A 69,455-nucleotide genomic window follows, 5' to 3' on the forward strand; every position below is an offset into this window, starting at 1 on the left:
ACACACACACACATAGAGAGAGAGAGAGAGAGAGGGAGGAGAGGCTAAAAGTTGATTTTGTGTATTTGTGTGACAGGGTATCCCATTTGTATTGTCTTTAAAAATCACATATAATCTAAAATTACCTTGATCTTCTGATCCTCTTGCCTCTACATCTGGGGTACTGGTATTCCAGGTATGCAGAATCACACCCCAGTTCAAGCAGTGGTAAGGGTGGAACTCAGACCTTCTCATGGTTGCTAAGCATTTGATCAACTGAAACATTTCATTTCTCCATGCACTGTGCCTGTTGGGAGAATTTTAGGAGGCAGTGCTGATCTAATTGGATATCAGTGGGGGTATTTTGGGTCTCAGTGGGACTGTATTGATGGCCCATTTCCTCACCTCCTGCCCACCATCTTCCTGCGACTTAAAGTTGCTTCCGTGAACTCCAGACCACTCTTGGGAGGTAAACTCCAGAAAAATGGCAGGCAGAATTGCCCTCTTGGGAGAGCCTTGTTTAGCTACAGGGAAATAAAGTAATAAAGAACAGAAAGTAGCTTTCAGTAACCTCCAACATCAGCTGGAGAACAGACTGCCCTTATTCATTAGTTCTCTGTGTGTGTGTGTGTGTGTGTGTGTGTGTGTGTGTAAATTATATTTTATTGCATATAGTTTTTCATAATGGAAAAATCCACCAACTACTATCATTTCTTTTTTAATATAATTTTTTATTTACTACAATTTATTCACTTTGTATCCCAGCTGTAGACTCACCCTTGTCCCCCACCCCAATCACTCCCTCACTACTTCATCTCCTCCCATTCCCCTTCCCCAGGCCACTGATAGTAAAAGATCTCCTCCCCTTCCATCTGACCCTGGTCTCATCAGGACTGTCTTTCATAGTCTTCCTCTATGGCCTGGTCAGGCTGCTCCCCCGCCTCAGAAGGAGGTGATCAAAGAGCCAGCCACTGAGTTCATGTCAGAGACAAAATCTGCAAACAACCTAGATGTCCCTCAACGGAGGACTGGATACAGAAATTGTGGTACTTTTACACAATGGAATACTACTCAGCAATTAAAAACAAGGAAATCATGAAATCTGCAGGCAATAGGTGGGAACTAGAAAAGATCATCCTGAGTGAGTTATCTTAGAAGCAGACAGACACACAGGGTATATACTCACTTATAAGTGAATATTAGACATATAATATAGGATAATCATACTAAAATCTGTAAGAAGCTAAACAAGAAGGAGGGCCCTGGATAAGATGTTCAATCTTTATTCAGAAAGGCAAAGAAGATGGACATTGAAAGAAGGTGAAAATAAGGAAAAAGACAGGAGTCTATCATAGAGGGCCTCTGAAAGACTCTACCCTGCAGGGTATCAAAGCAGATGCTGAGACTCATAGCCAAACTTTGGGCAGAGTACAGGGAATCTTATGAAAGAAGGGGGAGATAGAAAGACTTGTACAGGTCCGGAGCTCCACAAAGGGACCAACTGAACTAATAAATTTGGGCCTAAGGATCTTTTATGAAACTGATACTCCTAATCAGCCCTTCACAGAGGTGGGTGCTGTTCTGGTTTTACTTTGTTGCTGCGAGGATAAAACTTCCTACCCAGAAGCAACTGGCAGAGAAAAGGATTTGATTTAACACTTTCAGATCACAATCCATTGATGACGGAGGTCATGACGGGACCCACAGAAAAACAACCCTGCTTGATGGCTTGCTCTCTGATTTGCTTGTTCACAGTCTCACACTTAGCTAATCTTCTTATACTACCCAGGTTTACCAGAGTTGAAATAGTGACACCAGAAATGGGCTTGGTACTCCTGAATCAGTCATTAACTGAGACAATTTCCCACAGCTATGTCCTAAGGCCAATAAAATCTAGACAATTCCCCAGTCCCAGTGGAAGCTTTCCTCTCAGATGAGCCTCCTATGTGTCAAGGTGACAATTAAAATTGGTTTTAGAAGAAGGTGATGCCACGTGGTCAAGGCACTGGCCACCATTAGTTTCATCCAAAAGAGATCTGTACAGCAAGACTATGTGTTCTTTAGTGAACAATCTGAAGAACCACAAAGCGTCTTTGAGAATAACTTTCTGAATGAAACTTTGAGAAGGACACAGAGCCTGGCAATGGGGGCACACACCTTGAAAACAAATGCAGGTGGATGTCCGAGTTTGAGGCCAGCCTGGTCTACAGAGGGGTTCCAGGACAGCCAGGGCTACACAGAGAAACCATGTCTTAAAAAAAAAAAAAATGAGAGAAAGTGTAATTAATAAAGAAAAATTAAATAAAAAAAATTTAAAAAGTGAGAGAGACAGATGTAGAGAGAGACAGAGACATTATCGTGCATATACTAAAGATCAAAGTGCACACATGTAGTGGAAGGAACACTTACAGTCTAGTCACAAAGGAGGTGGTGGACGACCCTCCTTCTTGTGACACTGGCCAGGGCTGTGAGCTGCAGCTCCCAGCCAGCCACAGCATCACAAAGGAAAGCCAGTCAGACACCATGGAATTCAGCCATGCTGATCTGTCAAAGCTTGTCCTTTAGGTGTGAAGGTGGTCGATTAGTAAGTATCAGGTTACCAAAATTCAGGAATGGTGATTGTTAGTCGATGGAGGAAGTCCCAGGCCCTTGTGGGTGGCCGTATTCCTGAGGCAGGGTATTCTGAGCAGTGTAAGAGATAAGCTCTCAGAGGCTGCAGAGATGGCGCAGTGGTTAGGAACATTGGCTACTCTTCCAGAGGTCTTGAGTTTGATTCCCAGCACCTGCATGGTGGCTCACAACCATCTACACTGGCATCTGATGCTCTCTTTGCTTCTGGGATGCCATAGAGCCCTCAAAGAGATGATTTTTTGTTTGTTTGTTTTTGTTTTTTGAGACAAGTTTTCTCTGTGTGGCCCTGGCTGTCCTGGACTCGCTCTGTAGAGCAGGCTGGACTCAAACTCACAGAGATCCACCTCAAGCTCTGGGATCACAGGCAAAAGAGGGAACAGTGCTCATGGCGACCAGAAGAGGGTGAGAGATCCCCGAGGGCTGGAACTACAGGCGTTCCTCAGCTGCCTGGCATGGGTGCTGGGAGCTAACCTTAGGTACATGTCTTCAGCACTGGGCCAACTCCCCAGCCCTCGCCTTCTGCAATTCTAGGGATCAGTGCTGTAGGTAGGGTGCTGAATGTCCCCCAATATTCATATGTATATATACATATATGTGTATATGTATGCATATATTTATGTATATATGCATGTTTGTATATAAGTATATGTGCGTATATGCGTGTATGTATGTAAATGTATGTATATATGTATATGTGTATAATATATGTATATATGTATCTATAATTGTATATATGTATACTTGTATACATTTGTGTATATATTGATATGTGTATGTATAATTGTATATATATACAAGTATATATGTATGTATATATTTATAATTGTATATATGTGTATGTCTGTATATATGTATATATTTATATGTATATGTGTATTATGTATATATGTATTTATGTATATATTTATGTATAAATGTATATGTATGTTTGTATATATGTGTAAGTATAATTGTATATATGTATGCATCTATATGTGTATATATGTAAGTAAAAATATATATGTATGTATGCATATAGGTATGTATATATTTATTTGTATGCATGTATGTATATATGTGTAATTGTATGTGTGTATATATGTGAGTATAATTGTATATATGTATGTGTATATGTATAAATATATGTATGTAAATATGTATGTAGATATGTATGTATATATATGTATATGTATGTATATTTGTATATATGTGCATGTACATATTTTTCATCCTTAAGGAATTGAGTAGAACGCCGACCCAGTTCCGCAAGCACCCCCCAGCGCAGACTTGCTGCCGCCGCTCTGGAGCATTTTATTCAGCCCCCAGCGCACACTGCGTACTGCGCCTGCGCACGCCAGCCCGCGCAGGCGCCCTGGGTACTTCCGGGATCCTTTCGGCCATCCCTCTCGGCTTCCGTCCTCCGTCCGCGATCGCCGGAGCCTTTTCGCGTCGACTGACCAGAGTCCGCGAATCGCCCGCTCCGGCCTCCCAACCTCCCAGACCTGGGTAAGGAGCCGCAGGGCCTGCCGTCCGCTCCGGTCGCCTCGGTCCGTCGTGTTTTCTGTGGGGGAGCGGGGTCGGCGGGGCCGGGGCACTGCTGCGCTGGTCGCGGACGGAGGGCCCCAGATGTCTGTACTTCGCAGTGAACCTGCTGCATCCCGGACCCCACCCCACCCACACCCCGTCACTCCGACCCCCATCACACCCGAACCCGACCCCGAGCGTCTGCTCGCGTGGCTCGGCTGCCTAGAGCATCCTGCGATCCCTTCCTCCATCAAGAGAAAAGCCATCTTTCTCCAGTCAGCCTAAAGATTCCTTTGCTCTGTTCTAGTCCCTCCCCCGCCTTCTCTACGCCCCTGTTCATCAGCGTAGAGTCCTTGATGTAGGAGCCCCTTAGTGCCCATCTGACTCCCTCTCACTTTGCCAGGTGACCAGGGGAAGGTTGGTTTTTTCGATGTCTCAGTTTCCCCGGGTTGGTCCGCTTAGTTCCGTTAGGTCCGTGTGAGTTCGAGTTGCTGACATTAATTCCAGACCCAGAGTAGCTGTTCAAATAATATCAGAATAAATTAAGAGCCGTTCCTGGGGCTGCAGCGGGGATACAGAGTGAATAAATTGTAATAAATATGTAAATACAGATTAAAGATATAATAATAATAATAGCCATTTCTAATGCTAACTCCTAAGTTAAAAGAGTTTCTCCCCAGAAGTGGAAAATAGTCCAGTGGAGCTGGAATTTCGAATGAACCCTGTAGGGTGACCTTGTTGGAGCAGCTAGTACTGCTGGGTTGGGTAATAAGAGCAATGAGAAACCAAATGAATCACAGAGAACTAATTTACTAAGTTGGTAGTAGAGGCTAGGCTTACAACCCAGACAACCAGAGAACTGAGTAACTGGGATCGGTTTGAGGCTGGTGTTGATCTGCCATGCTTTTTTGTGCTATCTCATTTAATCCTCCTGCCTCTTGGAGACCTACTTTACAGGTGGAATGAGGAAAGACTGCCCCAGCATCTCTTTATGTGTGTGTCAGGGCCAAGATTCAAACTTCAGGCATCTTGTCTCCAGAGCCCGTTTTACCAAGACACTGAAATGACCGCCCATGAAGGCTGGGAATGTGGTTGAGTTGGTGGAGCGCTTGCCTGGTGTGTGCGATAGGTTGGTTCACCAGCACCACAGAAAGAGGAAAAGTGAAAGCTCAAGAGAGTGGGAGCTCAGCAAGTCACCCTGTTCCTTTAGTCCTTCTTATCCCTCAGTGCTGGGCAGGCACAATGGAAGCCTGGTTTTTGCTTGTTTTGTTTTGTCTGAGACAGGGTCTTACTGGTTGGCCTGGAACTCAGAGAGATCCTTCTGTCTCCCAAGGGCCCAGAACAACCTTTGGTGTTCCTCTTTCTCCTCTTGAGCTCGTTAAGATTTCCAAACATCACTTAAATATCACCTGCAGTTCAGGGATTAAAGTTGTCAGCATGTGAAGGTTTATTTTGCTTGGTAGAAAAGTGAGGCTTGAAATAGCCCAATGACTATAGAAAGCCATGCCTGAATGTGTGTTCAGTTATAGAAATTGACTAGTACAACAGCTGTGGAAGTAATCCTGCTGTTCACCTCTTTTATTAATTGGAAACCAGCCTGGGCTACATAGTAAGACCCTGTCTCACATGAAAAGACAGTAATCACAGCATTTAGCAGACAGGGCCAGAAGGATCTCTGAAGCCAGCCTGGTCTATGAAGGATCTTTGAAGCCAGCCTGGTCTATAGTGAGTTCCAGGCAGCCAAGGCTACAAAGTGAGAAGAAAGGACATTTCATCTGAAACACCTCGTCCATCACTCTGTCACCGCCAAGACTTGTTCCTGCCGAGGGCAACTCCATTATCATAACTAGGAAGTGAAGATAATTTCATGCTGTTATATAATAATCGAGTTCAAATTCAAATTTGTTTACCAGCACGTCTTTTATGGCTATATTTAAACATACCAATTATAATCAGCACACGCGTGTGAACTGTGAGTATGTGCTTATGATGTGCATGCATGGGAATATGCCACAGTGTGCCCAGAAGTTGGAGGACAGCCTTAGGTGTCAGTACTCGCCTTCCACCATGTTTGCCACAGACCCTTCTGTTGCATGCCACCATGTCACCTTTGGCTGGCCAGTTTACCCGCTACAAGCTCTCCTGTCTCCATCTGCTGTCTCCCTGAAGGGTCAGTGGAACCACAGAGGTGTCTCCTTCTGTCCCCAGTATTCCTGGGGATTGGGGGTTAGCTCAGGCCATCTGGCTTTTACAGCAGGCACTTTAACTGCTGAATACATCTGAAGGCCTGCATTGGTTTGACTGTTTTGCAGGGTCTTTCCCCTTTATCTCCAGTAAACTAAAAGTGAGGTCCAGACCTTGAATGGCTTTACAGTAAATGTGTTCTGCAGGTGTGCTTCATAGCTTGGTTGATCATCTTCTAAGGTTTATCCAGGATGGTTCTGTAGCTTCCTGTTAGACTGACTGACTGACTGACCTACTGATTGACTTTCTTTTAAGGCAGAGTCTCATTCCATAGCCCAGGCGAGCCTGGAATTCACTATGTAGATCAGGCTGGCTTTAAACTCCCAGAGTTCCTCTTGCCTCTTTCTCTTGAGTGCTGGGACTAAGGGTGTCACACACACACTTGCTCAGATTTGTTTTTATTTTAAAATTCTTTGTATTGTGTGTCTCTGGGCTGTGTCCTATGAGTGCAGGTGAAGAGGACATCAGATCCTCTAGACCTGGAGTTAGAGGTGGTTGTGAGTCACTCATTGTGGCCTTAACTCGGGTCCTTTTAAGAACAGTGGGCACTGCTAACTGCTGAACCATCTCTTCAGACCCCATTCTTCTTCCTTCTTTCTGCAGTGGGCACTGAACCCAGGCCCTGCCACATTCTGCTACAGCCCCAGTACCTTCCGCCTTGATGATCTATTTTGTTCTTAAAAGTGTGGATGACAAATTCAGTCCTTGCTTTCAGGTTGCCATGTGCTGTCCCCTAACCTGTGATTGTAGAGTTCGTGGCTGACCCTTGAGAATAAATTCCACACTGGTGGTGACTGCGCCAGTCCTGGTTACATGATTAATTTTTGCACTGAGTTGGAATCTTGGTCTAATGGGAGATGAGGGCTGCGCTCATCCCCACATAGGTTGGTGACACCGATTGCATGACATCTGAGGCATTTCCTTTCCTATTGCTCATCACAGCTGGTTGACCTTCGAGGGCCATCAGAACCATGTCTCTGCATCAGTTTCTGCTGGAGCCGATCACCTGCCACGCCTGGAACAGGGATCGTACCCGTAAGTGTGCCCTGCTGCTGCTTCTGTGTGGGAGTGGGGCTGGGGCGAGCCTCCCTTACAGTCTCATCTCTCTGGCCTCCCGCCCCAGTGCTGCAGAGACTAACAAGGGATGACCAAGGGCTAACAGTCGTGCCTCCTTCTTCCTCCAGAGATCGCCCTTAGCCCCAATAATCATGAAGTGCACATCTACAAGAAGAATGGGAGTCAGTGGACGAAAGCTCATGAGCTGAAGGAGCATAATGGACACATCACAGGTAATGCGGCTCAGCGTGATGCTTCCAAATGCCTAAGTACAGAGCCTGGTCAAGTTAAGTGCACCTTCCCAGTTCAAGCCATAGCATTTACTGAGTTTTCTCTCTTCCTTTCTCTTCTTCCTTTCTCCATCTCTCCCCCTTCCTTCTTTTCTTCCTTTCTTTCTCTTTCTTTTCATGTTTTGAAACAAGGTCTCTCTATGTAACCATGGCTGTCTTAGCACTCACTCTGTAGATCAGGCCTGGAACTCACAGAGATCCCCCTCCTCAGCCTCCTAAGTGCTAGGATTAAAGATGTGGACCACTGCCTGGTTCTCAGCTACTTAAAAGTATTTTTCTAAAGCCTGGCATGGTGACATGCCTTTAATCCCAGCTCTCAGGAGGCAGAGGCAGTAGGAACTCTCTGAGTTAGAGACCAGCCTCATCTACATAGTAAGTTCCAGGACATCCAGAGCTATTAAAAGACTAATAATAGTCATCATCATAATCATATTTTTTAAAAGTGGCCTGAGAGACCACTCAGTGTGTATAAGCCCTTCTCTGTGTAAGTGTGAGGGCTGGAATTGAGACCCCTGGGACCCACATAAATGCTGGGCAGGCTGCTTCCCAGATCTTGGCTCTCTGAAGGAGCAGTCAGGGATCCCCAGCTCAGCTAGGTAGCTAGACCAGCAGGGCCTGACGAGCTTTGAATCCAGTGAGATCCTCCCTCAACAATTAAAGCTGGAGAATAATCAAGAAAGACACTTGATGACAGTTTTGGACAAAAACAAAGCATACCAAAACCATTTTATTATAGAAATCTTACATGATTATTTTAAAAAAAGAAAAAAGGTGTATGGCGCACACCATTAGGCCCAGCACTCAGGAGGCAAAGACAGGTGGATCTCTGAGTTCAAGGCCAGCCTGGTCTTCAAAGTGAGTTCTATAACAGACAGTACTATTATAAGAGAAAGTCTGTCTTGAAAAGCCAAAGTGTCTGGATTAGGCATGATGGGGTCTATAATCTGAGTACTAGGAGGTAGAAGCAGAAGGATCTAGAGTAAATTAGCTCCCCAGTTCTGTTCTGCCTGGCTTTGTGAGGGTCCTGAGTCCTCCCAGATGCTGGGGAGGGAAGGGGCCTTGGTTTTGTGTGGGGTGATAACCACGTAAAGGAGATGGGTGGGAGGAAACCACTATCAGCTTGGACACCCTGTGCCGAGCCCTCACCTGCCAACAGCCTGGTCCCTTGTCATTGGCCAGGCACAGGCAGCAGGTGACTCGTGTCCCCTCTGCAGGTATTGACTGGGCTCCTAAGAGCGACCGCATCGTCACTTGTGGGGCAGACCGCAATGCCTACGTGTGGAGTCTGAAAGACGGCATCTGGAAGCCCACCCTGGTCATCCTGAGGATCAACCGCGCGGCCACTTTTGTGAAGTGGTCCCCACTGGAGAACAAGTTCGCTGTGGGGAGCGGAGCCCGCCTCATCTCCGTCTGTTACTTTGAGTCTGAAAATGACTGGTGAGCAATGCTAATCTCCCTTTCCTTCTTTCCTCCCTCCACTTCCTCCTTCATCCATTCATCTCTATCCTTCCCTTTCCAGCCCCCGACTTTTTGTAATTCATGTAGGAAGCATTTCCTCCTGACTGCTGTGGAGCAGTTTACTGTGTGTTTGCTGAGAGGTTGTAGGTGGACTGGACCTTACTGTGGTCACGGATGTAGATCCTGAACGTGGGCTCTACATCAGCTCCTCAGGCCGGTGTGGTACACACTCCTGTAATTCTAGCTTGACTTTGAGATCAGTGTGTAGTTCATAGCAAGTCGGAGGCCAGCCTCAACTGTGTTTAGGAAACTCTTCCCTGACAGAGGGCAAGCCAGCCTTCAGCAGGAGCAGCTGTGCACTGTAGGGAGCCCATAAAATTACTCAGGCGTAAGTCAGCCTTAGATCATTATGTGATTGTGCATAGAAAACTTACCACAGTAAATGTAGCTGACATTTCCTGTGGATTTCAGAATTTAAATGGTGTTTATAAACATACAGTTCAGTTTTATTTGAAGGGGGTTTATGGGATGGCTTGGAAAATGCTGTTGTTTTTGCCTGTGAGGATAGTGTAAACTAGGTTTTCTCCTTCCTCAGGTGGGTGAGCAAGCACATTAAGAAGCCGATTCGCTCCACGGTCCTCAGCTTGGACTGGCACCCCAACAACATTTTGCTGGCTGCAGGGTCCTGTGACTTCAAATGCAGGTGAGGATAAGTGGGCACTGCCTGTTAGCATGGACAGGTGCCCATTGGGCTCCTTTATTTGCAAAGTGCAGTACCCTGTGAGTGGCTCGGTGATAAAGGAACTTCCTGGTCTAGAAAAGGAGCTGGTGCTAGCATGTGGCTCAGCAGGTAGAGAACTTGCCGAGCTGATTTCCATTCCCCAGCGCTGCAGAAGCCCAGCAGGTGCTGCACACCTGTAAACCCAGCAGTGCATGTGGAGCAAAGATGAGAGGCTCATGGTCCCCCTCAGTTACAGACCGAGATTGAGGGCAGGCTATGTGAGACCCTGTCTCAAGAAAGAGAAAAACAAACAAACAAACAAAAAGAACAGTGAATTGGTGCACAGTGATGAGCAGAGCAAGTGGCAGAAGATACGATGGACCCGGCTGGAGGGTTAGCAGGAGCTGCAGCAGGTCGCTGGGCACAGCAGCCTGGCTGGCACAGTGAGGGGTTTCAGGCAGAATCGGTAGTCTCAAGTGCTGTGTGAGCTCATGCTGTTTCCACCTGTCCATCTCTCTCTCAGTCTGTCCTTCTCAGTTTTTAAGTCGATTTATTTTGTTTATCTGTGTACATGTGGGTATGCATGCCTGGCAAAGGCCAGAAAGAGTTAAGAGATGCCCAAGAGCTAGAGGTGGTTGTGAGCCACCTGATACAGGTGCTGGGAGCCCAACCCAGTTCTCTGCAAGAACAGCTAGTGTCTTAACCACTGAGCCATCTCTTCAGTCTACTTCTCTGGGTTTTGATGGGACAAGAAGCTGGAAGCACGAAGCCCAGGTTGGTCTGGAGCTCACATCCTCCATCAGCTCCTTGTCCTGGAATTACAAGTCTGCAACTTCATGCCCACCATCTTCTTTCTTGAATGATTTCAGGTTCAAATTTTATTTCCTAGACCACAGACTGCAGATGACATAGAACCTGACTTTAGCCACATGACTTCCCTCTGTCTTTAGCCCTCAGCTAGAGGAGACTCGCCACCCTGCTAGAGCTTTAAGAATCATGCCATGGGTTGCTCTTTAAAACCTGTCCTTCAACAGGGCCCTTTCCCCTTAGCGAAAGGAAAAGCAAAGAATTCATCACTGTTTTGTGTCGACTCTGTGTCAGGGTTTCCCAACCTGAGGAGTATGACTCCTCCGTGGGTGAAATGACCCTTTCACGAGGGCCACCCAAGACCATCAGAACGCACTTACGTTACACTTTATATCAGTAGCAAACTTGCAGTTACAGAGCAACAAGGAGAATAGTTTTCCGGGGTGGCGCACCACAGCTGGAGGAAGGTTGGGACCCACTGGCCCGTGTGAAAGTTTTCCAGAAAACCAGCCCTGTCGTTTATATTCAGGCTTAATAACTAAATGAAAGAAAGAAAATGGGCAGTGTGGCTCAGTGGTGGAGCATTGGCCGAGCCTGCAGCAAAGTGCCAGGGTTCAGTCCTCAGCACCGCGAACAAAAAACTAAGAAGAAAAAGCTGGGTAGTGAAGGTGGAGCTAAGGTGGTCTCCAGGTTCTGTGCTCAGGAGTTTGTGGTCCGTTAGTTCCCCAGGGTCATCTGGCCCTTCCAGCAAATAAGACAGGTCGGGACTGTCTGGACAGGTTGATAGACACCCCTCATCCTCTAGCCCTTCAGCTGCCACTGTCATTTGGAAGTTGGACTTAGGGAACTAGAGGTTTGGTTTGGTTTTGAAGACAGGGTTTTATCTGAGTTGCTTTGTAGTCCTGGCTGGCCTCGAACTCACAGAGATCCCCCTACCTCCCAGAGCTGGGATTAAAGGCATGCAGCCCAGAGTTGTTTTAGGGAGTCTTGAGGTTCAGGCTCCCCCTTCTTCCCTCCTCCTTTTCCTCCTCCTTCTTCACCTTCTCCTCTTCCTTCTCCTCCTCCTCCTCATTGGGCTACCTTGGACTCCTGGTCTTCCTGCCATGGCCTCCAGGGGGTGCACACACCTTCAGATGCTTCCCAGAGAATCAGAAGAGGCCAGAGGAGGCAGATTCTGGCCCTTCCCCGTCCCTCTTATTCCTAAGGCCTCGGAGGTGACAGTGGAGCCTAGGTGGGGAGCCAGCCCTCTTCTGGCAGGGGCAGGCCTGCCTCTCTCAGCCCTTTGTTGGGTGTGTTCCCTCTAGCTTTATCTGTGTGTATGTTTGTGTGTGTGCATGCGTGTGCGCCCATGACCTGTGTCCACCCAGCTCCATGCTGGGTTCCGGAGCAGGCTGCCATCTCCCGGCTCCCTGTGGGTGATGCACATCCGAACTCGGGTCCTGGTCTAGCAAGGGCATCCCAGGCTGTCCTTTCCTGTATCCGCCCATCCTGATCCGCCTCCTGCCTCCTCCCCTGCACTTTCCACAACAGAGTGTTCTCGGCCTACATCAAGGAGGTGGATGAGAAGCCGGCCAGCACCCCATGGGGCTCCAAGATGCCCTTCGGGCAGCTGATGGTGGAGTTCGGTGGCAGTGGCGCTGGTGGCTGGGTGCACGGCGTCAGCTTCTCGGCCAGTGGGAGCCGCTTGGCCTGGGTCAGCCACGACAGTACGGTGTCAGTAGCCGATGCCTCCAAGAGCATGCAGTGAGTCCTCGCCTGGCTGGGGGGGTTGGGGGGAATGTGGCTGCCCAGCTGATGATGGTCCCGGGCCCAGGCAGAGCAGACAGCTGGGGAAAGTGAAGACAGCTGGGCAGTGTAGATAGCTGGGGGAGTGTAGACAGCTTGGGGCAGTGTAAACAGCTGGCCACCTGGACACACTGGCTCTCCTAGACCACGGCAATTAGGGGAAGAAGTGTATACAGCTGGCCACCTGCACTGTGGACATGCTAGCTTTCCCTAGACCACAGCAGCTAGGGGGAATGTATACAGGTGGCCATCTAGACACGCTGGCTCTCCTACACCAGAGCAGGTAGGGGAAGTGCATACAGCTGGACACAGTAGCCCAGAGCACTGCAGCTAGGGGGAGTGTATATAGCTGGCCGAGAGGCCCAGGATAGAGCAGCTGGGTCCCAGTGGGGGTCAGTAACCCGCCCCCCACTCTTCAGGCAGTGCCAGTAGCCAGCAGGTCCAGTCCCCGCTGCCCTGATGAAGATGATGGCTGGGACGATAACACCATAGACGCCTGACTGTCTCCCCCCATCCATGGTACCCACCAGCCCTTAGGGAGATGGGACAGAGCGTGGTGGCCCGGGGGATGGAGGCAGGAGGCTCAGGAGTTCAAGGCCAGCCTGGATTCAGAAACCAGGGCCAAAGCTCCTGCCCCCGCCTGGCACACACACGTCCTCAGCTCTTTCCCCTGACACCACCCCAAATAGGAGAGGAACCATCTTCCTCCTGCCCTCATGACACCTGGGGTCTACAGGAAGAACCCAAATTGTGGTTTATCACCAAACTGCGGTGAAAGGTGGCTCAGTGGCAAGGGAAGAAGCCCGAAGCCCACTCTTCCCATGGGCAGCCCAGGAGCGTTCCCTGGGGGATGGCCACCCCATGAGGACGCAGTGGCAGGGACAGCTCAGACGTGGTTCCTCCCCACGCTGGCTTGACTAGTTCTCTTATGAAAGGGTCACCATGGCAGAACTGTGTTCTGGGACTGCTTTGGTGGTGTCAAGCTTTTTTGTGTTTTTTGTTTTTGTTTTTAAATTAAATTTTTATTTTTTATATTAATTATAGTTTATTTACTTTGTAGCCCAGCTGTAGCTCCCTCCTACCCTCCCCATTGTCCCTCCCTCCCTTCCCATCATTCCTCCCTCCCCAGTATCCTTCCCTCCCTCGTCTCCTCCCTGCTCCTCTCTAAGTCCACTGCTAAGGGAGGTCCTTCTCCTCTTCCATCTAGCCTATCAGGTCTCATCAAGACTAGCTGCATTTTCCTCCTCTGTGACCTGGCAAGGCTGCTCCTCCCTCAGGGAGGGGGGGGTCAAAGAGTAGGCCACCAAGTTCATGTGAGAGACAGTACCTTGGTGTCACGCTTTTGTTCCTCCACGTAAATGCACTCTTACAAGAGTTAGGGACGGTGGTGAAGGCCCGTGATCCCAGCATCCAGGGAGCTAAGGCAGGTGGATTGTGAGTTCGAGGCCAGCCTGGGCTGCAGGGTAGGACCTTCTCGTGACACTGGCACAGCCCGAGTTCGGTCCCTGGCGTGCACTTCATGGAGAACCAGAACTGTGTGTGACTCGCGTTCCCCATGTGCAGGGTGTCGACTCTGAAGACAGAGTTCCTGCCACTGCTCAGCGTGTCCTTCGTCTCAGAGAACAGCATTGTGGCTGCGGTGAGTGTGTGCCCTCCCAGGCTGTTGCCTGTGATGGGCCCAGGGCACGCCCCACACACACACCCACTCCCCTCAGTGTGACCCTTCGAGGGGTGCCAGCTGCCTGTGCCAGTCCCAGGATATGCCCCATACACCCTCCCCCAGACACCCGTCCCCAGGTTGGGCAAGGAGATGGCCCCCCACCCCCCAGGGCTGACCGACACACACCCCCTGTCACAGGGCCACGACTGCTGCCCAATGCTCTTCAGCTACGACGACCTCGGCGGCCTGAGCTTCGTGTCCAAGCTGGATGTCCCCAAGCAGAGCGTCCAGCGCAACATGTCAGCCATGGAGCGCTTCCGCAACATGGACAAGAGGGCCACCACCGAGGACCGAAACTCCACGGCCCTGGAGACGCTGCACCAGAACAGCATCACGTGGGTCGGGGTGACAGACAGGGGTGACCTGGGCCTGCCCATCAGCTTGTGATAGGCAGGGGTGGCCGGGGGTGGCACAGCCTTTAATCCCCAGCATTCGGTAGGCAGAGGCAGCTGTGAATCTGAGTTCCAGGCCAGCCTAGTATACACAGTGAGTTCCAGACCAGCCTGGTCTACATGGTAAGCTCCAGGCCAACCTGGTCTACACAGTGAAACCCTGTCTCCACAACAAAAGGGGGCAGCCAACGCCTCCTTGTTGTGCCCTGCAGAGTGCCCTGGCACCCAGCACTCGGGGTGGGGGGGCATGGCTCCCAGCAGCACAGGCCTGGCTGGCTGAGGGGGAAGCAGGTCCATGCTGGGCATGGCGGCCCAGGCCCATGGGTCCAGGCTCTTGCCAAGCTGAACAAGGTGCGTGTGCTGCCCGGAGCCCATCCGGAGCCTGTCCGGAGAAGGGAGAGATTCTCACAGTCGTCCTCTGACCTGGATACCAAACACACAGCATAATGAACTAATAACACCCTGAAAGTGTGTAAAGGCCATTGTCATGGGTTGCACTGTGGCCTCCACCCTTCGAGGGCCAGCTGCATCTGAAGAGAAGGAGGTGACCCTGGAAGCTCTCCAGACGGTTGGCTTACCCAGGGTTTCCCCCGTCTGCCCAGCTGTGCTGGCATCTGGGGGTTGTAGACTTGGGATGGAACTGGGGACTCACCAAGGCCGATTTCAGATGCCAGGAAGGCTCTGGGCTTTGGGCTCTGGCTGCCCCCAGCAGGCTGCTCTAGGAGGCCTTGTTGGGGACCAGTTGGCTTCAGCCATGCTCCGGTCACGCCTGAGCTTGGAAGGAGAAAGCAGTTCCTTGTGTCCTGCATCTGCTGAGCCCTGCCTTGTCCCTACCCACCCCTGTGATGAGGGCATGGCCTCTCCTCCCTCCTCTTCCCCTCCCTCCTTTCCTTTCCTTCTGCTGCCTTCCCCTCCCTTTCCTTTCCCCTCCCTCGATCTCCTCTCTCCTGCCTCCTTCTCCTTCCCCATACTTCTCCATTTCCCACTCCTCCCTCCCCCTTCCCTCTCCCGTCCCCTCCTTCCCCCTTTCTCTTCCCCCTCCTTCTTTTTCCTCCTCTCTCTCTCCCTCTGTCTCCTACTCTCCCTTCCTCTCTCTCTGCCTCTCTGCCTCTTTCTCCCTTTCCCTCTATCCCTTTCTCTCCCTCTCTCTCCCTTCCTCTCTCTCTCCCTTCCTCTCTTTCTCTTGCTCCCTCTCTCCCACTCTACCTTCTTCTCTCTCCCTCTCTCCCTTTTTTCCCCTCTCCCTTCTCCCTCCCTCTCTTTCTTTTTCTCTCCCTTTCTCTTTCTCACTCTCTCCTTTTCTCTCCTCTCTCCTCTCCCTTCCTCTTTATCTCCCTCCCTCCCTCCCTCTCTCTCCCTTTCTCTCCTTCTCTATCTCTTCCTCCCTCCCTTCTTTTCCCTCTCCTTTGATATTAGACATGGTGGTCATGAGCCAACATGTGGGTGCTGGGACTCAAACTCAGGACCTCTGAAAGAGTAGCTGGCACTCTTACCCTCTGAGCCCTTCCCTACAGGCCCCTGACCTTGAACTTGTAACCTTCTGCCTCTACCTTCAGATGGCTAGGGCTCCATGTAAGCACCAGCACCCAGTGTATGTGGCATTGGGGACCCGGCCAGGGCCTGGTGTAGTCTCAGGCCTACCTGCTGGGCCACATCTTAGGCGAGTGAGACCTCTTGCTCTGGGACAGGGTCTCATTGTGTGGCCCTGAGGGCTCTGGAGCCCAGTGCACCCCCAGACGTCTCTTGGTGTGGGGCTTGGGGGAATGGCCTCACTCCCTCCACAGACCTCACAGTCCCGCTCTTCTTTCAGCCAGGTGTCCATTTATGAGGTAGACAAGCAGGACTGTCGCAAATTCTGCACCACCGGCATTGACGGGGCCATGATGATCTGGGATTTCAAGGTATGTCTCCCCGGTGGCGGTTGGCAGCACCAGGGTGCAGCCCAGGCCATGCGCACACTCTCCACTGAGCTGCCCTGCCACAGCACCTGTCAGAAGAGTCCCGGAGTCCCTAGGTCGAGGGGAGCACGGCTCCTAGCTGGTGGATCGGTGGTGGCTCCAAGCTGACCTCGTCCTCGGGAAAGCTTGGTGCCGTGTTGAAGCCAATAGCCCACGTAGCTGTGCACAGACACAGCTTCACAGTGTACACAGTTGCCCTTGGACTCAGTCCTGGAATGTCTGGGCTTGGGAGGCTGAGGCAGAGGGATTTCTCTGAGCTTGCTGCCAGCCTGAGCTAGATGATAGGATCTTCTCCCCCTCCCCCCAAAAAGAAATAATGCAATGAGCTGAGAAGATAGAACACACACACACACACACACAGGAACACACACACGGACGCATATTCGCCAAGGCCTGGAGTGATGGCTCAGCAGTTAAGAGCACTTGCCTAGGACTCAGGATTCGGTTCCCAGCACCCACATGGCAGCTCACAACCAATTGTCACTCCAGGTCCACGGAATCTGATGCTCTTCCGCCCTCTGCACACACCAGGCACACAGGTGGTACATACACATACGTACATACCTACGTACTTACAAGCAAACATCATACACATACATAAATAAGCCTGTGATCCCTGTACTTGGGGAGGCGGAGGCAGGAGGATCTCTGTGAGTTTGAAGCCAGCCTGGGCTACAGAGCGAGTCCAGGACAGCCAGGGCCACACGGAGAGACCCTGTCTCGAAACAAGAACAAAATGACATACATAAATGTTGAAATTAAGATCCAGACCTAGGGACACATGTCTTTAATTCCAGGAGTCAGAGGAGGGTTGGTCTCTGTGAGTTGGCGGCAGCCTGGTCTATCTGGAGTTCCAAGCGAGCCAGGGCCAGGCAGTGAGAGGGAGAAGAGGGAGGAAGGGAAGGAAGAAAAGGGAGAGAAGGAGGGGAAGGAGGGAGGAAGAAAGATAGGGAGGAAGGAGGGAGGCTGTTCAGCGGGAGGTGGTGTGAGCTCTTGGGGCAGGAGACTCCAGGTGCTGAGGCCGGGGAGTGCAGCAGTGTGGCAGGCAACCAAGGTCCCCAGGGCTGACAGCTCTCTGCCTTCTCCAGACCCTGGAGTCCTCCATCCAGGGCCTGCGCATCATGTGAGGAGCCTCCACCCCACCCGAGGACCACGGAAACACTGTCGCACTGATCAAGGAACTCGCATGTGTTCGTGTGTTCTCATGGATGTTGGGGGTGGGGGGAGTGTGGGTTTCCGTTCTGTGAATGTGCTCTCTCTCATTCCACTTTCTTTGACCACTGTCTCTCTTAAGGAGTTCATTATGGAAGGCTGTCGCCCTAAGTTGATTATGAAAGGTTGTCACACTAACTGAAAAAGCCAGGGAGCCTACAGCTGTCTGCTCAAAAAAAAAAAAAAAAAAAAAATTAAAGATCCCAAGTGTGAAATGTATAAACGTGAGTTTTCTTTTCCTTCTGTCCTTTCTGTTCTAGAGAAACAAACCCATCGCAGGTAGATTGGTTTTTAGGCTCAGGCTCACCTCAGCTTCTTAAACCACACTGTCCACTGCAGCAAAGCATTTAGCCAACACAGTCTCTGGGGGGGCCACAGCCTACCCACTCTCTGCCCCATGCTCATCCAGGACCAGGGAAAAGGGGAAACTGCCATCTTGACTTAGCGGGGGGTGGGGGAGTACGTCCAGCATCCCAGACAGCAGGACTGAGGACCCGCTCTAGGTGCAAATCTCAGTGGTAGGGTCACCGAGGAAGGAGGATTGTTGTAACTTTGAGGCTAGGCTGACCTACGTGGCAGGTTCAAGAACTGGTCTCTCAGCAGCAAAAAATAAGTGAATCTGGGGGAGGTGGAGAGCCTTGTGTGTGGCCGTCTCTTCATTCCACTGTAGAACAAGCCACATAATGTTTTTTGTTTTGTTCTCTATTGTTTTTTTGGTTTGGTTTGTGGTTTTGGTGTTTCTGAGACAGAGTCTCTCTGTGTAGGCCAGGCTGGCCCTGAACTCACAGCGATCTGCCTGCTCCCACCTGACTTTAATTCATCCTCTTCCCCTTGCCCCAGGGTCTCCCTGTATAGCCCTGGCTGTCCCAGACTCGCTTTGTAGCCCAGGCTGCCTCAAACTCACAGCCACCATCCCCCTGCCTCTGCCTCCCCAAGTGCTGGGTGGACAGGCGAGCATTCAGCTCTAATAGGCAAGTCTCACGCATTTGTCTCCCTGGAGCAGGGTCCCACGTAGCCCAGGCTGAAGCTCTCAGAAGTTGGAGCTGCCGTGTCTCCTGCCACCCTGGCCAGTCCCTCCACTCTGGTGTGCCCAGAAGGCTGCCAGGCTGGGGCAGGGTGAAACAGGGTCTACTGGCCTCATCTCTAGGAAGAGCTCCTGAACAACCAGAGCTTCCCAGCTAAGATCTGAGGACAGCTGGAGGGCTGGTGACACCAACATGGTCGCCACATGGAGCCCGGGTTTCCTCCACAGCCGAAAGAGGCAGTTCTCGGCAATTCGCTAAAAGCGAACAAATGAGAAAGAGAGAAAGGAAAGAGAGGGAGAAAGAAAGAAAAGAGAAAGGAAGGAAAGAAAGAAAAGAAGAAGGAAAGAAAAGAAAGAAAAAGAAACTGCAAACTACCTTTGTTGTGGATATAAATGTTTGCATTCTGGTCCCAGGTGTGGGACCCCACAGCCCTGCCCAGCAGGAAGCTGCAGAGAGAATCTTGCCCACCTCTCCCCCTGGCCCTTCCTCCCTCCTACCTGGTGTCCAGGGTGCTGGATTGGGGTGGAGAGGGGAGGAAGAGATACTGAGAAATGTGAAGAAAAGAGTTTCTGAAAACTACTGCTTTCCACACCTTAATCAAGCAGACAGGCTGGAGGGGCCCTGACAGGGACACACAGCCGTGAGGGGCCAGGGGGTGGCTTGCTTCGTGTGCAAGGCCTTGAATTCCATACCCACCTCCATCAGATAGATAGATAAATAGACAGACAGACAGATAGGTGGGTGGGTGGATGGATGATTGGTGATAGATGATAGGTAGATCATAGATGATAGATGGTAGGCAGATGATGATAGGTAGATGATAGATGGATGATAGGTAGGTAGGTAGGTAGATAGATAGATAGATAGATAGATAGATAGAATAACCTCCACGAAGGCAGCTTGGAGCTGAGCAGGGACAGGCATCAGGCCAGGGACTCACGGGGAGGAGGCTGTTGTTGCTTTTTTTGTTTTTTCTAACTGAACCAAAGAGGCCTCACAACAGACCTATAGGAAGAGCAAGGGGGGGGGCATGGGGGGAGAAGAGCCAGGATCAGAGCTGACTCTGTTCCAGTGACAGGAGGAAAAAAAATCTGAAAACCTGAGCCTGGTCTAATGGCACTAGGGTGGGGGAAGGGATAAGGGAAACCGAGGCAAGAGAGTCACAGGTTGAAGTCCCAGGGAATTTAAGGAGCCAGCATGAAAGGTGAAAGCTGGTGGGGGGGGGCCGGGGGGGCACAGCAGCAGAGTGCCTGCCACATGGGTAGCAGGGCCCGAGTTTGAATCCCAACACCGTGAAAAAGAAAAAAAAAATTTAGTGGTCATAGGGGCAGGGTGTTCACTCAGAGAGAGGAAGAGGGAGGGATTGAGAGAGGGAAACAGAAGGAGGGAGAGAGAGTGATTGAGAAAGATAGAGGGAGGGAGAGAGAGGCTGAAAGAGGGAGGGAAGAAGAGAGGAAGAGGGAGGGATTGAGAGAGGGAAACAGGGAAAGAGGGAGAGGGATTGAGAGGGAGGGAGGCTGAAAGAGAGGGAGAAAGGGAGATTGATAGATGAGGGAATGAGAATGGTAAGTAGAGAGAGAGAGGGAGGGAAAACAAGGCAGAGTGCCCTTCATCCTGGGCCCCTGGTGGTGAGTACCAAAGATGACATCACAGGCAGCTAAGGAACCTCAGAGTGGGCCAGAGCATCAAGATCCCTGAGCCAACACAACCTGGTCAAGAGGAACAGGGGTTTCTTCTAAACATCCTCACTGCAGGCAGAACCCTTCACCTGTTAGGTATAACAGTTCCAGTTCCTGTTCCAATTTCCCTCCAGATGATGTGGGTTCGAGTCCCAAGACTCTTTGCCTCCTCTGGTTGCTGTAGTATCTGATAGCCTCTCCGAGGTGCTGCGTGCACTGTACACATGTGAATTAGAGATGTCTTGCTCAAGGCTGGAGAGAAGGCTCAGAGGTTAAGAGCACTGGCTGCTCTTCCAGGAAGGATCAGGGTTCCATCCCAACCACCCATGTGTCGGCTCAGAACTGTCCCTAACTCCTATCCCAAGGGTCAAATGCCCATACTCAGACATCTATGCATCCAGAACACGGATGTACAGAAAATAAAAATAAATAAATAATATATTAAAAAAGAAATATCAGGGACAGCCTCTGACATAAACTGATTGGCCTGCTCTTTGATCACCTCCCCCTGAGAGGGGAGCAGCCTTGCCAGGCCACAGAAGATGACAATGCAGCCACTCCTGATGAGATTTGATAGACTAAGATCAAAACCTCCCCTATCAGTGGAATTGGGGAGGGGCATGTGTGAAGAAGGGGGAAGGAAGGTGGGATTAGGAGGGAAGGAGGGAGGTGTTTATGGGGGGATACAAAGTGAATAAAGTATAACTAATAAAAGTTAAAAAGAAAAAAAGTATCTTGCTCACACTGTATTTTTTTTTTCTTTTTTTTCTTCTTCGAGATAGTCTCACTGTGTACCCTTGGCTGGTCTAAAACTCATTATGGCCGACACCTCTGACCCCAGCGCTCCAGCAGGCAGAGGCAGGGTGAACTCTGTGAGTTCAAGGCCAGCCTTGGTCCACAGCACGTGTCCAGAACAGCCTAAACATTTTTGTTTGTTTGTTTTCGAAAAATAAAAAACAAACAAAAAAAAACTTTAAAAATTGAAATAATTTCATCAGTTTTGTTATTATTATTATTATTTTGTATATGGTTGTTTGGCCTGCAGGTCCGTCTCTGAACCATGTAGGGGGAGCCAGGAATTGAACCCAGTCCCAAGATCCTGGACAGAAAGCCGCTGAACCATCCATCTCTCCAGCCCACCCTTTTATTTATTTCTTCTGATTTTCTTTCATGACAGGAACCCTCCGTGTAGCACGTCCCGTCCCCCCACCCCACCCCACCCCTGTCCCCCGCCCCTCCACCCTCCCCACTCCCTACCTCCCCCCACCCTCCCCACCCAGTCCACACAGACACACCCTACTGGTTATACATCCTTTTCTTCAAGGACCTGGCCTGGGAGCCCAGTGAAAGGAAGGCGAACCATAGAGAGGCCTGAGCCGCCTGCGGGAGCTGTGCCGCCGCTGGCTGCAGCCGGAGCGACGCTGCAAGGAGCAGATGCTGGAGCTGCTGGTCCTCAAGCAGTTTCTCAGCATCCTCCCGCGCCACCGGCTCCCCGGGAGCGGGGAGGAAGCGGCAGCCTGGGCGCGCAGCCTGCACCCGGCCTCCCCGCAGGTGAGGGGCCACCACCCCCGAGTCCGAGAGCCTGCTGTAAAGCCTCCGGAGCGTGAATTCGGTTCCCGGACCCCGGCTGGACCCCTCCAACGGGAGAGGAAGGGGTCCCATGCCATTCTCTAGGCATCTGCTTTCACATTCACACACAAACACTCAGAGGAGGACGGGATAGGACTGTGCCTTTTGGGGATGTAACCTGAAACCATTGTCAGTGTGAAAAGTTTTTATTTAATTTTTGTTCATGTGTGTGGAACAGCTCCAGGGGCACACAATAGGCCATCGCATCCCCGAATCTGGAGTCACAGGGCCTATTGTAAGCTGCCCGGTGTGGGTGCTGGCTGCTGTGTCCGGGTCGCTCTTCAGAGCAGGGAGCACACTTTGTTTTGTAAAAGTGATTTTACAAAAAGGTTTTTTTTTTTTTTTTGTTTTGTTTTTTGTTTTTTTTTTTCACGTGCATTGTTCTTTTGCCTACATTAGGGCCTCCGGAAGATCAGCTCAACCTTTGAGCCATCCCTCCGGCCCCAGAAAGTTCACCTTGATTAACGTTTTCCAGATCCCCCCCCCCAGAAATGTCATTTCATAGTTAAGCCACGTTCTCCCCCGCCCCCCCCCCCCATTGAATCTTCCCACTGCCGTGTCAAGAGCTCCGAGAGGGAAGGGCTTATTTTGGGGGGTCAAGAACAAGAGCCACAGTCTGGAGCCAGGAATGTACGGCACAGGTGTGGCTGGTCCCCTTGATTCCCTGTTTAGCAGTAAGGAGGAGGTGGATGCTGGCTCTCCCCTTGTCTCCCTTCCTCCCATTCAGCACAGTCAAAGCTGCTGGGAGATGCTGGCTAGCTCAGGCTAGCCTCGAAGCCTCGTTTCAGGTGACCCAGAGCCCAGTCAAGGTGACAGGGAAGGCCTTGGTACTCACCAACTCCTTGCTCTTAGCAGGGACAGCGAGCACTAACTGAGGTCTTGCGCCCCTCCAGGGCACCCTGACTTTCAAGGCCGAGGCTGGATCTCTGACTCGGGGGTGGGGGGGTGGGGAGTGGGAGCAGCTGGTCGTGGCCTGGAAAGGCTTGTGGGGAGAGAGCTAGGATGGCAAGAGCACAGCCATGCCGGTTGAGTGATGCTCTTCCTGATGCCCTGTGGTCCGTGTGGCTCTGGTGAGCTAGGGTCTCCTCGAGGCTGTGAAGAAGCATCCAAACGCCGCTCAGGGCCTGGAAGGGTTTCTTTATTATTTGGCCCTCAAGACCGGGTAACAGTCCATCCATCGCTGAGCCAAACCAAGGTAGGTACCTGAAAGCGTTCACTGATGTGGGCTGAGAGCCTCAGGGTTCCTTGCGTGACTCAGTCTGAGTCTTCCTTGTCTGTTTTTTCTTCTGTGCACATGTGGATTTTTAATAGTTCTTTTTGTTGTTGCTGCTGTGTTTCTGAGACAGGGCTGGCTGGGAACTCACCGTGTAGACCCTCCTTGGCCTTCTGAGACCTGGGGCTAAGGGCTAAGACACTTCACCTGTTTTGATACGTTTTCACTTTTTCTCTGATGATTTCATATACACACACACATAATGTACTCTGATCAGAATCAATTCCTATGCCCCTCTTCTTCCCAGAATGCTTCCAGTTCCTGTGCTCCCGCCTCTCGAATCCTTCTTCTTCTCAGGGTGGCCTCCCATTGCTCTTACAGCCCCTCTCACTCCCACTTGGAACCCTGTTTTTCCTAGCACGCGCCTTTCCATTCCTCTCTTAGCCCTTCCCACTCCCTCTGGAACCTTTCTTTCCCAAATGCCCCTCCTATTTTTCGTTTCTTTTTGTTTTTCGAAACAGGGTCTCTCTGTGTAGCCCTGGCTGTCCGGAACACGCAAACCTCGAACTCACAGCCATCCCCCCCACCTCCGCTTCCCCGAGCGCTTAGAGGAACAGTTTTTATAGATTGACACCCCACCGAGACCTCATGTCCTAACACTGGCATTGGAGTCACGGGCTGGGCCCTTTCTATCTGCTCATGTTCTCCCGTTTCAGGCCTGGTGACCAGAGTTGCCTGGAATCCCGATCTGATCCCAAAGCAAGAGGAGGACTGGAAGGAGGAGGCCGAGCCCGCGCAGGCCTGGGTACAAGATGCGTCCCGGGGAACGGACCCCAACTGTGAAGAGAAACCACCACCGAAAGATGCTGTCCCTCCGCAGCAGCCCGGGGGTTCCCCAGGAGAGCTGGGGCGCACGGCCACTTCGCACGTCCCCGGCATGGCCAAGGAGGAAGGACTTTGGAGAAGTGGGGAGCCAGGGCGCACCTGTAAATAATGTATTTTAAAATGCCGCGTACAACAGATGTGGTATGAAAGAGATTCATTGGATAGAGAGAGGGAGTGGGAAGGAGAGAGAGGGAGAAGGGAGGTAGGGAGGAGAGGGAAAAAGGTAGGGAGGAGAAAGAGGAAGGGAGGAAGGGAGAGAGGGAGAGAGGGAGAGAGGGAGAGAGGGAGAGAGAGAGAGAGAGAGAGAGAGAGAGAGAGAGAGAGAGAGAGAGAGAGAGAGGGAGGGAGGGAGAGAGAGAGGGAGACCCCCGCCTCGTGTGTGCCCATAGCCCTCCCCAAATGCCTGGATGCCTGGAGACTCCTCCTCGGTTGCCGGAGATCCCGCCCCTGTTGGCCGAAGACCCCGCCCCCTGTACCCGGAGGTCCTGCCCCAAGCGCCTGTACACCCCGTCCTGGTGGCCGGTGACCCCTTCCCAGTGTCCGGAGACAGCCCCCCCAATGCCTGGAAACCCCGTCCCAGTGCCCCGAGATCCCGTCCTCGTGCCCCGGTCTCCTGTTCGAAAACCCCACCCCAAGCCTGCAGACCCCGCCCCTGCATCTTCCCCACCACCACCAACGGAGACTCCGCCTCTGGGGTCCAGAGACCCCGCCCCATACCCGGAGACCCCGCCTCCGTGCCCGGATCTCTCTCCCCTGTGCAGAGACCCCGCCCCTTGCCCAGAGACCCCCGCCCCTTGCCCGGATATGGCTCCCTTGTCCGGAGACTCCGCCTCCGGTGTCCAGCGACCCCGCCCCTTGCCCGAAGGCCCCGCCCCCGCCCGCCCACCAGGAAGTAAGCGGCCTCCGCGGGCGGGCGGGCGGCGCGCGGCTCTTACAGCCGGGTCGGCGCGTCGACTGTCCAGAGTCCGCGGCCGGGGCGCGCTGAGGTGAGGGCCGTGGGGTCCCCGACACGTCGTGGGGAAAAATACCGGGAGTGGGGGGGGGATGGGGACGACCAGAGGCGATGCTCGACGGGGCGGGGGGGGTGGCAGCGGAGAGCCTAGTGCGCCGTAGGGAGGGCGGGGGACGAAGGAGGGGACGGAGCGGGGGCGACAGCCTCGCGATCCCAGCCGTCGGTCGCCCCGTTACTTCAGGGCCCGACTCCCAATTACTTCCCCCTCTCCCCCCACCCCCGGGTGCGTGGCCTTCCGGGTCTGAGCTGGCTCCCCTCCCCCAATCTCCCCCCCTCCCACCCGTGATCGTGCCCAAGGGCCGGTAGGACGGGCTGTGAGGAGGGAAGGATGGGGGGTCCCAAGGGAAGTGCAACTACTTCCTCGCGTGCAAAGCAGCGAAAGCAGGTAGACTTGGCCATGGGAGCGAGAGGGGATCCGAGTTCAAATCTCTAGCGTCTCCGCAGTGGCTGCTGTTGTTCCCCCGAACACTCACCCCCTCCGCGTCCCCCAAAAAGTGTCTGTATTAACAGAACTTCCTGATGATCCGTTCTTCTTTGAGCTTTTTGTTTTGCTTTTTTTTTTAGGCAGGGTCTCTCTTGCTGGGTAAGGTTGGGCTGGCCTCAAGACAGTGCTGGGCTTTACTCAAAACAGTGCTGCCTTTCCCCGGGCCTGAGACTGAAGTTGAGCACACTGTGGGTTTTTTTTTTTTTAAGTAACAGACGCCTCCACACAGGCTCTCCCTTCCGGACCCCCCTTCTTCCCAGGGGTCTGGGGCTTGTTAAACTCCGTTACTGGCATAAAATCTGCTTTAAAAAAATTTTTTGCCTCAAGTCAGTCGGTTCACTAGGGCTACACCCTGCTCTCTTTTTTATGGGTGTGGCGTGGGCCCATAAAAAAGCCCTGGAGTGTGTGTGTGTGGGGGGTGGTTAGAATTATTTGCTGGCTTTGACTTCGTCTGATGAGACTTGGGGTGCAGCCCGGAGGAGGAGGAAACCGGGGGTTTTGGGCGGGAGGCTGCCCACGCCACCCAGGCTCCCCGACCCAGAACAGGAAGTTGAGTAAGGCTTAGCACCGTTTGAAAAAAAAAAAAAGTTGCTGCCGGCTGCGCCTGGGCTGCTGGGCTGGGCGGGGGACTTCCTGAATTGCTTGTACAGAGTCAAATCATCGCTGCGGGCGACTCAGGCCCAGCCCAGGGCCAAGAAATAATAATAATAATAATAATAATAATAATAATAATAATAATAATAAAAAGTCAACTGAACAAGGAAGGACCCAACAGGCCGGCCCGGGCTGGAGGATATACCCAGCCATGATAGTGAGGAGTATTTTAATGATTTGCAATTCCGTGCGTTCGTTTGTGTGTGCGTGGTGGGGGTGGTTCACTCGTTCTGCCATTCATCAGGTCCTGGGCCCCCGAACCCGGGTCCTCGGGCTAGGCATCGAGCACCTGACACCGTGAGCCATTCTGCCAGCTGCTTCAAACTCATGACTCAGCGGTAGAGCCCCTGCCCAGAATTCCCCAGTGACTGGCTGGGTGTGGCTCAAGAGACAGAACCCCTGCCTAGAATACCCCAGTGAGGTACTGGGGGGTTGTTGGTGATTGTGGTTTCTTTGTAGTCCTATTCCAAGATGATAGAAGCTACAAGGATCTCTTCTTTCCCTTTTTTAATTTTTTTAGAGATTTGTTTATTATGTATAGTTTTCGGGCTGCATTGCGCCTGCACACCAGCCAAGGGCACCAGATCTCACTGTAGATGGTCGTGAGCCGCCGGGGCTGGGACTCGAACTCGGGACCTCTGGAAGAGCAGCCTGCACTCTCTGAGCCGTTTCTCCAGCCCCTCTTTTCTTTTCTTTCTTTCTTTCTTTCTTTCTTTCTTTTCTTTCCTTCGAGACAGGGTTCCTCTTTGTAGCCCTGGTTGTCCTGGACTCGCTTTGTAGAGCAGGCTGCCCTGGAACCCACAGAGATCCGCCTGCCTCCCCATGTGTTACAGTGTGTCGCCGCACCGGCTAGATTCAGGGATCTAGCTTGAATCTCTCCCCCTCTCCCTCTCTCTCCCTTCTCTTCCTCTCTCCTCTTTCTGTCTATTCCCCTCTTGCCCTATATCCCTCTCTCTCCTCTTCCTCTGTCTCTCCCCGTTTCCCTCTCTCTCCCTCCTCTCTTTCCCTCCCTCCCCTTTTTCTCTTTCCCTCCATCTCCCTCTCTTTTCCTCTGTCCTCTTTCTCTTTCCCTCTCCCTCCTCCCCTCTCTCTCCCCTTCTTTCTTCCCCTTTCCCTCCCTCTCTCCCTCTTCCTCTGTCTCTCTCTTCCTCTCTTCCCCCTCTCCCATCTATCCTGTCTAGTAATTGGGGGTGTGAAACTGGATGGGAGTGGAGGGTGGACAGAAGGTGAGGAAAAGCCGAACCCACCAAGTGGCCCAGCTGAGCTCCAAGCTGTGTCATGCGTCAGGAGTCAGGATACCGGGGTAGCTCAGATTGCTCTCCCCAACCAAGACCCGGGGCACCGCTGATCCGCGCTCCCGCCCCTCCCCAGGCCCGGGACTCGAGTCGCCATGGCCTACCATAGCTTCCTGGTGGAGCCCATCAGCTGTCATGCGTGGAACAAGGACCGGACGCGTGAGTGGCCTGATGGGGAGGCCTGGGCATGAGTGGGGAGGGGGAGGGGTGCCCACACTGCCCGTCCTCCCCCTCTGCACCCCGCAGAGATCGCCATCTGCCCCAACAACCACGAGGTGCACATCTATGAGAAGGCTGGGGCCAAGTGGAACAAGGTGCACGAGCTGAAGGAGCACAATGGGCAGGTGACAGGTGGGTCAGAACCACCCTCCTGGAGGGGCGGGGGGATCAGCATCCCTAGTTGTGAGCGTCTGGGGGTGGCTTGCTGGGAATCACTGGGCTCCCTGATAAGTGGGGTACAGCACCCACCCTAGAGCTCCCCAAGGAGATCTCACCACTTGCTAGAATCCCCCAGTCAGATCTAAGATCACATCCACCTAAAACTGCTCAGTGAGGGGGTTAGGGGCGTGGCAGACGCAGAACACTTGATAGAATACCCCAGTCAGGATCCAGTGAGGGGCTGGGGGCGTGGCCAGGGATAGAGCAGTTGCTAGAATTCCCCAGTCAGGATATGGTGAGGGGCTGGGAGCATGGCCAGGGGTCAAGGACTTAATCAGCATGAGGAAGACTAATTGCTAGAATGCTCCAAGGATGATCACACCCGTCTAAAATTGCCCAATGAAGGGCAGCGGGTATGGCCAGGGACAGAGAACTTGATCAGCTTGAGGAACGCTACTTGCAGTCAAGATCCTGTGAGAGGCTGGGGGTGTGGCCGTGGGTGGAACACCTGATCACAGTGAACCAGGCTACTTGCTAGAAATCCCGGAGTCAGGATCACAGCTGCCTAAAATTGCCCAGTGAGGAACTGGGTGCATGGCCAGGGGTGGAGCACTTGATGGAATTCCCCATTCAGAATCCAGTGAGGAGCCTGGGGTGTGCCCGGGGTTTCAGTACATGCTGGAATCCTCCAGTCAGGATCCGGTGAGGGGCTGGGGGCGTGGCCGGAGGTGGAGCCCGGCCCTGGAGCAGCACATCCGGGGCGTGGTCACCATAGCCTGCAGGTTCTTAGGTTCGAACCCCTCCTCTGACCCAACCCCGCAGGCATAGACTGGGCCCCTGAGAGCAACCGCATTGTGACGTGCGGCACAGATCGCAACGCCTACGTGTGGACCCTCAAGGGACGCGCGTGGAAGCCCACACTCGTCATCCTCCGCATCAACCGTGCTGCCCGCTGCGTGCGCTGGGCCCCCAATGAGAACAAGTTCGCTGTGGGCAGTGGCTCCCGCGTCATCTCTGTCTGCTATTTCGAGCAGGAGAATGATTGGTGGGTGCTTGAGGGGGGACACGGAGGGAGGGCCTGGGGAGGAGAGGAGGGGGGAAAGGTGGGGGAGAGTAGAACAGAGGATGGGGGAGGGAATAGGACCCTGGTGGGAGGAGGGGAAAACCCAGGAGCGGGGAGGATGGGGGAAGGAAAGAGATCTGGATGGGGGAAGAAGAGGACCCGGATGGTGGGGAGGACAGGGTAGGGAAGAGGACGGTTGGAGGGAGGAGAAGGGCCCGGGGGAGTGGGGGACTCCGGTGGGGAAAGAGGGAGGACTGGAGGGGAGAGGGATGGACCCGTGTGTGGGAGAGCACGGGACCAAAGCACCCAAGGTCAGGGTGTCCCTAAACAGATGGTGCCACTCTGGGGGAGTCTGTCCCTCCCGCCGGGGTGGATCCCAGGGTCGTCCTCAGTATCGTGACGTGACCCGATAACGGCAGGGACAGACAGACAGCTGCCACCTCTGGGGACATCCTCAGGGGTCTGTCACCCCCCTGCTCATGCCAGGGACCCCCACAAGCACCCAAACATCATCTGAATGCTCAGAGACCAGCCAGGGATGACTTTCAACTTGTGGTCCTCCTCCTGCCTCTGCCTTCCCGGGCTGTCATGACAGGCTTTTGCACCACAATTGTGCGTGCCATGCATACACTTAAAAGATTTATTCGTTATCTTTTCTGTGTACAGCACTCTGACTGCACTGCACCCGCTCTCCAGCAGAGGGCGCTAGATCTCACTAGCCGGCCTTGAGTCGCAGTGTGGGGGCCGGAACTGAACATAGGGCCTCTGGGAGAGCGGCCATCCCTCCATCTCCCAATTCGTAGTCTGCCCTGTTTGTTTTTGGTTTTTGGAGACCGGGTCCCTCTGTGTGGCCCCGGTCCCTCTGTGTGGCCCAGGCTGGCCTCGAACTCACAGCCATGCCCCTGCCTCTCCTCTAGGTGGGTGTGCAAGCACATCAAGAAGCCCATCCGCTCCACCGTCCTCAGCCTGGACTGGCACCCCAATAGTGTGCTCCTGGCTGCTGGCTCCTGTGACTTCAAGTGCAGGTGAGCTCCGAGGCAGGGGGGAGGGAGCTCCAAGTCCCTCCCTAGCCCCATCCCCCGTCTAGCCTGGGCTACCCTCATTATTCCCTCCCCCATCCCCCCATCTAGCCCAGGCTACATGGTATGATCCTACATCTAGCCTGGGCTACATTCTATGATTCCCCCATCTAGCCCGGGCTACCATCTATGATTCCCCCCCCCATCGTCTAGCCTGGGCTACTCCCCTGTCACAGATGTGCAAAAGGCGAGGGGGAGAGGAGGGAGGGGGGAGAGGAGAGGGCAGAATTGGGGCCCAGGGGACTGGGGCGCCCCACTCCTGTTGCCATCCTAAGCAGGGCAGGGGGAACCTGAGGCAGGCCCCCATCAGCCCCCCAGCTGCTATCCCAGGCATCAAGGCGGGAGGAAACTGAGGCAGCCCCACCCCACCCCATTCGTGTCAGTCTCCAGGCTGCCATCCCGGGCAGGGCAGGCAGGCCCTACAGGGCCTACATCAAGGAGGTGGAGGAGCTGCAGGCCCCCCACCCCACCCCCAGCAGCCCCGCCTCACCTCCGCTCCCTGTCAGCACCGGCCCCGCCTCGCCTCCACGCCCCCACGCCCCCCACTCCCCCCCTTCTCCCACTACCCCTCTGCCCCCCCCTCAGCACCGCCTTTTGCTCTTACTCCGCAGGATCTTCTCGGCTTACATAAAGGAGGTGGAGGAGCGGCCGGCGCCCACGCCCTGGGGCTCCAAGATGCCCTTCGGGGAGCTGCTGTTCGAGTCGAGCGGCGCCGGCGGCTGGGTGCACGGCGTTAGCTTCTCTGCCAGCGGGGGCCGCCTGGCCTGGGTCAGTCACGACAGCACCGTGTGCCTGGCCGACGCCGAGCGCAAGATGGCGTGAGCGGGGGAGAGATGCGGGGGGTGGTTACGGTTAGGAGAGGAGGGGGCAGAAGGGGGCGAGTAGGGGCGGGGTGGGGAGAGGGCAGGCAGGGAGGGGTCCTGGGGTGGTTAGGGTTCAGTGTGGGGCGAAGAGGGCAGGTGCGGAGGGGAACGGGTTAGAGGGGGCGAGGGTTTGAGGTGGGGGACAGAGGCGGACCAGGAGGGGACCCTGAGGGTCGGTGTGGGGGGGGGCAGATTGCAGGCTGGGAGTGGACAGGGGGTCAGGGGAGGGCGGGGGGAAGGGGACTGGGATTTGGGGGGTTCAGTGGGGGACACAGAGGGCAGTCAGGGAGGGGACCTTGCTGTTTTGGTTTCGGTGGGGGGCGCAGAGGGCAGGTGGGGAGGGGATGTGGCGTCCTTACCCCGTCCCTCTCCCCAGCGTGGCCACCCTGGCCTCTGACGCCCTGCCGCTCCTGGCCGTTACCTTCATCACCGAGAACAGCCTGGTGGCGGCGGTGAGTGGCTTTTGGGGGTTCCCTCGCCCCTCCTCCCGCTCTCCATCCTTCACCCACGCGTGGGGCTTTCTCGGTGTAGCCTGGGCTAACCCTCCCCGGCCTCAGTTTCCCCGAGGGACGCTCCCCCGCCCTCTGTCACTCCCCGGCAGGGCCACGACTGCTTCCCGGTGCTGTTCACTTACGATGGCGCGGCGGGGAGGCTGGCCTCGGGCGGCCGGCTGGATGTGCCCAGGCAGAGCAGCCAGCGCGGACTAACGGCCCGCGAGCGCTTCCAGAACCTGGACAAGAAGGCCAGCTCCGAGGGCGGTGCAGCTGGGGGCGCCGGGCTCGACTCGCTGCATAAGAACAGCGTCAGGTGCCTCAGGGGCGCAAAGGGAGCCGTTTTGGGAGGTGGACAGGGTCCTGGGGGAGGCGGACTCAGCAGCATGGGGTCCGGGGCGGGGGGCGGGCCTAGGAAGGTGGGCACGGCAGCGTGGTGTCCGGGGCGAGGCCCGAAGGAGGCTGGTACAACAGCATGTTCAGGGGAGGGGCCCGGGTTGTTGCGTGGGGCCTGGGGGAGGCAGACTCAGCAGCGTTTTGGTCAGGGGCGGGGCCTCAGGGAGGTGGGCACGTCAGCGTGTCGTTGGCAGCTTGGGCGTGGTCTGAGGGAGATGGGCGGGGCCCCAGGGAGGCAGGGACAACAGCATGAGTTGTGGGCGGGTCCAGAGGGAGGCGGGCGGGGCATGGGGGAGCTGAGCACCGCTGCCGCGTGGTGATGGAAGTCAGGGCGTGGCCTGAGGGAGGCGGGACGGGGCTGAGGGAGGTCAGGGCGGGGCCCGGGGTGGGCACTTGGCTTGGTGCTGGAGCTGGGGGAGGGGCCCGAGGGAACTGAGCACAGCAGCTCGGCGCTGGAGGGTGGGGCTAGAGAAGACCGCAGGCCAACCTCAAGGGTTTTGCCTAGCCCTGGTAGGGCCTGGAGGAAGCCGGGAAGTGGCCGGTGGGCATCTTGCTGGAGCCCGATCGTGGGAGACCCCAAGGCCACCAGCCGTGGGGCTCGGCCGCCCTCCGGCTTACCGGGAAGTGGGGCCTGCTGGTCCCTGCCTGCCGCGCGGTCCAACCTCACTTCAGCGGGTTTTGGGGGTTTTGGCCTGGAAGCCCTGGCCCCTGACCCCGGCCCCGCCTCCCTCCAGCCAGATCTCGGTGCTGAGTGGGGGCAAAGCCAGGTGCTCGCAGTTCTGCACGACCGGCATGGACGGCGGCATGAGCATCTGGGACGTGAAGGTGAGGCTGCCCCGGGACCCCGTGTACCCCCTCCTCGACCTGGCTGCTGCCCTGGGAACCCACTGGGAACCAGCCCGCCTGCTCCTTCCCCACAGAGCCTGGAGTCGGCTCTGAAGGACCTAAAGATCAAGTGAGCAGTGGGGAGCTGCCGAGGACGACGATGACGTCGGGGGACTCGGGGGAGCCAGGGCTGCTTTGCTGACCACTTCTGGGCCTCACAGGGGCGCTGCCCGGGAGGAGAGGGGACTTTTCCCACCCGCTTCAAGAAAATGTGCCTTTTAGAGAAATGCTTCAGTCACTGAGACAAGAGCCACAGCCCGGTGCTGGCCGCGAACTGCTTCCACTTTTGGTTAATAAAGATGCCAGCTTGAAAGGCCTATGGTGTTTGGAAGTGTGGATGCAGCCCCGGCACCCTGAGCGCGGGGGGGGGGGGGGGGAGGGGCGGCCTTGAACCCGGCTCTCTGCCTGTTTCACCTTAGTGGTCTGACTGTGCTGTGCGCTCGGCTCCGGGCCTTAGTTTGGAAACCTCGCTTCTCTGTGGCTCTGGCTCTGTGGTTCATGCTCAGTGGTTTTTACCCAGTCCCCAAGCCCTGTGCCCACTTCCTCCTCCTCCACCCCAAGTGAGGTGGTGTTGGAGTTCGGGTGGGGCGGGGCCCCTTCGGTCGGGGTCAGGCCCCGGGGCACGGGGCAGAGGTTCCTGTGCGTGGGGCCCTCCTATCCCACGGACACCGGCCTCAGGAGTCTCACGGGCATTCAGGGAGCGCACAGGGGACCTCACAGCATGGGCACTGGGCACGCCTCCAGCAACTCCCCCGCAGGCAGGCCTCTGCCTGAGGGCACAGAGGACCCCACAGCCTGGGCACTAGGCACCGGGACCCTGGGGCACGGCCTCCGGTGGGCCCTGGGCAACTCCGGATAGGCTGGACACAGCTGGTGTATTGTGGGGTACCACCAGCCCAGAGTGTCCTGGGTGTCCTGGCACCAGTGGGCACCGCAGCAGCCAGAGGACCCACCAGACGAGGGTTACGATAATGTGGTTTAATCGTCCAAATACACAAGTTGAATTTGAGGAGTATGTCTCTCGTCTGGGTGATGCGGGGAGCGGTGTCTCGAGATGGTCGATGGTGGGCCCGGCCCTGAGTGGGCGGTGAAGGCCACAGGGCAGAGGTCAGGGGGGCACCGGACAGGCCCGGGCCCACTCTCGCCCCCCGCCCCCCGCCATGCAATCTACGGATGAACATGGCCTCGTTCTCAACCCGCTTTCTGGGCGTCTCTCTCCGCACTCCCACAACCAGGGTTCCGGATTCTTAAAAACGGCAGAAATATCCGGAGGGTGACCTGTGAAATGCTGTCCCGCATCTTTTGGGCCCCGCGGGAGCAGCCCCTCCCCCCCAGTCCCCCGCCAGGATGAGGAGGCCCTGGAAGCTGGCTCCAGGCCACGGCGGTGGGGGGGGCGGCAGGTCCCCTCCTACCTCCAGCTTACTTACTCAGGGACAGTGACTGCTTTCATTTTCCTCCTACAGGGTGGCATCATCTTTTGCTGCAGGTGGAAAGGGGAGGGAAGGGAAGGCAAAGGGGGGGGGGTGGTCAGGACAGGAAGCACCCCGCGTTGTTCCCCATCACAGGACACCACTGATGGACACGGGTGGGGGTGGAGAGGGAAGGGACGGACCCCAAGTGGGGTTCTGCTGCGGACCCCTGGCCCAGCACCCATGCTCCTGTGTGCAGGACCACCATGCTGCTGGCATGGGGACCTCCCATGCCCAGTTCCAGCCTCTCCTGCCCACTGAAGTCTCTGCAGCCGCACCGCCGTGGCCCCTGGGAGGTCAGCAAGGACCAGGCCCTGGTCACTTCAGAGCTCAGTAGGTGCAGGAAAGGGGGCAGCGGCCCCCATGGCCACCATCCCTTCCCGTGGAGAGTGACAGTTACACACCTGTGGGAATGTGGCCCACCCTTATATGTTCGATGGAGGGCAGCACATGTGTAAGCTTAGATATAGCTCCTGTAGCTTATGGGTAGGTAGCTCACATGTAGCTTACATGTAGCTCATATGTAGCTTACGTGTAGCTCATGTGTGGCTTACATGTAGCTCATGTGCAGCTTATGTGTAGCTCACGTGTAGCTCATGGGAAGCTCATGGATGGACGGAGGGGGTGGGCAGGCAGCCCCCGTCCTCGGCCTCTCCCACCTCACAGCCTGGGCTCAGGGCCCCACCTTTCCTCTCCCCTTCCTTCTTCCTGGACGCCTCCTCCGGCTGCTTCCAGTGATGGCCAGGCAGGCGAGGTTGGCCTCGGCCTGCTCCGTCTTCCCGGCCAGGTGCATCTTCATGTAGTGCTCTTTAGCACTCTGCTTCTCTTCTCTGTGTGGACCGGGGTTGTCACAGGGCGCCCTCCCGACCGGCGGGACGAGACAGGGGAAGGAGCTCGCGGGTGCAAAGGAGGTGGTGCTTCAAAGGGACACTGCCTTCTACCGATTGGACACCACTCAAACAGGAGGGATGGGTGCTGAGCAAGCTCCTGTGGGCACACTGGCATGTGAGGGGCAATGCCAGCTGGAGATGCAGCCTGGGTGTCCGGGGGATGGCAGATTGCTCCCGATGGGCGTGGGGAGGGAGGCCATGGAGGAGGACAGGGACACGCGGCTTTCTGAAGGCCCCCCAGGCCACATGCTGGGCAGCGACAGGGCACAAACATGGGGCCAGCTACGGGAGGACCCATGGGGGCTCTGCCAACAGGGACCGGGTGGGGAGGTGGCACACTAGACCAAGTCGTGCAGTTTCCCGCTCTGCACTTGCTGGGCACAGCAATGTGAGGACGGTGGCTTGGTGGCTCAGCAGAGGGCAGAGCCCCGGGGGGATGGCGCGGTCCCCAGAAGCCCACCCCTGGAAGGCGCTGACGGGAGCGCGCCCACAGCCGCAGGGACCCCTGGGTCCCTTCTCCGCAAGCACCCGCGGATGGGAACAGGGTGGCGACCCTGGGGACCTCAGCCGGGGGCAAGTTACCATTCCCTCCGGGACAGCTCCCGTCCAGGTCCAGCTGTGTCCACGCTTTTGCTAGGGCGGAGCAGAGGTGGGGGAGCCATTGGGGGAGCCGAGGGCCAGCCCCCTTCCCCATGGCCCTTGGGACTGGGACAGCTGTCAGGGCCTCACCGGAGTGAGCAAGGAGAGAGAGTGTCCAGAGCGTGCCAGCTGGCACCTGTGCCCAGTGGGCCCAGGTCCACAGAGGGCAGCATGGCCCCTGCCCTCCCCTTCCCCCACTTTCCCTCTCTTCTCCTTCCCTCCCCTATCTTTTCCCTTCCCCTTCCCTCTCCATCCCCTTTCCTCCCTGCCCACCCTCCCCTCAGCCTGTTCCTCTGCAGTTAACTACACCTGTCCCAGGGTAGGGTGGGTCCTCCCCACCCAGTTTCCAGGAGGAAAGGGAGGTTCGGGGAGGGCAGTCATTCTCAACAGAAAGAGATCCGTTCCCTAGCGTGAGCCGAGAGAGGCCTCTGGTGCTGACCGGTGCCAGCCCTGGGGTTCCTGGGCCTGCATCCAGCTTGAGAACCTCTCTACCCCAGCAGAGGGCCTGGCCGGCCCTCACCCCATCTCCCTTCCCTCGGCCCGCCCATCCACCTTCTACCACCACTACCAATCTCCGGGAGACACCTCCTGAATCCCACAACACCTTAGAATCTGTTCCCAGGAGTTTAAAACATAAGCCTTGGGACGACAGGCCCAGTGTCGGAAAGGCGCTTGCTGCAAACCTGATGACCCGAGTTCGAGCACCAGGACCCCCACAACCTGACCACGCACCACAGCCTGCTTACACCCAGACATAAACAGCTTTTCTCCTTCAGTTTTCCGAGACAGGGTCTCTCTGTTAGGCCCTGGCCATCCCGGGCTCGCTCTGTAGACCAGGCTGGCCTCGAACTCATGGAGATCCCCCTGTCTCTGCCTTCCCCGCTTAGAGCTGGGACTAAAGGAGTGTAACACACACTGGCCCATGGATAAATTTAAGGCCTGGAACCACTTGCCCGCTCAGTCCCAGCCCAGCACCCCACTTTCTGCTCTTCAGGCACACAGGGCTGGTCTCCAGCCAAGGGCCTTGCACTTTCTGGTCTGGCTGCCTCCACTGCTCTGCCCGGCACTGCTGTCTGCTTTTTGTTTTTAAGTCATGGCTCGCTCCTCCTTATTACACAGGGCTCTTCCCCCGATATCTGTCAGTCCATCACAGGCCTTCCTGTGTCCCCACTAGCCCGAGGGTCCCTGGAGCAAGAATCAGTGGCTCCTCAAAACTGTCTGCACATGACATCAGCGCATGGAGGGGCAGAGGCAGGAAGAGCAGCTCAGGCCAGGATCAGTTACCCAGCAAATGTGAGGCCCTGACTAAGAGTCAAACAACAGACCGACAGACTGACAGACCAGGCAGTGAGAGCCAGGAGGATGGACAGATGGCCTGCCAAGCGGACAGGCTGAGCAAAATTAGAGTTGAAGGTAGAGCCGATGGCGGTGTGACACTACTGGTGACAATTGATGCTCCAGCCAGGGATGGACCAGTTCCTGCTGAAGCAGGTCTTACTTAGAGCTGTCTGGCAAGCTCTCGGTGCCTGCCCTCCCTCTCTCGCCAAGCAGCATCTCTCTCTTCAGCAGGGGCCCTTGCTGCACGTGCAGATTTTGTGATAAGGCAGCCAGGACCTCGCCAAGCTCTGGAGACCACTGGCAGGGTCGGCAGGGTCGTGTGCTCATTTTCCTGGGCAGCAGCTGCAGGGGCCTTAATTGGGCCGCCAGGGCTGGTGCCATCCACTTTTAATGACTACCTGCCTCAGTTCCCAGGGGTTCTAGGGATGCTCATGAAAGGCCCTATTGTAAGATGCCAAGCTTTGTCATTAAGAAAAAAAAAAAAATCTAACAGAACCCAAAACAAACAAACCAAAACAAACCAAAAGCCCTTTCTTGAGCGGGCAGTCAAAACTGGTTAACACATTCCCTAAACTTGTCTATGGGATACCTTGGCTTGGTTTACGGAAGTTCTTTCAAGACTCTTTATTATTATTATTATTATTATTATAAAGAAAATAGGTTTATTTAGCAGATATTTCTGAAACATGGAAGTCCAAGGTTGGGAAGGCTCACTTGGTTGGAGCTCTAGCAGAGGTCCTGTTGGCTGCATTCCATCATGGAAAACGGCATCAGGGCAGGTGTCTGCAATCAAGACTCTTCAAAACAAGCCGCAGAGGTCCATGCCTGTGATCCCAGGCTTGGGGAGGCAGAGGCAGGTGGATTTCTGTGAGTTCAAGGCCAGCCTTGTCTACAGAGCGAGTCTGGGACAGCCGGGGCCACACAGAGAGACCTTGTCTTAAAAAAACCAAAACCAAAACCAAAACCAAAACCAAAACCAAAAAAAAAAAAAATTCACAGTATGATTGACGAACACAGAACCCGTCCTTTGCTCCTTGGGGATTTTTTTTTAATTTTTTATTTAACTTTTATTAATTACACTTTATTCAATTTGTATCCCCCCATAAATCCCTCCCTCCTCCCCTGGGAATTTTTTAAGAATAACTTTTTCTATAGTTTCTATAGTTTTAATTTTTTAACCAATGTTTTCTTGTATTAATCCAAACCCTTTCTGCCTGCAAAGCTTCTCACAGAATCTACAGACTGAAGCCAATTAGCCATGACTTTATACTTAAAAGATTGACAAACTGTCATCCTCAAGATTCAGTATTCTGGAGCTGAAAAAAAGTACGGAGACGACAGGGGGCGGGGGGAGGACGACGAAGAACAGTGTGGTCCTCCACCACAACAGGACGAAGTTGACAGAAAACCCTGTTAGGATACACTGGGGGTGGTGGGTGTCCCTACCTAATATATATATATATATATTAAAGCCTAACATCTCAACACCGATGTGGAAGCAATTTCAGCTTGAACAAGAGCTCCAGAGCAGATGCTCCTGGAGGCTGCCTGCATCTGCTGGCAGGGCATACTTGCACATCTGGAGCTAGAGCCAGGCCCTTAGAGGGGACAAGGATGAAGGATGGAGGGCGGAGGATGAACTGATGGAGGATGGAGGGTGGGCTGATGGAGAATGGATGATGGAAAGCTGGAGGGATGTCACAGTGGTTAAAGAGGTGCCTGCTGCTCCAGATGGACCTAGGCTCAATCCCCCATGCCTACCACTGTCTGTGAATCCACTTCCAGCAGATCTCATAATCTCTCACACACGGGAAGGCTAGTTTTCTAAAAATGAAATAAAATTCCTTAATCATAAGAATAAAACCTCTGATCTAAGAAAGACTGTTATGCCAGGATCACGCGAACCTGAGACCACCAGGAGACACTTTATTAGAGAGCGATCAAACTCTGGACACCAAGTCTTACTGATGCAGCAGTAGAGAAGTGGTTTTTAAAGGGAAAAACCACAAGTAGGGGGTTTCCATGATAGCAAGCAGGGGCATTCAAGACCTTCTCCTGGTTGCTAAGCATGTGATCAACTGAACCATGTCTCCAAACCCTGACGTGAACCTTTCATTTCTCCATGTTCTATGCCTGCTGGAAGAATTTTAGGAGGACTTGCTGATCTAATTGAATATCACTGGGGGTAATTTGGGGCTCAATGGGACTGTACTGACTGCCGGTTTCCTCACCTCCTGCCCGCTCTCCATCTTCCTGCCACTTAAAGTTTCCTCCATGAACTCCATGACACTCCTGGGAGGTAAACTCCAGGAAAATGGCAGGCAGAGTTGCCCTGTTGGGAGAGCCTTGTTTAGCTACAGGGAAATGAAGTAATAAAGAACAGGAAGTAGCTTTCAGGAACCTACATCATTGGCTGGAGGACAGTCTGCTCTTCTTCATTGTTCTTTGTGTGTGTGTATTTTATTGCATAGTTTTTCATAATGGAGAAATCAGCCTACTGTCATTTTTTTAATATAATTTTATTTATTATAATTTAATCACTTTGTATCCCAGCTGTAGCCCTACCCTCGTCCCCTCCCAATCCTGTCCTCTCTCCTTCCCTCATCTCCTCCCAGACCCCTTCCCCAGTCCACTGATAGCAGAGGACTTCCTCCCCTTCCTTTTGACCCTAGCCTATCAGGTGTCATCAGGACTGTCATTCATAGTCTTCCTTTGTGGCCTGGTCAGGCTGCTCCCCCCTCAGGAGGAGGTGATCAAAGAGCCAGCCACTGAGTTCATGTCAGAGACAAAATCTCAAAACAACCTAGATGTCCCTCAACTGAGGAATGGATACAGAAATTATGGTACATTTACACAATGGAACTAGAAAAGATCATCCTGATTGAGCTAGGGCGGACGGCTGCCCGTGGCCTGTCAGCACAACAGAAGGCATGCCAGTGTCACGCGTGTCTGGTACACAAGGCCCATGCTGCTGCATCCAGGCTCTCTTCACCTCCAGGCTGAGTTCCCTTCAGCTCCCGGCATCCCTCCCGCCAGCTGCTCCTTCTCCTAAGAACCTGGCTACTTTGGTCCTGTCTCTCTCTTCCTTCCTCCCTCTCTCTGTTTATCCCTTCCTCCCCCTCTACCCTCCCCCTCTCTCTCCTTGTCTCTCTTGCCTCCTTCTCTGTCTCCCTTCCTCCCTCTCTCTTTTCCTCCCTCCTTCTCTTTCCCCCTTCCTTCTTCTCTCGCTTTTTTCAAGCCAGGGTCTCTCTGCGTAGCCCAGGCTGTCCCAGACTCGCTCTGTAGAACAGGCTGGCCTGCCTTCCTGTGTCTCTGCCTCCGAGTGCTGGCATCACAGGCGTGCACCACCAAGCCTGGAGTTTTCTTTATCACCTAGCAATTTTCTCTCTTACAGACTGCCTGACCATGTCCAGGCTACTTTCTCTCTCTGCTCTGAACTCTTCCACATGTCTCTGGCTGTTCTCTCTCTCTCTCGCTCTCTCCCTCTCTTCCCCTCTCTCATATCTACAATAAGACCCCCATTCTTATGGGGGCTGGAGAGGCAGCTTGTTAGGTAAGAGTACTTGCTGCTCTTCCAGAGGACCCGGATTCGATTCCAAAGCAACCACACAGGAGTCCACAACTGTCTCCAACTTCAGCTCCAGAGATCCAACGGCCCCTTTTGGTCTCGGGGAGCTTTAAGGAATGGGGTGCACAGATACACACGTTGGCGAAATACCAATACACATAAAAGAAAAATAATTTTAAAAACACTCAACTTAATCACAGCACGGAGTGGTCATGCCTGGGCACGAGTGGCTAAGGCTCACAGTTGGAGGTCTGCCGCACGCCCGTGACCCCAGCGCTCGAGGAGGGGGAGGCAGGCGGATCTCCGTGACTTTGAGGCCCGCCTGGTCCACAGAGCGAGTCCAGGACGACCAGGCCTACAAGGAGAGACCCTGTCTTGAAAAACCAAAATAAAATAAAAGGTTTGAGGCCAACCTAGAATCCATCCTGACTTCCGGGCCAGGCTCTGTCATCTCACACAGCCTTGCCGTGTCCCAGGCGGCCCAAAGCGGGAGGTCACTGGGCCGCAGCTACGGCGGCCCCCATTCCGGCCACAGCACGGCTCGAACCCGAACCCTCCGAATCCGGGTCGGATGAACTACCTTTTCGGAACCACAAAAGATCGGTGGAGGCGGTTGTCAGCCGCGGAGGCGACTTTGCCACCAACCACCGCGGGGACCGCTTCAGCGTCCCGCGTGGATTATTACAGGGGTCAGGGCGCAGCGGATGGGAGAGCCCGGACTGGGGTCAAGGTCTTCAGGGACGGAGCCCCCAGCGCCCGGCTCCGCCCCTCTGCGGCCCCCTCCCCCCAACGCCCCGGGAACCCCGTAGGTGATCAGGGCGGCCGCAGCCCCCGGAGGGGGGGGCCGGGAAGAAGCTGAGAGCGACGCACGTGAACTGCGTCCCACAAGGGCTGGAAGCAGTCCGTACCCGCCCCCTCGGGAGGGCTTCCGCTCTCCTCCCCTCTCCAGGTCTCCCGCGGGTCCGCGCTGCGGAGGGGGAGGAGCTAGTCCTGGGCCCGTCCCCACTGACGGAGCCAACCAGTCAGCGAGCCTCAGGCCGGAGAGGAAACAGCGCAGCTCGCGCTTTGCCCCGCCCCCTGTGGGAACTCGGGGGGGAGGGGCAGGCGCTCAGTCCTCTGATTGGTCGAGCTTAACCACACACCCCCAAAGCTCCGCAACTCGCCGCCAGTCCCGGAACCTTCAGGCCGGAGTTTTGTCACTGACCCGGTCCACTTTTCCGAACACATCCAGAGACATTCTGTACTGTCCCAAGGTTTGCGCGAGCCAGCGGCTCTCGGGACTACATCTCCCAGGATGCCGCGCGGGGCAGCCAATATGGCGGCGACCACCGCCTTTTGCAAGGTTTGTATTTAATATGCTGCAGGGGGCCGGCCCAATACAGGCTTGTACTGCTAAATCTGGCGACGCGGAGTTTGATCCCTGGATTCGAGACACCCAAAAGTTGTGCTCCATCTTCCACAAGTCGCCTTGTCAGCCTCCTTCCCTTCCCGAGGCGTTAGGTAAATCATTATTTTTTCTGGAATGTGAGAAGCCAACAGGGGCTCTATTCCGAAGGTTGGTGGCGTTAATCACAAGTGATGGTTCACACTTTGGTTTGGGGTAGGTTGAAAAACACCGTTTGCAGTTTCCATCAGACGTATAGAAAGCTTAACTTACAAGGGCTCAACAGAGGAAAACCGGGAAATTTTTCTTTAACTACACCTGTAAATAATTTTAAAATGCCGCGTACAACAGATGTGGTATGAAAGTGATTTATTGGATGGGGGGGGGGGAGGGAGAAGGAGGAAAGGCGAAGAGAGGGAGAGAAAGGGAGAGAGAGACGCTTCCTGACTCAGAGATCTGATATGAAAGAGATTTATTGATAGAGAGAAGGGAGGGAGAGAAGGAAGGAGGGTTTGAGAGAGGGAGAGGGAAGAAGGGATAGGGAGAGCGGGAGGGAAACAGCGAGAGAGAGAGAGAGAGATGGTGACCCCCCCAGGAAAGAAACCGAGGCAGAGAGTGCGAGAGAAGAGAGAGAGGAGAGTCGGGGGTCCCTTCATCCCGGGCCCCTGGTGGTGAGGACCAAAGATGACATCACAGGCAGCTAAGGAACCTCAGAATGGGCCAGCGTATCGAGACCCCTGAGCCAACACAACCTGCTCAAGAGGAACAGGAGTTTCTTCTAAACGTCCTCACTGCAGGCATAACCCTTCACCTGCTAGGTATAACAGTTCCAGTTCCTGTTCCGGTTTCCCTCCGGATGATGTGGATTCAGAGGTGTAGTATCTGATGGCCTCTTTGAGGCGCTGCGTGCACTGTACACGTGTGAATTAGAGATGTCTTGCTCAAGGCTGGAGAGAAGGCTCAGAGGTTAAGAGCACTGGCTGCTCTTCCAGGAAGGATCAGGGTTCCATCCCAACCACCCATGTGTCGGCTCAGAACTGTCCCTAACTCCTATCCCAAGGGTCAAATGCCCATACTCAGACATCTATGCACCCAGAACACCGATGTACAGAAAATAAAAATAAATAAATAATATATAGAAAAAGAAATATCTTTAAAAAAATATCTTGCTCACACTTTTTTTTCTTCTTTTGCTTTGTTCGAGATAGTCTCACTGTGTAACTCTGGTCTAAAAATTATGGCCGATGCCTCTGACCCCAGCGCTCAGGGAGGCAGAGGCAGGGGCAATTCTGTGAGTTCGAGGCCAGCCTGGTCTACAGCGGGAGTCCAGAAAAGCCTAAACATTTTTTTTTTAAATTTTTGAAAAACAAATAACTAAAAAATACTTTAAAAATTGAAATAATTTTATTGTCAGTATTGTTAATATTATTTTGTATATGGTTGTTTGGCCTGCAGGTCCGTCTCTGCACCACATTGTGGGAGTCGGAATCGAACCCAGATCCTAAGATCCTGGACAGAGAGACGCTGAACTATCCATCTCTCCAGCCCACCCTTTTATTTATTTCTTTACTTCTGATTTTCTTTAATGATTACCCTCCATGTTGCTTGTCCTCCCAAGCCCTCGTCCACATAGACACACCCTACCTGTTTTACATCCTGTTCTTTAAGGACCTGGCCTGGGAGACCAATGAAAGGAAGGCAAACCATAGAGACGCCACTTAGTCCTCCAGGGCGCATAGAGGGACCGAGGATGGGCTCCGCCTCTCTCTGCATCCGGAGCAGGCGGGGGATGATGACGCACTTCCGGCCTCGTTTGTTTTCTTCGTCTGTCGCGCCATGCCAGGGCGTGCGCTGTCGCGGCTGCGTTTCGGGGAGACAGTGGCCTTGCGCCCCTCTTTCTGGAAAGCTCATCGGGGTTTCGGGGTCTCGGAGGACGGATCCGAGGCTGCGATGGCGGCGGCCTGCGCGGTGGTGGTGGCGGTGAAGGCGGAAGGGGAGGAGGAAGAGAAGGACCCCGGGGACTGGCGGGACCCCGAAACCTCCCGGAGACGCTTTTGGCGGCTGCGCTCCGGGGACGTGTCCGGCCCGGAGGAGGCGCTGAGCCGCCGGCGGGAGCTGTGCCGCCGCTGGCTGCGGCCCGAGCGGCGCTCCAAGGAGCGGATGCTGGAGCTGCTGGTCCTCGAGCAGATCCTCAGCCTCCTCCCGCGCCGGCTGCGGGAACCTGTGCGTCGCCGGCGCCCCGAGAGCGGGGAGGAGACGGCGGCCTGGGCGCGCGCCCTGCACCCGGCCTCCCCACAGGTGAGGGACCACCGGAGACCGCGGGCCTGCTGCAAAGCCTCCGGAGGGCGAATTAGGTTCCCGGTCCCTGCCTGGACCTCCAACGGGAGAGGAAGGGGTCCCATGCCATTCTCTGGGCATCTTCTTTCACGTTCATACACAAACAAGCAGAAGAGGAGGGGGGCAGGAGTGTGCCTTTTGGGGATGCAACCTGCAATCACTGTTAGTGTGAAACGTCCTTTTTTTTTTGTATTTTATTTTGTTCACGTGTGTGGGACAGCTCCAGGGCCATCGGGTCTCCGGACCTGGAGTCCCGGGGGCTGTTGTAAGCTGCCCAGTGTGGGTGCTGGCTCCTGTGTTCGGGTCACTCTTCTTGGAAGAGCAAGGAGCACCCTGTCTTTTGTAAAAGTGATTTTTTTTTTTTTAATTTTTCATGTGCCTTGGTGTTTTGCCTACCTGAGCACCTCATGGACACTTTGAGGCGCCAGGACTTGAACCCAGGTCGTCTGGAAGAGCAGACCAACCTTTGAGCCGACCCTCTAGCCCCAGAAAGTTCACCTTGATTAATGTTTCCCAGATTCCCCCCCCCCCCGACCCAAGAAATGTCATTTCATAGTTTAGCTACATTCTTCCCGCCCCCATTGAGTTTTCCCGCTTCCTTGTCATCTTGGGGGGTAAGGGTTGAACAAGAGTCACAGTCTGGAGCCAGGAATGCGTGGCATGGGTGTGGCTGGTCCCCTCCCTAGCTTCCGGGCTTAGCAGTGAGGAAGAGGTGGACGCTGGCGCTCCCCATGTCTCCCTCCCATTCAGGGCAGTCAAAGCTGCTGGGAGATGCTGGCTAGCTCAGGCTAGCTCTGAAGCTGCGTTTCAGGGGACCCAGAGTCCGGTTAAGGTGACAGGGAAGGCCTTGGTACCCAGTCACTCGACTCACCAGCTCCTTGCTCTCAGCAGGCACAGCGAGCACTAACTGAGGTCTTGTGCCCCTCCAGGGCACCCCGACTTTCAAGGCCAAGGCTGGATCTCTGACTAGGGGAGAGTGGAGCAGCTGTCCGTGGCCTGGAACTGCTCTCGTGGAGAGAGTGCAGAGGACGGCCAGGCTGGGTGAGTGATGCCCTTCCCTGACGCCCTGTGGTCCCTGTGGCTTGGGTGAGCCAGGGTCTCCTTCTAGATGTGGTGACAAAGCATCCTTCCCAGAATACCACAGTTCCTGTCTTTCTGCCTGTGGAACCCCTCTAATTCCCAGAATGCCCCAGTCTCCTGTCTTCCTTTCCCTGAGCGCCCAGGGGAACAGTTTTTATAGATCGACTCCCCTAACACCCCACCAAGACCTCAAGTCCTGATACTGACATTGGTGTCCTGAGCTGGACCCGTTCTATTTCTGCTCACATTCTCCGGTTTCAGACCTGGAGATCTGAGCTGCCTGGAATCCTGACCTGATCCCAAAGCAAGAGGAGGACTGGAAGGAGGACGCTGAGCCTGCGCAGGCCTGCCTACAAGGCTCACACTGGGACACTGCCCCCGAACAGGAAGAGAAACCACCTAAAAATGCTGTTCCACCACAGGGGGATGGTGAGTTCAAGGCCAGTCTGGGCCGCAGGGTAGGATTCTCATGTGACGCTGGCATGAACTCTTCCTCCTGCTCCTCAGCATGTCCTTTGTCTTGGAGAACAGCACCGTTTCTGCGGTGAGTGTGCGCCCTCGCTGGGTGTGGCATGTGCCAGTCTGGAGTGGGCAGGGGGACGGTCCCCTATCCTACCTGGGCTGACCAACACACACCCCTGTGACAGGGCCACAAGTGCTGCATGATGCTCTTCAGGTACAATAACCACAGCGGCCTGAGCTTCGTGTCCAAGCTGGACATCCCCAAGCAAAGCGTCCAGCACAACGTGGACAAGAGGGCCACCACTGAGGACTGAAACTCCACAGCCCTGGAGATGCTGCACCAGAACAGCATCACGTGGGTCCGGGTTGCAGTCGTAGGGGTGAGTTGCTGGGGGTGGGTGGCATAGCCGCTTAGCATGACAGGCTGGGAATGGCCAGGGATGGCCCGGGCCTTCCCATCAGCTTATGACAGGCAGGGTAGTGGCCAGGGGGAGGCACAGCCACTCATCGTGACAGGTGAGGGGTGGCAGAGGCGACACAGCCTTTGACCCCGGCGCTTAGGGGGCGGAGGCAGCTGTGAATCTGAGTTCAAGCCAGCCTGGCCTACACAGTGAGCTGCAGGCCAGTCTGGTCTACACAGTTGAGTTCCAGGCCAATCTGCTCTACACAGTGAGTTCAAGGCCAGCGTAGTGTACACTGAATTCCTGGCCAGCCTGGTCTACACAGTTCTAGACCAGTCTACATAGTGAGTTCCAGACAACAGTAAGTTCCCGGCCAGGCTGCTTATATACAGTGAGCTCCAGGCCAGCCTGGTCTACACGTTTGAGTTCAAGGCCAGCCTTGTCAATGCAGTTTTCAGGCAGCCTGGTCTACACAGTTGAGCTTCAGGCCAGCCTGGTCTACACATTTGAGTTCAAGGCCAGTCTAGTGTACATGGTGAGTTCCAGGCCAGCCTGGTCTCCATGGTGAGCTCCAGGCCAGCCTGGTCTACACGGTGAAACGCTGTCTCACCAGCAAAAGGGGAGCAGCCAGCACCTCCTGGTTGTGCCCTGCGGGGTGCTTGTGGCACCCTGCACTCAGGGGGGTCCAGCTCCTGGCAGAGCAGACCTGGCTGCCAGAGTGGGAGGCAGGTCCCTGCTGGGAATGGTGGCCCAGGCCTGTGGATCTAGGCTCTTGCCAAGAGGAACAAGGTGCATGTGGTTTCCAGAGCCCACACAGAGAAGGGAGAGAACATAGTCTCATAGACTATGAGAACAGATTCTCATCGTCATCCGCTGACCTGTGTACCAAACACACAGCATAATGAACTAGTAACAATGGTATGATATTAAGTGTGTAAAAGCATTGTGGCCTTCACCCTTCGAGGAGGGCCAGATTGGCATCTCAGGAAGAGGAGGAGGCTGGCTCTGGAAGCTCTCTAGAAGGTTGGCTCACATGGGTTTCCCCCATCTGCCCAGCTCTGCAGGCATCTGGGGGTGACCGTGCTGTAAGGAGTCGCCCTGTTTGTTTGTTTCCTTTGGGGTTGTGGACTTGGGATGGAACTGGGGACTTATGAAGGCCGATTTCAAAAGCTAGGCTACCTTAGCAGGGTGCTCTCAAAGGCCTTGTTGGGGACTGATTGGCTTCAGCCATGCTCCAGTCACACCTGAGCTTGGAAGGAGAAAGCAGTTCTTTGTATCTGCATCTGCTGAGCCCTCTCCTGTCCTTACCTGCCCCGTGCTGAGGCCTCTCCTCCTCTCTCTCCTTTCTTCTCCCTCCCTCCCTGTCCTCCTTCTGCTGCCTTCCCCTCCCTCTCCTTCCCCGTCTCGCTCTCTTCTTTCCTGCCTCCCTCTCCCTCTCTTTTCCCTTACTTCTCTATTCTCTCTCTTCTCTCACTCCCTTTCCCCCTCCCTCTCCCTGTTCCTCCTTCCCCCTCCTTCTCCCTCCTCTCTCTCTTCCTCTCTTCCACTCTCCCTTCTTCTCTTTCTGCCTTTCTCCTTTCTCCCTTTCTCCCTCCTCCCTTTCTCTCCCCTCCTCTCTTTTCTCCCTTTCTCTCCCTCTCTCTCTCCATTCCTCTCCCTTCCTCCCTCTTTCTTTCACTCCCTCCTTTTCCCTCTCCTCTGACACCAGATGGTTGTGAGTCACTGTGTGGGTGCTGGGACTTGAACTCAGGACCTCTGGAAGAGCAGCCGGCACTCTCACCCTCTGAGCAGTCCCTCCAGCCCCCCTGACCTTGAACTTGTAACCTCCAGCCTCCACCTTCAGATGGCTAGGGCTCCATGCAAGCACCAGCACCCAGTGTATGTGGCATTGGGAACCCAGCCAGGGCCTGGTATAGTCTCAGGCCTACCTGCTGGGCCACATCCCAGGTGAGTGAGCCCTCCCGCTCTGGGACAGGGTCTTGTCATGTGGCCCTGAGGGATCTGGAGCCCAGTGCACCCCCAGCCAATTGTTGGTGCAGGGCTTGGGGGGGTTGGCCTCACTCCTTCCACAGACCTTATGGTCTCACTCTTCTTTTAGCCAGGTGTCCATTTACAAGATAGATCAGGACTGTCACAAATTCTGCACTACTGTCGTCGACAGGGCCATGACGATCAGGGATTTCAAGGTGTGTCTCCCCAGTGGCTGTTGGCAGCACCAGGGTGCAGCCTGGGCCATGCGCACACTCTCCACTGAGCTGCCCTGCTGCAGCGCCTGGCAAAAGAGCTGGCCCCAGAGTCCCTAAGTCGAGGAGAGCATGGCTCCCAGCTGGTGGGTCGGTGGTGGCTATAAGCTGACCTCCTGCTCGGGAAGGCTTGGTGCTGTGTTGAAGCCAGTAGCCCACATAGCTGTGCACAGACATAGCTTCACAGTTTACACAGTTGGCCGAGGACTCAGTCCTGGAATGCCGATGCTTGGGAGGCTGAAGCAGAGGGATAGCTCTGAGCTTGGTGCCAGCCTGAACTAGATGATAGAACCTTACTCCCCTCCCCCCCAAAAAATAATGCAGTGAGCCGAGAAGATAGAACATGCACACACGCACACGCACATGTAACAAGTGTGATAATACAAAGAGTAGTTTAGGGCCTCGAGTGATGGCTCAGCAGTTAAGAACACTCGCCTAGGACTCAGGATTTGGTTCCCAACACCCCCTTTGCAGCTCACAACCAGGTCCAGGGAATTTGATGCTCTTCCACCATTCCACAGACAACAGGCACATATGTGGTGCATGCAAAAATACATACATACATGCATACATGCCTACATACGTACATACATACATACATATACACATACATGAATTAGCCATTTGTGATGTAGTACGCCTGTGAGTCTAGTGCTCAGGGAGGTGGAGGCAGGGGCATCTCTTGTGAGTTCAAGGCCAGCCTGGTCTCCAGAGCGAGTCCAGGACAGCCAGGGCTACATAGAGAGACCCTGTCTCGAAAAAACAAAACAACAAAATGACATAAATAAATCTTGAAATAAAGGTCCAGACCTAGGGACTCATGTCTTTAATCCCAGGAGTCAGACGAGGGTTGGTCTCTTGTGAGTTGGAGGCAGCCTGGTGTATCGAGTTCCAGGCGAGCCACGGGAGGGAGGGAGGGAAGGAAGGAAGGAAGGAAGGGAAGGAAGGAAAGGAGACTGTACAGCCAGAGGTGATGTGAACTCTTGGTAAAGGAGACTCCAGGCGCTGAGGCCGGGGAGTGCAGCAGTGTGGGAGGGAGCCAAGGTCTCCAGGGCTGACTGAGCTCTGCTTTCTCCAGACCCTGGAGTCATCCATCTAGGGCCTCCGCAGCATGTGAGGAGGAGCTGCCCACCCTAGGACCAGGGCTCCTTGAACGAAGTAACATGTCTTGGGCAGTGATATTCACTTAATAAAATATATTCAATATTTTAATTAAATATTAAATATTTAATTTCAATATTTAAATATTCAAACTATGGCATATTTTATTATTAAATTTACAGAGCATCTCCCATGTTTCAGTCACAATTCTTTGTGTCTCTAGGATTAATATATAACATTTACTGTATACTAATAAGCATGTTCACGCCTCTCCACTCTTCAAAGCAGGGACAGCAGAGAAACCAGCAAAATAGCACTTGGTCCATTATTACAGTGAGTAATTTTATTATGGATGAGAGAGGAAAAATGTTCAGAGGCACCTGGAAGAGTTCAGAGCACAGAGAAAAAGAAGCAGACTTGATATGACCAAGACGAATGAAGAATATTAAGAGAAAAGTAGAGATAGCTTAGAGACAAAGTATGCTTTCATCAGTGCACTGGCTGGACCTAGGTCCCCCTACACTGATGTAGCAAGGCTGCAGCTTAGTCAACATGTGGGTCCCCTAACAATTGGACTGAGAGCTTTTAGATTCTGTTGCTTGCCCTTAGTTCACTTTCCCCTAGCTGGGCTGTCTTGCCTGTCCTTATTGAGAGAGGATGCTCTTAGTCCTGCCTGATGTGTTGTGTCAGGGTGGGTTGGTAGACATAGTGAGCCTCTCTGAAGAGAAAGAGGGAATGGTGGAGGGGAGAATGATGGTGGGAATGTGAAGAGAAGGCATGGGGGCCTGTGATGAAGATAAGAAATTAATAAATTAATCGGTGGAAAGAAAGGGTAATTTCTAGACTATTTAGCAAATTATGATAGTGCAGAAAGAGATGAGGCTGTTAGGGAAGACACAGGAATCTAGATGGATGGTTTGTATAACAAGTACATTTACTCCCCCTTCAGGGAACGTGAAGGCCACCATGGGTGTTGATATCCTGATAGGAGCCACAGGTCGAAAGAGAGCAGTATGTCCCTTTTGTCAGAGCAAGAAAAATGTTTTGCTGGATAAGAACTATTTCACTAATTCTGGATGAATGCTATTTTTGGTATGTGTGTTTGTTTGTTTGTTGTTTGTTTCTAATCACCAGAATCCCTTTGATACTGCATGTTGAGCAGGTCCAGGACTGGCATTTTTTTGATAATTGCAGTCCTGGGACCTAAAAAGTTCAAACTATTAGGAAAGCCTGATTACACTCTTCATACCTATTTATGTCTTTTTTAAAAAGTATGGTTATTGCATGCCTTTCTGTAGATTTCCTTCTGATGTGTTTTTATTTCCCATACTCAAATGTATCATATTTTTAAAATCACAATTATTCAGCAGACTATCTTTATGAAAAACCTAACAGTCTGGTAGAATTCTGCTATCTTAATTAGAAATGTATAATTACACATATTAATGAAATTACACACGTTGCAGAAGTAAAAAATCAAGTACAATCACCGTAAAGACAGGCATTCTGATTTAGAATGATTTGTCCATGGTTATTGTATGTCCAAGGTATACGACATATTATTAAATTTACAGAGCATCTCCCATGTTTCAGTCACAATTCTTTGTGTCTCTAGGATTAATATATAACATTTACTGTATACTAATAAGCATGTTCACTCCTCTCCACTCTTCAAAGCTTTTTGACTGTATCTCAGTAAAGCACACTCATCTTCAAAGTATTCTATGATTTTTGCATGTGCTAGACTCCAAGGTTCACAGTCCTAATGATTTTGCGTGCTGTCTTTTTTCACATGGGCCTTTAATAGCTTAAAAGAATTAGGAATTGATAATCTTTGGAGATGAATATAAATTTTATGATTTTTTTTCACATTACTGTCTTTAATATTGTTATTATTGTTTATTACAATTTTTTTCAAATCTGTGGCTCCCTCATCTCTGCCCAATCCCACCCTCCTTCCCTCTTCTCCCCCGATGCCCCTCCCCTAGTCCACTGTTAGGGAAGGTCATCCTCCCCTTCTATTTGACCCTAGCCTATCATGTTGTTTAATACAAGTATTTCTTCTATTTTTGCACTGATATCATAATAGTTATCCATCCTTCTATCTAACATCTATCCGCAGTCTATAATCTATATCATATATCTATTACACACACATACACACAGTTTTGAATATCTTATTTCTTCGAAACACGTGGTTCAAAAATTGTTTAAAATCAATGTCTTAAAGTCAGAATTCTGAAGGATTTGAAATGCATGTGTCACTTTGTCAGTTATGGCCTGAGCCTTGGAATGTTGATATCACAGTGGTTTCTCCCCTGACTACTACAGAATGTGTACACGTCAGTGGTTTGTCTACAAACTGCTGTAGCCATTTTTGGTTAGTGCCAGGAAAGCAAAGGATAATTTTGTGCCTAGTGAAAGTTTCTCTATTCCAGGCTCCACTGTAAAGGTATTTTAAAATGATCATTATGATTCTCATGGTAGACTAATGGTTTCAGGAATGTTCTGTCTTGATTTGTCTAGAACCTGTGATAAAATTCTTAACAGTTGTTTCATGAAAAGCTAATCCTGTTAGCAATAGTTAATACCATTCCCCCAAAGAAACAAAGTTATTATGTTAGAGAGGTATGCTCTGAGTTATACAAGAGAATGATATCCATGTTTCTTCAAAACTATATGCCCAAGTTATGAGAGATTATTTTCTGTTTCATCTAGTAGTTTTACTCACTATGCCAACAAAGCTTTGTTTGAAACTGCTCAGATTTCAGCCCTAAATCCAAAAACTTTCTGGTTTCAGACATATATGTGAACACTGATTCTGCTAGATAGGAATGTCTTTCCAGACCTACTCATTTAATTTCAATTTTATCATGAAACTGCATTGGCAGTATTTTATAAAATACCTTTACATTATTGCTGGATGTGTTTGATGACAATCATTGGCTGATGTCTCTCTTTGTTCGATTCACAGGGATCTTTAAACTTCGCAAGTAAAAACTATGGCTTGTCAGTACATATTCCCTGAATGAAGTAAAATGACTTAGTAATATTCACTTAATAAAATACATACTTTAAATATTCAAAATGTATGAGCAGGAACAGTAGAGAAACCAGTAAACTAGTAGCCACTCCATTATTACAGGGAATAATTTTATTATGGGTCAGAGAAGAAAAATGTTCAGAGGCACCTGGAAGAGTTGAGAGCACAGAGAAAAAGAAGCAGATATGACCAAGACTGTCTAGAAGAGAATGAAGAATATTAAGAGAAAAGTAGAGATGGCTTAGACACAGACAAACTGTGCTTTCATAAGTGCACAGGCTAAATGTAGGTCCAGCTACACATATGTAGCAGAAATGCATCTTGGTTGACATGTGGGTCCCCTAACAATTGGACTGAGAACTGTCTCTGACTCCGTTGCTTGCCCTTATTTCTCTTTCCCCTAGCTGGGCTGTCTTGCCTGTCCTTATTGAGAGAGGATGCTCTTAGTCCTGCCTGATGTGATGTGTTAGGGTGGGTTGTTATACATAGGGAGCCTCTATGACGGGAAAGAGGGAATGGGGGAGGGGAGAATGATGGTGGGACTGTGACGAGAGAAGTGACGGGGCTGGAATGAAGATGTGAAATTTATAAATAAATTAATTAGTGGAAAGAAAAGGTATTAGTAGACTAGGAAATTAGGATAGTGGAGAAAGATGAGGTTTTTGGGAAGGCACAGAAATCTAGTGTTTTGAGATATATAACAAGTCCGTTTACTTGCCCTTCAAGGAACCTGGAGGCTATCATGGGTGTTGCTATCCTGATAGGAACTACAAGTCAATAGAGAGCCATGTGTCCCTTTTGTCGGAGCAAGGAAAATGGCCATTTTGCTGGACCAGAACTATAGAACTATAGAACTACTTCACAAATTCTTGATGAATGCTGTTTTTTTTTTTTTTTTTGAATGTTTGTTTGGTTTTTGCTTGTTTCTTTCTGATCACCAGAATTCCTTCCGTACTGCATGTTGAGCAGGTCCAGGACTGCCAGTTTTGGATATTTGCACTCCCTGGGACCTAACTAGTTTATTATTTATTACTATTTTAATAGTGATGGGTTTAGTTATCACATGCCACTCTATAGATTTCCTTCTGATGTATTTTTATTTCCTATACTCAAATGTATCATAGTTTAAAAATCATAATTATTCAGCAGAGTATCTTTATGAAGAACCTAACAATATGGTAGAGTTTTGCTATCTTAATTAGAAATGTATAATTACAGATATTAATGAAATTACACACTTTGCAGAAGGCAAAAATTATTACTCTTACCAAATGCAATCATTTTAAAAATAGGCATTCTAATTTTAAATGATTTGTCCGTGATTATTGTATGTCCAATGTATACTACATTTCTTTATTATGAGACTTAGAGAGTATCTCCCATGTTTTAGTCACAATTCTTTGTTTCTCTGGGATTAATATATAAAATTCACTATATACTAATATGCATGTGCACTCCTCTCCACTCTTTAAAACTTTCTGCCTTCTCTGTACATGAAGCTTTCTGACAGTATCTCAGTAAAGCACATTCATCTTTAAAGTAGTCTATGATTTTTGCATGTGTTAGATTCCAAGGTTCACAGTCTTAATGATTTTTGCATGCTGCCTTTTTTCACATGGACCTTTAACAGGTTAAAAGAATTAGGAATTAGGAATTCATCTTTGGAGATGAATATAAATTTCACGATATTTTTTTTTACATTACTGACTTTTAGTATTCATTTTTATTATCATTTATTACAATTTTTTTTTTCAAATTTTGTTGCAGCTGTGGCCCCTTCCCTCATCTCCTCCCAATCCCATCCTCCTTCTCTCTTCTCTCCCTATGCCCTTCCCCTAGTGCACTGATAGGGAAGGTCCTCCTCCCCTTCTATTTGACCGTAGTCTATCATGATGTTTTATATAAGTATTCTTCCTATTTTTGCATACATGTTATTACAGTTATCTATCCTTCTGTCTAACATCAATCATCTATCATCTATATCATATATCTTTTACACAAACACATATATGGTTGTGAAAATGTTATTCCAAATACATGTGGTACAAAAATTGTTCAAAATGTTTTAATGTGAGCAGATTGAAGGAAATGAAATGCATGTGTCACACTATCAGTTATGGCATGAGCCCTGGAATGTTGACATCACAGTGGTTTTTCCCCGACTACAGAATGTGTACACTTCAGTAGTTCATCTGCAAACTGCTGTAGCCATTTTTGCTTAGTGCCAGAAGAGAAAAGCTTAATTTGTGCCCAGTGAAAGGTTCTTTATTCCAGGCTCCACTGTAAAGGTATTTTTAAATGACTGTTATGGTTCTCATGATACACTAATGGTTTCAGGAAGCGTTATGTCTTGATTCATTCAGATTATGTAAACCCCACTTCATGAAAAGCCACTCATACTACAATTTAGTACCATTCCCCAAAAGAAAGAAAAAAACACCTGAAGTATGCTCTTAGCTATAAAGGAGAAAGGTGTTTGTATATCTTCAAAACTATATCTGACCAAGTTATAAGAGGATTATTCTCTATACCATCCAATTATGGTACTCATCCTGACTACAAGGATTTGTTTTAAATTTGTGTCAGAGTTCAAACCTTAAAATCTCAAAAGCTCTCTGGTTTTCAACAGACTGTTACTGTTTCTGACATATTTTGTGTTCTTTGGAACCTAAATTTCAATATTTTGATATAGATTCAGATTAGACAAGAACTGTTTTCCAGTTTTTGAATTTCAGTTCTGTTACAATGAAACTGAATTGGTACTATTTTAACATACCTTTAAATTACATACCTTTCATTTATGTACATATTGAAAACCATTGGCTGCTTTCTTTGATACTTTTATTCATTTCATTAAGTACTTTCTAACTAAAAGCTATGGGATCTCTGTAAACATTCCTTATTTTTATATTTTAAGTAATAGTCACTTAAGTACAAACATTTTAAATATTCAATTGTATGATCTGGGTAATAGGAAAAAAACACCAAATCTTAGATGATTACAGGAAAGAATTTTATTATGCATAAAAGATGAAAAATGTTTATAGGATTCTAGAAAAGTTCAGACCAGAGGGGAGAAAAACATACTTTATGTGACCAAGCTGTCTAGGAGAAAAGAAAGAATATTAAGACAGAAAAGTGGAGATAGCTCAGACAAGTAAAGAAACTGCCTTCATAAAGAGATAGAGAGCAATGCAAGAAATATTTTGGGAGTTAGCAGAGTGCAGGAGGAGATAGGCTTGTTTGTTAAGTGACAGGAATACAGGTGTGGGTTCTGAGATGTATAACAAGTACTTTTTCTTCCTCTTCAGTTTACCTGGACGCCAGCATTGGTGCTGATATCCTGACATCACAGGTCGATGGAGTGCCATATGTCCCTTTTGTCAGAGGCAAGGAAAATGAGTTCTCTTGCTGTATAAGAATTGTCTCACAAATTCTTGATGAATGTTGCTTTGTATTTCGGTGTGTTTGTTTTTGTTTGTTTGTTTGTAACCCTATAAGTCCTTGTATATACTCCATCTTGAGATGGACAAAGATGCTCATTTTTGGATATATGTGCTCCCTACTGACTAGTTTAAACCATTAGAAAAACCTGCTTATTTTCTTCACATCTATTTATGTTCACTTACATAGTTATGGTATTTAGTTATGGTGTTTCAATGTCAGTACATAGATGTATATCAGTATTTTTTACTGCATCCCAATGTTTCAGCCATTTGAAAGAGGAAATATTGAGTAGAAAATCTTTATAAAGTACTTTAAAATTTGGTAGAGTTTTGCTATGCCATTTAATACTGTAAAATTAAACATGTTAAACTACGCAATTTACAGAAGGTACGGTTTACTATCAAAATTCAATCATTTAAAGAAATAGGCATTCTAATTTTACATGATCTGTTTATGGTTATCATGTGTCCAAGGTATACTACATATTTAATCATGAGATTTACCGAGTATCTTGCAGGTTGTTTCAGTTACAATTCTATGTGTCTTTAGCTTAGCATTTACTATATACTAATAAGCAAGTATCCTCCTCTGTAGGCATCAGTGCTGTCTGACTTTTTTGTGCATGAAGTTTTCTGACTATCTCAATAAAGCACATGCCCTTTAAAAACCTATGATTGGTTCTAAGGTTCACAGTGTTAATGACATCTCCATGCTGCCTTTTTCAGGTGGAACTTTGATAGGTTAAAAGCATTTGGAATTAATAAATGGGGATAAATATACATTTCACCATGTTTTACACCAAGTATATCAACTCTTGCACACATATTATTACATTAAGCTGAACAATAACATCCATGTTGCTACTCCAATGGCCAAATTTTAGGGGTCACTTACTATGGCCTTCATTTAATGTTTGGCATCAATTATTCTGACCTGCGGGAGTTCAATGGGGTCTTAAAGAGGGGGTGAAAAGAATGGGGTAGGACAAAGAGACATGAAGAATGAAGCCAAGTCTGTTTGTCTGATCAAGGCCTCATTTATTTGAAATTTTTACACAGCTATATAGGGAGAAGGCAGGAAAGGGGGAAGGCTAATATCCTGCTGTGGAAGATAGCAAAAGGGTTTTATGGTTTGAGATCCCTCCTGCAAGATACCTTAAGAATGTTTCCTTAAGATATTTCAAGGATGCTCCAAGACTAATGAGCAGATGTTCTCACATAAATCTATCACCCATGACCTAGGGTCCTAGTGAAGCTGTTGTTAACTTTTCCACTAATTGGCTTTGGCTCCACTAAGTGGCTTTGGCTCCACTAAGTGGCTTTGGCTAACTAATTGGCTTTGGCTCCACTAAATGGCTTTGGTTCCCGGCAATCAATCTGTCTTTTTTTGTGAATCAGTCTAGTACTTGAGTATTTCTTTTTCTCTCCAGTATGATTCTTTGCAATGTGCTTCTTGCTTTTATTTTTAATTCATGAATAATATTGGCAAACTTCATTAATAATGGATAGTCTTTATTACTCAAATTAAAAAAATAATTTTAGTTGCAATACAATTACTTCATTTACCCCCTTCCTCACTCTGGACAAGTGGTTCTCAACTTGTTGGTCTTGAACCCTTTGGAGATGGCATATTAGATATCTTCCTATCAGAGACTTACATTAGAATTTATAACAGCAACAAAATTACAGTTATAAAGTAGCAATGAAATAATTTTATAATAATAAACCATAATAACCATAAAATAATTTTATGGTTGTATCCTATACAACATGAGTAATTATATTAAAGTGTTAACCACTGATGTATATCCTATCAGCTACACTTCTTCAAACTTGAGTCTTCTCATGACTCTCAAGTTGATCACTTCTGGAAAAAAAAAGCCTATTTCTCCAATCTATTCCCAATACTTCCCTTCCTAAGTGACCTCTTCCTTTCTATTACATTTTAAATATTCTTTTAACTTAACAGATTCCTGCTTTGGGAATTGAGGCTGTGTTTTAAAACTATGCACCCTTTGAAATGTAGTATTGACATCAGTCTTGTAAGTATCCACTGAATACCTGTTCTGTTAGGTCGAGACCTATCCCAGGAGAATCCATATTTACCCACATGGAAGCCTGTGAGGAGTTCACCACCGATGGATTATACCGAACCTTGCTGTGCCAGGGTTCCATAAAACTCAGACAGAACAAGAAAAAAAACAACATCTCTCCTTTTTCAGTTCTGTTTTGGTTGTGTCTAATAACCTGTGAATATGTCCCTCATGGCTGCTGTACTATTAGAGGCTATACTTTGATTAGGCTTTACTGTACGAAAATAAAAGTTTTTGATTTATGTTTTGCTTTATAGTTACCTTATTATTTCCCCATTTTATTTCTTATTACACATCCTCCCATATTCTCTTACTTGGTCTCTTTTAAAATCATAGCTTCTTTTTGAATTAATTGTTGTTACACAAATATATGTATATTAAGGTACATTTATATATATGGATATATATTATGTATATATTCCTAACAACATAAATATAACCAGCTCAGTCAGTACAATGTTAATTGTATATATGTTTTCAGGACTGTCCATTTGATATTAGGTAGCCAATTCATCTGTTCTTCCTATGGGAGGGATACTTCTCTTAATCTCAAAATTTCACAGCAGCACAGACTTTTTGAAATAGGATTGAAGCTTAGTGGACTTTCTTCTGTACACATTTTCACTTTGTTATCACAAATGTTTTAGTCATATTTTAAAAAATGAATTATTTAAAGTGTGATTCTGCTGTTTGAATTGAGGAAAGAACAGCAACAATCATGAAAAGGAGAGAGGTGTGGTAGCACATGTCAGCAATTATATTTATGTTGAACCTGACTTATGAGTATTGGAAGTTTGTGGACTACACTAAAATTTTTCTCAAAAACTATTTAAAATATGAAAGATAAAATCACTGATTATATTGGTTGCTCAAAGGGAACCATTATATGTAAGCCTCTGAACTCATTAACTTCTAAATTAGTGTAAAGAGATGAGAAGCAGATATTATCCCTAAGCTCATCAGGGGAACTGCTGGTACCAAGTAGGTCCTGCTTGGTGATCTTGTAGATGCTAAGGACTACTGTGATTGAAGCCATATATATATATATACATATATGTATATATATGTATGTATATATATGTATATATGTGTATATATATATATATTTGCATTGTCACATATGAGCATGGAGGTGTTTTCTGGGACCATATCCCATATAATCGCCAGAGGCCATGATCATAGCCTTCATATTATTCTGAAAAGTATAAAATTGGTCGTGACCTCATCAAGTACATATTTTAAGGGGTATTTTCATAAGTATGTAAGTGGATTTTAGGACAAACATCAATAAAACAGTCTACTCAGTTTGGGGGGTAAATTTTCTGGTTGTCATTGAGTAATATTTCTGAAGATCCATTTCATAAATTCTGAGAAAAATGAAAGGTGCAGGAGAGAGTTCTTTTATATATTATAGAGACAACGAAATGCATACATTTTTCTCTCAACCCTGGAGAAAACCCTCAATATTTTTTTCTTCTCTAAGCTCCCAATCTTTAAAATGGTGACTTAGTGTCTGACCAGTGCAGGCCTAATATAAGTGAATGGCCCAGGTGTCTATTTAATCTGTCCATCTTTCATGTCATTCCTTCTCAGATCCCCTTTCAGTCCATAGTTAATCTCTCTTTTCTTTTTTTAATTAGTATTTTTTTATATTAATTACAGTTTATTCACTTTTTATCCCAGCTGTAGCCCTCTTCCTCATTCCCTCCCGATCTCATCCTCCCTCCCTCATCTCCTCCCATGCCTCTCTCCAAGTCCACTGGTAAGGGAGGACCTCTTCCCCTTCCATCTGACTCTAGGCTATCAGTTCTCATCAGGAATGGCTGCATTGTCTTCCTCTGTGGCCTGGTAAGGCAGCTCCCCACTCAGGGGGAGGTGATCAAAGAGCCAGCCACTGAGTGTCATTTTGATTTGCATTTCCCTGGTGACTAAGGACATTGAACATTTCTGTGTTTTTCTCTGCTATTCGATGTCCCTCTATTGAGAATTCTCTGTTTTACCTCTGTTCCCCACTTTTAACTGGGTTACTTGATTTGTTCTGTTTAACTTCTTAAGTTCTTTATATATTCTGAATATTAGCCCTCTGTCAGTTATAGAGTTGGTGAAGATCCTTTCCAGTCTGTAGTCTGTTGTTTTGTTCTGACGACAGTGTCCTTTGCTTTACAGAAGCTTTTCAGTTTCAGGAGGTCCCATTTTTTTGATTGTTGATCTTAGAGCCTGTGCTGCTGTTGTTCTGTTCAGGAAGTTGTCTCCTATGCCAAGGAGTTCAAGACTCTTTCTGAATTTTTCTTCTAACAGGTTTAGTGTTTTTATATTGAGGTCTGTGATCCACTTGGATTTTAGTTTTGTTCAGGGTGATATGTTTGGATCTATTTGCATTTTTCCACATGTATACATCCAGTTAGACCAGCACCATTTGTTGAAGATGCTATCTTTTTCCATTGTATGGTTTTGGCATCTTCATCAAAAATCAGGTGTCCAAAATGTGTGTGGATTTATTTCTGTGTCTTCTGTTCAATTACGTTGATCTACCATCCTGTTTCTATGCCAGTACCATGCAGTTTTTTATTATTGTCGCTCTATAGTACAGCTTGAGATCAGGGATGGAGATATCTCCAGAAGATCTTTTTATTGTAGAGGATTGTTTTAGCTGTTCTGGGTTTCTTGTTATTTTATATGAAGTTGAGAACTTTTCTTTCAAGGTCTGTAAATATTTGTGTTGGTAACTTGATGGGAATTGCATTGAATATGTAGATTGCTTTTGGAAAAATGGCCATTTTTACTAGATTAATCCTGCCAAGCCATGAACATGGGAGATCTTTCCATCTTCTGATATCGTCTTCTATTTCTTTCTTTAGAGACTGAAAATTTTTTTCATACAAGTCTTTGACTTGTTACACCAAGGTACTTTATATACTTTGTGGCTATTGTGAAGGATGTTGTTTTCCTAATTTCTTTCTTAGCCCATTTGTCTTTTGTATACAGGAGGGCTACTGATATTTGTTGAGTTGATTTTGTATCCAGCCTCTTGGCTGAAGGTGTTTATTAGCTGTAGGAGTTCCTTGGTAGAATTTTTGGGGTCACTCATGTATACTATCATATCATTCACAAATGATATGGTAGTATCATTTCCAAAGTGAATGTCCTTGATCTCGTTTAATTGTCTTATTTCTCTACCAAGGACTTCAAGTACTATGTTAAAGAGGTATGGAGACAGTGGGCAGCCTTGCCTTGTCCCTGATTTTAGTGGGATTGATTTAAGTTTCTCTCCAGTTAGTGTGATGTTGGCTACACGCTTGCTGTATATTCTCTTTACTATGTTTAGGTAAGTGCCTTGTGTCCGTGATCTCTGTATGACATTAAACATAAATGAATGTTGGATTTTTTCAAATGCTTTTTCAGCATCTAAGGAGATTATCATGTGGTCTTTTTTTCTTAGTTTGTGTATATGGTGGATTACATTGATGGATTTCTGTATATTGAACCAACCCTACATATCTGGGATGAAGCCTATTTGGTCATCGTGGATGATATCTTTGATTTGTATTTTTTGATAATTTTTACATCAGTTTTCCATTTTTTCCTTTTAATTATGTGAGCAAGTATTTACAAATGTATGAACTAAACCTGCTGAGTCCATTTCTGTTGGTTCTGTGCATATGGTTTCAGGGCTGAAGACTTTCCATGGGATATGTGATTAGGGAGTTCATCCCTGACTGAGGGTAATTGCCCCATATGGAGAGTTCCATTCATTAGTGACTAACAGGAGTCTGACCCTGAAGTGACCTAAGCTGCCTTGGACAAGAAACTTTAGCAAACACAATTAAATACCTTAACAAACCATTGTTGGTGCCATGGCTCTGAAATTCTGGAGCTTCAGGGAAGACTGACGATATTGGCCTGGACCAATTACCACCTGTCTTTGTTCTGTTTGTTCAGTACCACTGACCATTGTCTCCTTGGGTGACTTTGAAACCTTGAAATTCCTGCCTCTTTCTAAGCACCACAATTACAGGCCTGTGTCATCATACCTTGCTGGGGTGACTTCAACTTCATTTACTGATGTAATAGAATGATGGTATGAATAAGATGATCAGCTACACTTTATATTACAAAACTGCTCATCTGTGTGAGCCTGGGTTTCTCTCTCTGTAGAATAAGGATAGAACACTGCCCTAGATTTTAGATGAGTTATAACACTCACTGATAGAGGAAAATAATATTGTTCATAGACGGAAGACAGTGGAACTTAACCAGGAGGATTGCAATTATTGGGAGCTCTCTTCTGTTACTGGAGTTAGGACCAGAGCCCATGTCCCTAATCAGCTGCTCAGCATCAATAAGACAATAAAAAGAACTGAATTATCAAGCTGTGACATGTCTATTTATAATGCTGGCACTCTGCAGAGGAGGGTAGATCTGGGATATATATATATTGAGTTCCAGGAATACCAGAGATATATAGTGGGACATCCCAATGTGGTACTGTTAAAATAAAAAAAGAAAACAATGACAAAAGCAATTTTTAATGGAAAAAAATCAACATATTTATTCAGTAATTTTAACCAGTGATGAAGTTATAAGGTAACTAATTCATCCTTGAAATTTTAAGTTTTAGACAGAAGGCAAGGAACACACAAATAAGTAATCTAACCAAGCCATATAATAAATTTTTGCCATCCTTAAATCCCTCTTTCTTTCTCAGCACATTTATCTCCTGCAAGGTATTCAGACATTGAGTTAATGTTTATCTAGCAGAGAATTTCTCATCTGGAGGAGTCAGCCTTTTCACAGAAAGAGATTTGAGGAGTAATTAAAATTTCATGGAGTCCATGGTTTCACTAAATGTTTGCCTAAGGGGGAGATATAAATATGTCTTTAGAATATCCTTATTCCTACCAGGCAGGCAGGTTAAAGCGATGAAAGGGAGGCAGGTTAAAGGGACTGAGGAGCTTTGAGATACAATTGGAATTTTTTTTTTCCATACAGCTCTTTCAATTACTTGGTTAGGGTCACACCAAGATACTTTATATTTGTGGCTAATATAAAGGGTGTTGTTTCCCTAATTTATTACTCAGCACTTTTACCTTTTGTATACAGGAGGGCTACTGATTTTTTTGAGCTAATTTTGTACTCAGCTAGTTTGCTGAATGTTTTTATCAGCTGAAGGTGTTCTCTGGCAGGCAAATGGTGGGAACTAGAAAAGATCATCTTGAGTGACATAACCAGAAGCAAAAAGACACATATGGTATACACTCATAAGTGGTTATTAGACATATAGTAGAGGATAAATATACTGAGATCTATACTTCTAGAGAAGCTGGACAGCAGGGAAGACCCTACGGAAGATGGTCAATCCTCATTCAGAAGGGAAAACACGGTTGACATAGGAAGCAGGAGAAGACAGTGAACAGGACAGGAGCCGTCCACAGACAGCCTCTGAACAACTCCACTGATTGAGGCATTGAAGCAGAGGCTGAGAATCATACCCAAAATTTGGGGAGAGAGAACAGAATTTTATGAAAGTAGTGGGAGATAGAAAGACCTGGAGGGGACAGGAGCTCCAAAAGGAGACTAACAAAGCCAAACAAACAAAAAAACAACACAAAAACAAACCAAAACAAAACAACTGCGCCCTGAGGCCCCTGCAAAGACTGATACCACAACACATGGAGAGGACCTAAAACTCCTGCTCAGATGTAGCCCATAGACTCATACACACACACACACACTTATTCTTAAAGAGGTAAGACACTCCAGCAGGTAGGTTCCAAAAAGCTTTTCTTCATTTAGCTTCTCTTACAGGCTTCTTTTACTTTATACAATCACATACTTACATATATACATACATACATTCATGAGTGCATACATACATACATACATACATACATAGACCACATTAACCTACTGGGTGGATGGAACAAACTCCAGAGAGCAACTTTCAAACCATCTTACAACTTGGTGGATGGAACAAGACCCAGAGTGCCAGTTCAGACCACACTTTTACTCTTTTTCCACAGCTTATCCCAGCAAGATCTTTCAAACAGCACTAAACACACAATGTGGTTACACTCTGCTTTTCTTTAAGTGAATGAAAAAACCATACATATTCCCCAATACTTTAACACGATCAAATGTTTTACGTATTATGGGTGAAAAAAAAACCAAGTTATTCCCCAAACCCCATATACATACACTTGTAATTAACCAACTTGTGGTAAATTAACAACATGAACAAGCAACCTAACTTCTCAGCCAGCTTTTCTTTACTGGCAAGTGCAATTTGGGGTAATCAAGATGCAATTATATTAAAAAATAATCTTATAAAAGTCTTAAAAGGATCACAAATATAAACCACCTCGACTTTAAAACATGGATCTTTAAAGCATGGATCTGCTCATTAATAACTTTTATTAAGTCATCTCAAGAAGCTGAGGGCAAAAACAAGGAAAATCAATTGCTGTCTCAGTTACAGGCCCAGCTGGAGAGTGTCCAGTCAGCAAGTGCTTCCTTGGGCTGTGGTTTCTGCTCATCGACCTTAAAGAGTCCCGGGCTTTACTATTAAGAGTGTACTTTTCTTAACTTCACATGGTTCTCTAATATTTTTTACATTACAGCCATTAGCAAAATCACCATACCTGACCTTGGTAAACAAGCTTATATGGGGAGTGGAGGTTAGCCCAGACCCTGGGAAGAAGTCAGTGTAGTGGGTGGAGTTTGCCATCCAAGAGAACTATGTAACACTTTGGGAAGACTGAGGGATTGATGGGAGAAAACTGGCAGCTAAGTCTGTTTTGATATGTTAAATAGGCACCTCTGCTATTTGTCCCAGGTTTGAAACCTACATTTATAGAAACAACCTTCAGAGAGCAGCATGGTCTCCATTGGGTAATGATTATCAATTGAGCCCACAAAAAAGAAAGGTGGCAAGGATGAAGGTTCTATTTTTCTTTCTTTATATCTCTTTTATTTTCTGTGAAGGTGGGCAGTTACCCAGGCTGGTCTCAAACTTCTCTTATTTCTTCGTCATGGCCCATTGTGCTTGGCTCAGAAGATTCCATAAGCTCAAGCTTGCCTGCAACCTTACTGTTAATTGACAGTAGGTGTAAACTGATTTTACAGAGTCCCAAGGTACTGGTTGATTGGGCAGCTCATATCCAGAAACATTTGAAATATGAGATGCTATGATGTGTGAAACTTTTGATCCCAAGCATTACAGAGATAAAGTGGTTCTCCTTCCTTAGGGGCTGTTTCTCTACAACCCAGGAAGGCAGGAGGGGGAGAAGATTGGGTATAAAGCATGGAAGGCCTGAAAGCATGACAGAGATCAGCCATCCTGGGAACCCCTGCAGAGAGCAAGTTTAACTTTAATTCCAGAAAATATATTGGCTATATATATCCCATGACTACATATCCTTTGGGAGTGGGATGCTCCAAGGATAGGTGTACATAGTTTTTTTTTTTTTTTAAATTAGGCACTTTAAGGATGCTTGATTTGCTTGAAGCAGCACACTCCTATCATATGAACAAGAACACAGTACTTAATTATATAGGTGAAGGGTGGAGAGAGTTAGCTAGGATCTGTGTTCAATGCCATCTATCAAAGTGGTGGGTGGCATCTATATCTAAAGACACTCTCCAGATAAAATCAGGCACAGATCAGGAGGCTCTGGTGGGGAGAGGGAGTCCTGCACCTTAATGTCCAGCTCAGAATGGCTATCTAGACTGGGAGGGCTGCAACCTGAAACAGCAGGGTACTTCCAACCAGAGAAAAGACATTCAGCCTGCAATTAGCATGTAATACAACTAAAAATGGAGATCTTTTGTTGGCAGACCTCTTAAGCTTTTCACATTCAAACTCATGTCCTCGAAAGCAACAAGTGCTCTTAACTGAGCAATCAGCCATTGCTCTACAGTAACAAAGTTCAGTACCTACTGTGTACATCAGTCAGATTACGGTCTCCTTTAACTTCACCTTCAGGGAGTTTGAAAGTCTGTCCTGGCCTCCAGGGATACCTGCAATCACTGGGCACAATATTCCACACAGTCCCCTACAAATATACTTAATTAAAAATAAAATAAACCTAAAAATAAATCTTTAAAAATCAAGTTATAAATGCTTTCTATCTTATTAGAGGCAAATGAGCATCTAACTTGGTACAAAGTTAAAGATTTCTGAACTCCTTATTCTCTTCCTATCTCAAATGTTGATATTACAGGCATATGCATCATAATGTTTAAACATGTTTTTAAAAGTACTATTTCATTAATGAAACTGAGCAAACATACAGAAATATAATCTGTGTGTTTGTGTATTTACGTGTATCCATACATGTATGCACAAATTAACTTGTAAGTATATAGGACAATGTTGGCTGTCCTCCTCCGCTTATACGAACACCTAATTCAAAATAAAATAATTAAAACATTAATAACAGTTGAATAAAATTAACACAGTCATATTCTTACCTAAATAGTAGAATTATCTGGATGGTGGGTGGTTCTTATATTTAATCCCAGCACTCTGGAGGCAGAGGCTTGAGGATTCTATGTGAGTTTGGGGCTAGTCTGGTCCACTGAGTGAGTTCCAGGATAATCAAGACTAAAAACAAACAGAACTAATCTGAATTTAGGGTTATGTAGCACAAACCACCACATAAACTCATTTTTATGAGTGTTTATTACTTAATTTCTTTTATAATATTTTCATGTTCTCATAAAGCACTGAGCATTGATTTTTATCCAGTGGTGGTTTGGGAACTGGCTCTCAGCTTCTGGACAAAGGGCAGAGGAACCCTGAGACCATTTATCCCTAGAACCACTTAGAGAGCTCAAGGGAGTAGGAAAGTTCAAGCTCAAGGCCTGTCTAGGCCAGGCACGTCCGTGGTCTCACTGTGGGAGGAAATGAGGTTCACACCAGGTCTTACAGTTACCTTTTCCAGTGAAGCTTTCACCTCATTAATATCTGTCACCACCAGAGGCATCAAGTCCCTAATAAAAAGGCACAGGTTAACAGAATGGATATGAATAAAAGATCCACATTTCTGCTGCATACAAGAAACACACCACAGCACCAAAGATATATTCTTAAGGCTGAATAGATGGTTCAGCACCTATGAGCACTGGCTGCACAACCACATGGCCTATGCAAGAGATACTTCACAACTGTAATTCCAATCATGGGTGAACAGACATTCTCTCTGGCCTACACTGATACCAAGCATCTACACGGTATACAGATGGGAATAACTTACGCACCTAAATTAAATCACTTTTAATTTTTAAAGAAAAAACATATGTGAAGAAAATGTTTTACATTAGGGAATCATATGTGCATGTGCCTTTTTCACCATTTTCATTGTCTTGTCCTCTAGGAGGCCAGAAGACTACATCCTTGACTTAGAAGCAGAGATAGTTTTGAGCCATTTGATATGAGAGCACTCAGGGAGCAAGAGGCAGGCAGATCTCTGTGAATTTAAGACCAGTCTGGTCTACAAAGTGAGTCTAGGACAGCCAAAGATACACTTGCAAATTCTCTCTCCAAAAGAAACAAACAATCAAAAGAATTCACTCTTTGGACCAAGCTGGACTCAACCTCAAAGAGAGTGATGTGCCACTGACTCCCAGGTCTAGGATGACCAGGATATACTTCTGAGCTTCAACTAAGATATGTTTTTCAAGTGACCAATCCTGGAATCAAGGAAGGAAAGGATAAAATAAGATGTACAAAGGACTCATTCTTTTAATAAGCAGTAATAATTCTTCAAATTCTACATTTATAATTCAAAATTATTTCTGATATCCATAAATGAATTCTTTGCTTTGTTAATTTCATCCATTTAAAAATGTTTGTGTGTATACACCTATGCCATGGTGTGTATGTGCCAGTGAGAGGACAACTTATTGCTGTTTAATATCTACTTCCCCTATTTGAGTTCTAAACTGGAAACCCAAAGAGTCCTTTGGTCAGTGACCACACCAGCCCTTATTTGTGTTTAAATATTATTTATGTATTTGCTAGTGTGTGTATATGTAAGTTTGCATACACAACAGCCCAAGTATAGAAATATTATTAAAAGATTTATTTATTATGTATACATTATTTTGCCTGCATGTACACCTGCACACCAGAAAAGAGCACCAGATCTTATTATAGATGGTTGTGAGCCACCATGTGGTTGCTGGGAATTGAACTCAGGACTTTTGTATGAACAGTCAGTGCTCTTAACCTCTAAGCCATCTCTCCAGCCCAGTATTAGAAAATTTTATGGGAGAAATGAGTTACCCAGACATTGCTCAAAACATGCGTTACCAGAACCAACTTCTCCACTGAGATAATTCTCTGACATTCACTTGTATATCTGAGACAGTGTTATGAACAACTCTTTACTCCTAACAATGAACTAACACATTCTAAAACACGAAAGTAGTCAAGTATTTTCATTTGTAAAGTTTTAAAATTCATTAATTATTCACTTTGTATCCCCCCCATAGCTCCCTCCCTCCTCCTCTCCCATTTCCACCCTCCCTCCCTCCCTCTTTCCTACCTGTGCTCTTCCCCCAGTCCACTAATAGGGAAGTCCTCCTTCCCTCTGATCCTAGTCTATCAGGTCTCATCAAGAGTAGCTGCATTGTCTTCCTCTGTGGCCTGGTAACTCCGTTCTCACCTCAGGGGAAAGTGATCAAAGAGCAGGAAAAGCAGTTCCTGTCAAAGACAGCCCCTGTCCCCATTACTATGGAACTCACTTGGACACTGAACTGCCATAGGCTATCTCTGCAGGGGTTCCAGGCCATCTCCATGAGTGGTCCTTGGTTGGATTATCAGTCTCAGAGAAGAGCCCTGTGCCCAGAATTTTTGGATATGTTGCTCTCCTTGTGGAGCTCCTGTCCTCTCTAGGTCTTACTATCTCCCACTTCTTTCATAAGATTCCTCACACTCTGCCCAAAGTTTGGCTGAGTCTCAGCATCTGCCTCGATACCCTGCAGAGTAGAGCATTTCAGAGGCCCTCTGTGGTAGGCTCCTGTCCTGTTCCTTGTTTTCTTCCTCCTCCAATGTCCATCCTCTTTTCCCTTCTGAATGTGGATTGAGCATCTTAGCCAGAGTCCTCATTCTTGTTTAGCTTCCTTAGGTGTACAGATTTTAGTATGTTTATCTTATATTATATGTCTAATAT

At 49.5% G+C, this 69,455-nt stretch overlaps 4 protein-coding genes across 13 annotated transcripts; all 4 read left to right on the plus strand.

The window, feature by feature from the left end:
* Nucleotides 1–3,947: 3,947 nt before the first annotated feature.
* Arpc1a (actin related protein 2/3 complex subunit 1A) lies at nt 3,948–17,979 on the plus strand. 2 transcript variants are annotated; one of them, XM_021660062.2, is made up of 10 exons: nt 3,948–4,095; nt 7,300–7,392; nt 7,542–7,646; nt 8,918–9,140; nt 9,757–9,864; nt 12,220–12,432; nt 14,038–14,113; nt 14,333–14,529; nt 16,397–16,487; nt 17,633–17,979. In XM_021660062.2, the coding sequence occupies exons 2-10, from the start codon at nt 7,329–7,331 to the stop codon at nt 17,669–17,671; spliced, it is 1,116 nt and encodes a 371-aa protein (XP_021515737.1). In that variant the 5' UTR covers nt 3,948–4,095; nt 7,300–7,328; the 3' UTR covers nt 17,672–17,979. The 2 variants fall into 2 exon arrangements, with proteins under 2 accessions (XP_021515737.1, XP_060232210.1); XM_060376227.1 differs by lacking the exon at nt 12,220–12,432.
* A 6,607-nt stretch (nt 17,980–24,586) lies between these two features.
* On the plus strand, nt 24,587–25,177 carry LOC110563109 (uncharacterized). Its single transcript, XM_021660069.1, has one exon. The coding sequence runs from the start codon at nt 24,587–24,589 to the stop codon at nt 25,175–25,177; it is 591 nt and encodes a 196-aa protein (XP_021515744.1).
* Arpc1b (actin related protein 2/3 complex subunit 1B) lies at nt 25,036–33,104 on the plus strand. Its single transcript, XM_021660061.2, has 10 exons — nt 25,036–25,173; nt 27,709–27,791; nt 27,879–27,983; nt 28,833–29,055; nt 29,991–30,098; nt 30,764–30,970; nt 31,392–31,467; nt 31,617–31,822; nt 32,637–32,727; nt 32,823–33,104. The coding sequence occupies exons 2-10, from the start codon at nt 27,728–27,730 to the stop codon at nt 32,859–32,861; spliced, it is 1,119 nt and encodes a 372-aa protein (XP_021515736.1). The 5' UTR covers nt 25,036–25,173; nt 27,709–27,727; the 3' UTR covers nt 32,862–33,104.
* Nucleotides 33,105–41,919: 8,815 nt separating this feature from the next.
* On the plus strand, nt 41,920–58,523 carry LOC110563107 (zinc finger protein 394-like). 9 transcript variants are annotated; one of them, XM_060376149.1, is made up of 7 exons: nt 41,976–42,191; nt 43,531–44,373; nt 45,342–45,453; nt 45,754–46,334; nt 48,064–48,541; nt 50,649–50,791; nt 56,054–58,523. In XM_060376149.1, the coding sequence occupies exons 2-4, from the start codon at nt 43,912–43,914 to the stop codon at nt 45,765–45,767; spliced, it is 588 nt and encodes a 195-aa protein (XP_060232132.1). In that variant the 5' UTR covers nt 41,976–42,191; nt 43,531–43,911; the 3' UTR covers nt 45,768–46,334; nt 48,064–48,541; nt 50,649–50,791; nt 56,054–58,523. The 9 variants fall into 9 exon arrangements, with proteins under 9 accessions (XP_060232134.1, XP_060232132.1, XP_060232133.1 ...); XM_060376150.1 differs by having other exon boundaries at nt 48,454–48,541; XM_021660066.2 differs by lacking the exon at nt 48,064–48,541 and having other exon boundaries at nt 45,754–46,036; nt 46,140–46,334.
* Nucleotides 58,524–69,455: the final 10,932 nt, after the last annotated feature.

This window comes from Meriones unguiculatus (assembly GCF_030254825.1).
Source record: "Meriones unguiculatus strain TT.TT164.6M chromosome 13 unlocalized genomic scaffold, Bangor_MerUng_6.1 Chr13_unordered_Scaffold_34, whole genome shotgun sequence".
NCBI classification, from domain to species: domain Eukaryota; kingdom Metazoa; phylum Chordata; class Mammalia; order Rodentia; family Muridae; genus Meriones; species Meriones unguiculatus.

Bases quoted from the DNA above. Each gene is read 5' to 3' on its own strand.
- Arpc1a (XM_021660062.2), top strand. From the start codon at position 7,329: ATGTCTCTGCATCAGTTTCTGCTGGAGCCGATCACCTGCCACGCCTGG. The intron at 7,647-8,917 runs GTAATGCGGCTC...TCCCCTCTGCAG, and splicing joins GCATAATGGACACATCACAG to GTATTGACTGGGCTCCTAAG. The intron at 16,488-17,632 runs GTATGTCTCCCC...TGCCTTCTCCAG, and splicing joins TGATGATCTGGGATTTCAAG to ACCCTGGAGTCCTCCATCCA.
- LOC110563109 (XM_021660069.1), top strand. From the start codon at position 24,587: ATGCCTGGATGCCTGGAGACTCCTCCTCGGTTGCCGGAGATCCCGCCC.
- LOC110563107 (XM_060376151.1), top strand. From the start codon at position 43,912: ATGCCAGGGCGTGCGCTGTCGCGGCTGCGTTTCGGGGAGACAGTGGCC. The intron at 44,374-45,341 runs GTGAGGGACCAC...GTGCCCCTCCAG, and splicing joins TGCACCCGGCCTCCCCACAG to GGCACCCCGACTTTCAAGGC.
- Arpc1b (XM_021660061.2), top strand. From the start codon at position 27,728: ATGGCCTACCATAGCTTCCTGGTGGAGCCCATCAGCTGTCATGCGTGG. The intron at 27,792-27,878 runs GTGAGTGGCCTG...TGCACCCCGCAG, and splicing joins GTGGAACAAGGACCGGACGC to AGATCGCCATCTGCCCCAAC. The intron at 27,984-28,832 runs GTGGGTCAGAAC...CCAACCCCGCAG, and splicing joins GCACAATGGGCAGGTGACAG to GCATAGACTGGGCCCCTGAG.